The 70,224-nt window shown below is 49.1% G+C and overlaps 3 protein-coding genes across 3 annotated transcripts; all 3 read left to right on the forward strand.

Moving 5' to 3' along the window:
* Nucleotides 1–25,007: 25,007 nt before the first annotated feature.
* STC1 (stanniocalcin 1) lies at nt 25,008–33,479 on the forward strand. Its single transcript, XM_009818374.2, has 4 exons — nt 25,008–25,125; nt 27,414–27,556; nt 28,584–28,795; nt 32,118–33,479. The coding sequence occupies exons 1-4, from the start codon at nt 25,008–25,010 to the stop codon at nt 32,386–32,388; spliced, it is 744 nt and encodes a 247-aa protein (XP_009816676.1). The 3' UTR covers nt 32,389–33,479.
* A 17,469-nt stretch (nt 33,480–50,948) lies between these two features.
* Nucleotides 50,949–53,110, forward strand: NKX2-6 (NK2 homeobox 6). The gene is made up of 2 exons (XM_059831393.1): nt 50,949–51,081; nt 52,518–53,110. Exons 1-2 carry the CDS (start codon nt 50,949–50,951, stop codon nt 53,108–53,110), a joined length of 726 nt encoding a protein of 241 aa, XP_059687376.1.
* Nucleotides 53,111–57,723: 4,613 nt separating this feature from the next.
* On the forward strand, nt 57,724–60,423 carry NKX3-1 (NK3 homeobox 1). Its single transcript, XM_059831583.1, has 2 exons — nt 57,724–58,078; nt 60,023–60,423. Exons 1-2 carry the CDS (start codon nt 57,724–57,726, stop codon nt 60,421–60,423), a joined length of 756 nt encoding a protein of 251 aa, XP_059687566.1.
* Nucleotides 60,424–70,224: the final 9,801 nt, after the last annotated feature.

A 70,224-nucleotide genomic window follows, 5' to 3' on the forward strand; every position in this document is an offset into this window, starting at 1 on the left:
GGGAGCAAGTTTGACCTCAAGCCTGTCTTGGAGGCAATTCCAGGCAGCAGGGCATTCATAGCCTTAGTCTGGGTGATGTGAGGATAGATATGGCTAACGCCTTGCGTGTCTGTAAATCCATGTGACAGATAAATCCCACCCAGAGCTTTGGGTTGTTATTTTCATTAAAACAACTTCTTTCAAGGGTGTGCTGGATTCTTAAGGTTAAGGTGGGAAACAGCATAAAATAGCTGGTTAAAAAACCACTGTGTCCTAACCCAAAGGCCAGTGAAATCCGGGGAATGATTCCTCTTCATTTCGGTGAGGTTTGGATCTGACCATCACCTGCCCTATGGCTGGGAGAGAAGTGGAGGGTAAACACAAATGAGAAGTGGGCAACCAAGTATGTAATTTCTGTTTGTGATTGACCAGTGAATGAGCCCTCTGTTTGTCTGGGGCGTTCAGTGGCCAGATCCACACGTTCAGTCTTGCTTAGATCGCTCTCACAGGAAGGCAACTGCATATTTGTGGCAGGCTTTAGTTGGGAAAACTTCAGTCAAGCCTGTAAGTATCTGTTCTGCTCTACCACCATCACCACCAAAAACCATCTGGTATTTTAACAAGCTTGCACTGCAGATTTCCGTATCTCCAGAATAAGATTGCATCTATGGGGGGGAAAGGAGGAAAAGGAGTCTAAACCAAAGCATTCAGGAAATCACAAAAGGAGGCTCTGTGGCAAACATCTATCTTCTCAACCCAAGATGGATACACTGGAGTAAAGTCTTGCTCAAAGTGCAGACATTGGAAGCAGCCAGTACTGACAGCTTCCCCACGAGGTCTGCCAACGGCAGAGAACAGTCCCTACTTCCAGCATGGCACTAAGGAGGACAGGGTTGACTGCTGAGGTGCTGAGTGCTTTAACGCACATGAGCATCAGGACAAAGCGAGGACAGGAAAAAAGTTGCCAAATGGGGCTTTGAAGTCCTTTAAGGGAAAGCCAGGGCAGATTCTCATCACACCTCTGGTCTAATGCAGGGCCTGCTGAAGTCAGTGGGCTTCAGTGGATGAGGCCTTGACCACAATGGGCTTTGAATTTCATTTCCAGAAGGATTTGCAGAAGTATAGCTCCAACAATTTCAGCATTGTGTCTTCCTAAATGAGTAGAAAATCAGGCCTAATGATGGAAACTTTTCTAAGCAACCTGATACTCCAGAGCCTCCTGAACACAGAAGTAGAGGGATAATAATGGTAATAAAATAAAAGCCATCCTAAAGGCATGATCCAAACTGTTACCAGTTTCATCCAGTCCTTTCTGCCTACTGTTCACCCTGGATGACTGTAATTCCTTTTAAAAAGGGAATGTACCTAGAAAGTACCTTTTTTTGTGGTGATCATATGAAACATTTGCAAAGGAATGTGAAAAATTTTCTGTGTGTGTTACACACCCCAAGTTCTAGATAAGTTGCTCAAACAAAGTGAGCCTTCATGAGAGGAGGGCACTAAGGTACAGCTCAGTCGGGCCACATTTGAGGGCTCTCCGTGACCCACATAATGCCTACAGCACATAAGAAACGGCTCTGTTTCAGAGCAATAGAAGATGGCTCCAAGAAGCACTGCCATGCTTCTCTAGCTCAACTAGGATTGTATGTTTAATTGATCCATCTTCATTAAGTATTTTAAGATCCTCAGAGTTACACAGCAGTACCTTATTTACATTCTCATTAAGGAAAGCAGATGAAGTGAAGGAAGAAAAGAGTGTGAAAGACAGCATCAAAGCGAAAGGAAAGGAGGTTCTTTGCAGAATGTTTTCTCAGGTGTAAGAAAGGGTAAGACTGTTTCTAGCCAAAGACATCAAAGGCAGGGAGCCCCCTCCCCAGGCTGTTGGGCTGGTTGGGTTTGGTTAGGCTTGGCTCAGCAGCTGAGGAGTGACTCAGAGTGACGGGGAGCGATGTTTTTCATGTGTAATCCGGAATGGGTAGGAGCCTTTGTTTGGGAACCTTTGCAACTCCCTAAGTGAGTTCATCCCAGTGAGGTCAGCGGATAAAACATTGGAGACAGGTGAAGAAATCACCCTGACTTTTTAACACTTGTGTTTTTAAATACTTCTTTAGTACTGCTTGGATTAGTCCTGTGCTGTGTCTGTTCTCAGCCTGGTTCTCTTACCAGCAAGAGGATGCTGAATGCAATCAAATGGTCTTGTGGTTACAGTGCTAGCTAATGCAGGACCCTTTTCACCTACAGACGTCCTGCACGACTCGAGTCCCTCCATCTTAGACCCTCATTTGTAAAATGGCAACACCTGCAGTGCCCCTGGAGAAGTGACTTGCCTGGGTGTCTGCAGTCCCCAGCCTTGTGCCAATTGCACAGAGCCTTCATAAGTTGCTTAAGAACAAAGAATAAATAACAGTATGTTGCTCAATAGTTACGCCCCACAAATGTACACGGTTGGGAAGAGAATTTCTCTCCCACATGCAACAGAGCAAGATTGTTTGGTTTGTGCAGGAGATTGTATGACACAGCTTCTCCATGAGCAGGGAAAAGAAATTCAGGGACACAGGAGACGTCCTCCTTATCCCTGCGTCCCTTTGACTAAGGGACAGGGACCGAAGGCACTTGGAGGGAGATAAGGAATTTTTAAGCGTGGGGCTGCGATTTGGAGCACTTTGAAGTTGCATGGGCTAATGAAGAGAACAGTTTGTCCTGGAAAATGGGAAGTCGGGGTGGGACTGCTGGCTCTCGATGACCTGTTGTGTAGCACTGGCTAATTTGCCCATTGTCTCTCCCGTCTATTTAAATCTGAAGCTCTTGGGGGCACCATATGTATTTACACAATGGGGCCATGATTTCCATAGTGCTTGTGCTAATTATCCAACACAAATAATTAATGGATGGAACAAGTTCTGGCTCCAGGGTTGAGCTTCTAACCACCTGCCCTGCTTATGACTTTAGGCCAATTTGATTGCAGCAGAATGAACACAATGCCATGAAGAAACCCCAGCAAATGATTCAGCTTTTTTCTAAATATAAAGGGTAAACATCCAGTAATCCTAACCCACACCAGCCCTTTTCTTCACCTAGGCTGGCTGCATCCTCCTAAAACTGCTAAATGCAAATAGTTGAATCAAACACCAAAACCTTAATGCTATTAACCACTGCTGGATATTACTGTGTTGCAAGAATAAGAGCGGCAGCAGCAAGCTCTTGGATCAATGCCATCACTTTATTACTTATTACTTATTTTTATATAGCCTTTGGCATGGCAAGAAGTCCTTCTTTAATTATAAACAGGAATGAAGAAGCCACAAGAGGAAATCATACAGTATTGTAGCCGGATAACTGGTACTGCACTGATTACACAGGGGCTCTTATCAAAGCTGACACAGTGCTGGGGCTGTGCAGATATTGTGCTGGAAGCCACAGGCTGTGCGTGGGAGAGAGCCGCGAAGCGGACGTAAGAGCAGTGTAATTCTGCTGAATTGAATTCTCCATGGAGAACTTTTTTGTTTCCTTTTTCTCTCTTTCTCCCTCTCTCCCCCTGCATTAAGGAAATAGGAGAAAAGTAAAGACAAGTCCTGGGAGACGAAGAAATAAGATAAATGTGTAACCTTTTCACTTCTTTCAACGTGTTGGGGGGGTGGGAGGAGAAACTTCAATGTGACACAGAGATGAGCTATGGATAATGACAGTTGTTTGTGGAACCATGAGAAAACTCTTGAATCCCGTTTAAATCTCTCCCAAGAAGTGAATAACTACTGTTTGTTTATCTTGCCAAAGCCTTTTCTGTTTTCTGGAAGGACTGTCACCCCCACCTTCTCTGCAGGCTCTGAGGATCCTGTCCGTAGTAGTCTCAGCTTCTGTCACTCTACCTTGGTCTGCGTTGTCCTCTGTGCTCAGCCTTGCCAATATGTGAGGCCATAGATCTGTTTTTTTAAGTTGTTCCTGCACCACCAACTGCCATGAGACCATGGAAAGATTCCTTCTGCTGTTTTGGATGCCATTCTCTCCATGGGTAGATGCATTTCTGGGGAGAAGAACAGCACAAGGCTGTATCTGTCCCCTTTCAGCCCTGCTTTAGGTGGAGCTTCTGCTGAGCACTGCCATTGCTCAAGCTCTGCGCTGCCCATTTGCCCAGGATTGCGTTTTTAACAAAGGTAATGTTGGCCTGGCCAAGCCTCTGACTCCACCAAAACAGGGATGATATGGATCAATCTTCTCCCCTGCTATTTGCTTGCAGAGCAGAAGGCAGCTGTGAAAGTCCTAGTTTGAGTTCTATAGCTGATAAACCCCTTTCTATCATTTCAGGCTATAAAGTGTCTAAATTGAAACTCAGGGGAGGTTTCTACACACACGCTCAGGGCTTTAAGCCAGGCTGCCTCAAGTAACTGTTCTCCAAATGTGACCAATGATGGGGTTTTTTCGCTTGAGATCTTCCTGTTTGGTCAGATGTTGGCCCTGTCTCTCTTTGTAGATTTAAACTCTTGCAATGATCTTATAGCAAATCCTGTGGACATCTACAGATTTTCAGAAGCCCCTTTATTTTGTGGGGTTCTGTATTAGCAAAAAGAAGCCTAATGAGCTTCATTGTCTTGTTTTTCCCCTCAGTTCCCAATCCTGATTATTTTTCCAGCCAACACTTATTGAAGGCCCATAAATAATTGTGGCAGAGCTGCAGACATCTTCCAACCCTTTTAATTTTTTTCCAAAAGCCCCAGATACCATCTAAGCTGACTGAAGCCAAGCACTGTGGAGGGTTGGTGAACTTGAAGCTTTCATTGCCTACAATCTATAAAGGAATAGAAAGCCAGAACATATTTTTATTGTGCCCAAAGGGGATTCAGATCAAGGGGTTTGGATGAACTTCCTTGTCTTTCTTTGCTCCAAGTACTCCTTTCTTAAAACAAAGTAGATAATTTACTAGTGATTTGGGTGATAATGTGGAGCCAAATTCTTGGTGGTTTCCTTCAGTTAGTTCCCTCTGCAGAGAACTATGTTCTGGTGACATTTCAGCACTATGAAATAGAGTCACGGACAGATCCTGCTGAGAGCAACCGCTCACACTGCTGTACCTGGGGATTAGATCCGCTCAGGAGGACTATCAGGTCATCGGATTGAACATAAATACCAGGTAGGAGAAAATCCGCCTGAAATTTAATGTGATGGCGGATAAGGGATGAATCACCTGATTAACAATGGGAGGATTTCAACAGCTTAGCTCTTTCTCCAAATCATTAAAAAGACATTAGTTCCATTATTTTTCCCCCCTCATTCCTGCATCCTCTTATCGTTAGCATGGGGATAAGGCAAGGACAGGCAGAGATTATCCTGTAGTAAGCAGAGTAAAAAGAACAAACTGGGCACAGAACAAGGATGAATTCCCAGCACACATCCCAACACATCTAGCTCTGGCATGACGCTGGGATGAAGGAAATCTGTTTCAGTTCTAAAAATTATCGGAAGCATTTTGTCCAGAGGTTGAAGCACAACTTCGACTAGAAAGACAGGAGGGCATGTCCACCTAGGCAGGACTCACAGATGTCTACCATCTCTGTTGAGAAATTTGCTGAGCCCAAGCCATGGCAGTGTCAGTAAAGAACTCCAACTCCAGGATCAATGTAATGTCTCAACAGACCAGAGCAGTGTCTACGTGCATTTGCCCAAATACTAAAACAAGCGTCATCAGGTTCAGAATTTTGCATTTTACTATTTTTACTTTTATTACAGAAATAAAAATTGAGCCCAAGTTACAGTTCCCAGTTTACCTGCCCTCTGGCCCTTTAAATTGAGGTGAGAAAGGAAGAAAGTGTGTTTCTGCTAGGGTAGCTGTTTGCCACCTGGTTCCTATAGGCTTATATCCCTTCTAACTGGTAAGTTTGGGGGATTTCTGGTATTTTTTTATGATTGCTCTTCTCTTTTTTCTAAAGAAGAGGGTAGGTCCTCGAAAGTAACTGTTTGAAGTGGTTTTGAGTGATATGCAAAGCTCCGTGTGAGGTTTTCAGAAGCATCTGATTTGCTATGTGTTTGTGACACTGCATGGTTTGATTCACATAAGGAAAAAGATGATTTCCAAAAGAACTTGTTTATGGTCTTTGTTTGGCTGTCCTGTTGTTGTGAAGGTCTCTCAGACCCCAGAGTAACTGGGTAGTGCTTCTGTTGGTTGCTGCCTTGTCTGGGATCTGGTATAATTTAGCTCTGAGCTCAGGTGGGATCTCTAAGAACTGCTATAACACATTTTTCTCTTGAACAGCTGTAACTGTGAATAGACATAACAAACAAAGGAAAGGAGGGGAAAAACAGGAGCACAAAAATTGATATAACTGGCCCAAGGTTGTGCAGTGCAGTTAGAAATAGGCCATGTGTCTCTAATTCCCAGCTTAATGTCTCGCCCGTTTACCTGTGCCTTGCTGTATCCTCATCCATGGGGTGATGCCACGGGCTCTGTCTGTGTACAACACAGACAAATCCAGCTGATGGGGGGAAAAACATGCTGCTCACCTCTGAGCTCCCTTGGCATTGAATAAGAACGGCAGAGGTTATATTTGGTTAACTTTCTGCATTTTCAATTTTATTTTTTGCTTCTTCAGGAGATTTCTGATAATGGACTAATTTTATTACTTGTATAAAAAAAACCTCTCAAAGCTCCAGTGTAAGGACCAGGCTGTCCTTAAACTGCTGTACTGAGGCCCAGATATGGCGGTGCGTAGCTGAAACTGGGGAAAAAGGGAAAAGTGGCAATGTGAAAAGGGACTCTCCCCTAACAGGTGGAAACTGAGTCAAATGATCTTCCAGGCCTGACCCTGCAAACATCCACATATGTGCTTAATTTTAAGCATGAGTGGTTCCTTAAAGCCTGTGATTTAAAGGATTACTTGTGCTTAAAATTAAATACACGTGTATGCATATGGGGAACTGGATCTTCAATCTCTCTGTGCATGAATTGGCCACTTCTAACTTGGAAGCACCTCCATGCTCATGTAACTTTATCACACAGTAAGTACCAAAATAATCTTATCAGCAATGTCTTGGGGATTGTATGGCACCTAGCACAACAGATCGCTGCAGATCTGGGGGCCTCTGCTCTACTAGTACAGGAAAAAATGAGCATTTAGCTGTGCTGTTTCCATCCTTGTCATTTACCTGCACCTCTGGGGTCTCTGAAGTTTCATTTTTTAGGATCTGCTTCAGCCAAGGGGCAGAAACTTAATCTCACCGCATTTTATTCATCTACCCTGAAAGGGCTTTACTTTAATACCCTCCCATTCTGTCACTTCTATTAGTTTTGTGTAATGTACATAATTGCATTGGGTCTGCTTTGAGACTGGGAATAATGATTCCATGTGAGACTGAGAACAACTTTCTTCTACCAGTTAAGATGTGCTAGCAAGGAGGAAGACATTGGCACTTGGCAGAAAACAGTGCTCCTCTCAACCCCCAATTATTAAAAATGGGTCTCAATTTGAAGCATGCGGTTTTTATGTTCTCTTTTAAACCCTTGCCTGGCTTAAAACTGCATAGTCTTTATCTTTATTCATGTCTAAGCTCTTTTTAAAAATCCTCCTACGTGTCTTCAACAATATCTTAGAATAATGAGTCCCACTGCCTAATTATGAAATATTTTTTCTCCCAAAGCTTTTTTTAAATCATGAAAAGTGAAAAAGTTACAATCCAACCCCACAGTACCTCTGCTGCAAGAACTCCAAACTCTGCTCCGAGTTGGGTTGCGTGTGATCAGCATCATCCTCTCTCGGCAGCTTATTGCCAGCTGCTCCTTTACAGAAACCCGAGGTAGAAACACTGCACTGGGCACTTGAATAAAATCAGGGATTCGCATCACCTACCCGAACACTCACTTCATGTGTATGTACAGTTGAACTATTTCTGGAGAACAGCTCTGAAGTGACTGCGTTGTGTGTGCCAGCTGTGTGATTGTAGCACATTAGTGAACTGTAGTTTTCCCCATTTCTCAAGTCAGGCAATGGCGTGTGATTTATCAGCAGGAGCTGCGTTACCAGCATGTCTTCCAAATTAAAGAGAAAATGTTCCATCCTGCCTCATTTGAGCCAGGGAAAGGGGAGCCTGTTTTTCTTGCATCTTTCTCCATCAGCTAGCCTCTGTGTCACTGAACAAATTTACCTAGCTCTGGCTTTGTCTTGCCCAGCTTTATTGTAGACATCAACCTTTCAGAGTGAGCAGAGAGAGACTCAGCCTCTCCAACACTGTTGGAGGCTTTTCCCATTTCTGCTCCTCTTGGACCGCCGGCTGCCCTCCCCAAGCAAGGGGAGATGTTGCAGTAGTCCGGGGTGAGGAGGAGGGAATGGGAGAGGACATGGAGCAATTTGGAGGGGTCAGCACCGGGAGCTGGAGTCAGGCTGGGCTTTCTTCTTTCTCGAGAGAATTTCGGCAGCTGCAACAGCAGCTGGGGCTGAGTCCGTCAGCCCGGACCACAGGTTGTGATTTGCACCCTGAAGACAGCAAATGCTCTCTCTGCCTTTCTCTTTTGTTCAAGTGTTGTGGAACAAAGCAGCAGCAGCTCAGGCCCCGTGTCACCTCTTTCTACCTGACACAGGCCCTCTGTTAGGGCTTACTTTGTTTTTTTCCCCAATGGCCTTCTTGGTTTCTTTCTAATCTACCAGCATCAGCACAGATGTAGTGATGGGTCTGAGTCCTAAAATTCATCTTTCTCTCTGATCTTATTTTCCATGGGGATGGGGGGCCTGGAAAACATCGCACAGTCATCCTTTGCAAGGTTTGGAGCTTGAACTGAAGCTTGCAGTCTGCTCCCCCTGCTCCCGCACAGTGGGATGCTGTGAAACTCAGCAATGCTGGTAGTGCCTAACAAGCAGAAATCGGCCATGCTGCAGGGAGCGTTGTGTGGTGAGGGTTTTATGTAACGTGGGAGAATAGGGGAACCCAGTGTCTGAGGAGGGAAAATTGCTTATTCCATAATGACTGTTCCGCTGCCTGGTACAGAGTGGAATAATTAGGGTTTCTTTTCTCTTTAATTAGAAAATGGCAAACATAGATTAATCAATTACAAATGCCTCTTTATACTGCAGTGCACTGCAATTAACATTACTTAAATGTGTTAACAAAGTAGGAGGCCTGTATTTGTAAAGCAACTTCTTACTGCTTTTTCTTTCCCCGGTTTCCCGGCTCCCAACATGACTGAACCCTTTCCGTTTTCCCTTTCTGCTCTTGCCCCTACTCCTTCTGCAGAGATTTAACAGTTCTAGATGAGATTTTTAAACCATTATATACCTCATCGTGTTAGCGAAACTGCTCTTTCCAAAAAAGCCCTCTTGGCCAGGCTTGGAGGGCTGGAGGAATTAACCCAGGGGAAGAAGTGGAATCGGCATATTCACTGGGGTCGCACACTACAATAGCAGAGTAAAATCCAGGAAATACAATAACTTGATTCATTACTTGTTTCTTATGCCACTGCCAAAAGCGTGATTAAGTCACAAAGAGTTCGATTAGGGACATAGTAACAAAACCCCAGCTCCATTGACATGGTCTATTTTCAGAGTACATCTAGTGCTTGTGCTCCTTGCTACGGGCCTCTTCCTCATTCGGCATTTAATAGCCTCCACCACCGAACAAAAGTAGCGGAGGACCGAATAGGGGAAGGCGAGGGGAAGGCCGGGGGGAGGAAGCCGCTTGCATTCAAGCGCACGAATAATGAAGCAGCCGCAGCAGCAGCGGAGGGAAGGCAGGGTGGTCCGGCTGTCGGAGGCTGGCACCCAGGGCGCCCGGGTCCTGCTCGGCACCCCGATGCTGCCGGGGCGGTTCGCCTCTGCCCGGGTGCTCACCTGCCTCTGAGGCTGGAGGAGGGCTGAGAGGGGCCTGTGTCTCCATGCATTGCTGCCATCTATTGGGAGGAATCGGCTCGCTCTCGCCCCGGTTCCCCTGCCAGCCGCATTTCGGGAAGAGCATGGCACTTCCAGCCCCAGCTGCTGCGAGCCTCTAGGTATTCCTGCCCATGACCGCCCCGATGTGGGATCTTCAGCCTGCAGGGCTTTAGGGCGTACCCCTTCTACGCACATTGCTCTCCTTGTATCTTTGTGAATTGTGTGGTAGCCCCAAGTTGCCCTCCTGGACTCCCAAGTGTTGGCGGCACAGTCCGGACTGACGCAGCACCAGCATTGCTTGATAATACTTAGTTTTGTGGTGTAGCGGTGGTTTTATGCTGAAACGAATGGCCCTGTGATTGTAACAAGTCATGGATGCATAGAAAGCATTTGGAAGCAAGCACTCTTAAATTTCAATGCTTCAAAAAATGTGGTCCCTTGCACTGGTTCTGCATTGCTATTTTGGATGGATTTTGAAAAAATACATGGTAACTGGGAAGAAAGGTGTGGCCTGTGGAGAGGGAGAGCCATGTGTGCACATGGTGCATGTGCTGCTCTCCTGGCAGCACGGCGTGCCCTCGCCGGGAGGTTTACAACTGTAGCAAACGGCTATCGGGTTTCTGTAGGTGGTTGCCCGCTCCTTTCTTCTCTGCTGTAATTTAAAGACACTTAGCACCTTGGCTCGGCCCCAAAATGAAATAGGTAGAACAGGGAATGATACCACTCACACGTTCATCACAACACGAAGCTAATGGAAAAACAGGTTTTGCTGTTAGGTCATGTCTTTGTCCAGGTGAAGACCAAGGCACAGTTCAATGTTTTCCGCCCTGCCCAGTGAGTACTGCCGGTGTGAAGTAGCATATTGCTTTGTCTTGCAATGATCCCTCCAGCTCACGTAGGTAGAAGGGGGGTTTTTGGTGACACAAACACGAGCCTCCCCATCTTACCAAGAGCATCCCTGTTCTCCAAGAGGTGGTCCCACTCACCTCCCTTAGATTGGTGACAGGTTGTCCCCTTTTGTACTGCCCTTGGTGATGGCTGGTTGCAAGATGCTGTCTTTCAGGGGGTGATGGGCACTGCATCAAATGAAACAGATGCTTCTTCCCAGCAAAATCTCTCAGGGACTAGCCAAATATAGCAGCAGCGTTCTGCTCTCTTGCAAAGCAGCTCCATTCAAATTCACAGCTGGTGTGTTTCTACCTCCCATGTCGCCACGCAGCTCCTCCAAGCCCCTCTTGCTTCTGCCTGAAGGATGTGTACTCAGGTTGCTGCTCTGCCAGCATCCAAGGAATGGGGCGTTCAGCTCCAGCCCCACTTTCTTTGAAGGGGAGAGGGTGGTATGTCGTATAGTGTATCTGCATCACTTGGCTCCATTAAGAAACGTCTCATAAAACAGAAGTAATTTCTCAGAGAGTTCATTGTATGCCACCTGTGTTGTGTCCTCTGTTGGCATGTTTCCCTAAGACCTTAGATAAAAACAAAAAGGGCTTTTATGGTTTATTTCAAAAACTTCTAGAACTGAGTAGGTGAAAAAGAGTCCGTCTTTAATACGCTACACATGCACTGCTCAGCGGCCTGACTGCCAAAATCTGCCCTACCCAAGAGGGAGAACACCTGCAGCTGTGTACAGAGAGATCTTTCCTACTGTGGGTGTCTTCTGGTGAAGGACAGGGACTCTCCGGGCCCCAAATATTGGTAGAAAACTGGAGCCTCTGTGCTATGCTGCAAGCCTGGCCCTTAGGAAGCGGTTGGTTTCCACCTGATAATAAAGCTAAGCACACACCGAACTACCTGCTGAACTGGGCCCCCAAGGAAGGAGCCTCGTTGGCTTTCTATATAGTTTTCTTTTTTTAACGAGCCAATATGTGCTAAGTTTGAGATGTAGCTGATTAGGGTGCTAGCTATCAAGTATGTGGTTTCAATTTGGGATGTTGCTGGCCATCCTCCCGGGAAAGATGCTTTGAACTGAAGCAGCGGTATGTGGCTCACCACAGCTCTGCTGACACAAGAGTCGCCGAGCCTTTGAGAGAAGAGGCAGAGAGCAGAGCTGCCTCCCTGCTCCTTTCATGCCGTTATGTTGTGAGGAAGCAGGGACCACAGAAACATGCTGGGTGGGAGGCTAAAGAGCTGTCTCTCCTCCCAGATATTGGCTGGCTTGGAACAAAAGCGCGTGTGGGAGGGATTGCATCTTATATGCTCGAGGATGCAAAAGCAAACAGCTTTGTTATAATGTCACCGACGACGATTTTGGAATTGATAAGGCCGAGGCAGCTGGTGCTTCACAGAGCAATGAGGAGCGCTGTCAGGAGGGCGAGGGGGGAAGGAGACCAGAAGTTGGGATGCCAAAGGGCTGTTCCTGCTTTGGAGGAAAATGGGATGCAGCAATTAAAAAGGAGTGACTGGGAATGGGGCTCCGGGGTTCTGTTCGTGCCTCTAGAAAAGGATTTTGATCTACTGGTGAACAGTCGGGGACCAGGCTGCCTGGGCCCTCACCTTATTCTGATTGCATCTGTGCATCAGTTTTCGGCTCTGTAGAATGAGGGCAGTGGGCTTCCCCTTGAAAAAAGTTTGCGGGATGTCATTAATGAAGTAAACTGCAGTGTTGGAGGGAGAAAATACACTATTCTTTTTATTTCTTGTGTTCACACAGATTTTTCATTGTGCGGTTAAGATTAACTTGTCAGTTGGGCTTGTGTTTATCCTCTTAGAAATATAAAGGCAAACTGAATCAACACATGAATGTAAATAGGGTAAAATCAAATTTTATTGCAAGTTCAGCAGGAACATGTGCTTACCATATCATATAGCTTATATATGTTTAAGTAGCTGGTGTCCGTCATAGTGCGCATTTGTATAATAACTTAATTGGAAATGGGTTATGCTCGGGGAGATTAACTTTGCAGTGTTGAATGTTTTCAATTTCCTGGAAACATGTTCAATGCAGTAACTCCTGGTTAGGCCTCTTTTATTTAAAAAAAAAAAAAAAAAGCTGTTGAAGATAAAATCTCTTGAAGATGCATTTTAAACCTCTCGTATATGAGAAGGGCTGGATCTGACCAGCATAACCTGGGAAGTGACAATTGCTTTTTTCTGAGTAGGGGTACTTGGGCATTTTGTTGCAGGCATGTTGAACTAAAGATCTGTATGTTTCTTAAACAGGAAACTTTTACTAAAGAAATAACTTGCAACTAACAAACATAAATAGACTTGCACATAGCTTGAGTTCCAGCTTTGTCTTCTTTGTTTACCAGGAATTTGTCAGACAACTGTCTAGGGCTTTAATATAACCCATAGAGACTTCAGGCAGCTACATAATATATTGCAAGAAAAACTTTATGCAAGGCATCTCTTGCCCAGAAATTCACAGCCTGTTCTAGTGCTTCTTGTTTCTAACCATAACTGTGCTGAAAAACTCACCTTATTAAATAACTTGCAAAAGTGAGTGTGTTAACTGCTTTCTGCCACTGAGTAGGTTACCCAGAGAATACCTGGTGGTCCTCTGGTCGTGAGCTGTCCTGTGCATGCTGTCACCAGTTCATTTCCCATAAAAAAAGGCAGTTAGTGTAGAGTGCAGCTCACCAACGCAGTGTACTGTCAGTGAATGTAAGCCTGTAGATTTTACGTCATTTAATTCTGGTGAGGACACCTGTGCCCAGGTCCCATGGTTAGAGGTATCCATAGGATGTGTTTTACTGCTGCTGGGTTACAGCCATCCGCTCCACCCTCCCAAAGATGAGTGATGACGTTTGTGATACTGAGGAGAAGCCTTTTGCTATGCAGGTAAAGACCCTGTGGATGAATTTGGGAAGGGAGCAGGGTTGCCTGGATGCTGAGGCTGGTGCTGCCTTTGCAGGCAGAAATGTGTAACAAGTGCAGCTCTATTCAGCCGTTTTAATGAGGAAGCTGAGGCTAAAAGGCTGCGGGGGGGATGGGAAGGCAGGCACAAGTCCGGCAAATCCTTTGAACAGTTTGGACCAGCAACTGAAATGTATTTAACCGTTAGATATGAAACTCCAGCCTTTCTTCCCCGCTCCCCCCCCTCTTCAATTAACAGTTGGTCCCCAGGCTAACAGCCTGCTGATTCACTCACAGCGGCCATACAGCTGATGCTTCATAAAGTCTCTGTGTTAATCTAATCCCTAAATAGCTCTGGTCTCCATCACAGTCGCAGCGGCGATTTCAGTTCCAAATTGTAATTTTATTCTTGTAGCCTCTGAAAAGTCAATAGGTTCCTGGAGGCGTTGCCTGCCCATTGGGCAGCTCGGATGGAAAAGGGCTATTGTAAACCCAATTTAACATGCCCTTCGGTATGGACGGGGCATGACCCAAAGCCTGCTGAAGTCAGAGAGGCTTTCCGAGAGCTTGGAGTGGGCTTTTGGAGCAGGGCTGTCGCAGGCTATTCTCAGTTTCTGTCTGTATATTTAGATGGGATTCTGTGCCTCTATTAGGGCCTTTCACTGCTTCTCATAACCAGAGGAGCTGAGCAACTCTGCATTCTTTGCATCCTTGCCAAAATTTGCACTTTTATTCCCGGAAGCCATGCTGAAGTGCAGAGCTGGTGTGAAGGGAATGAGTTTGCAGATTTTGCTGCGTGAGCTGGCTGCCTGGTGGCATTGTACACTAAAATAACCAAAACTCCAGGCTATTTTTAGAACTAGAGCATTCTCAAAAGCTTCCTGCCTTGATTTCCCTACCTCTCCCCGCTATTGTTCACTACCTTGGGCTACGCTGTTGCTCCAGGAGTAGTCCCAAAAGCATACCTGCCCCAGAGAAAAAAATTTCAATTTCTGTGACGTGGACTCTTGTATTGCATTGTTGCACCCATACCTCTTTTAGCCAGTTATTAAGTGCTGTTTATTAGCTCATCTTCATCTTACAGCTTTAGGAGATCTTTGCTACCCTGAATCCAGGCCATGGTGAGCATTTCCAAGTGAGACCATACTTTTTGTCTGTGATCTTTGGAAAAGATCTAAGCAATTTTCACTTATTATTCCAGGCCTCTTTCCCTCTCATGAATCCTACCTGGTAAGCAGGAGGCTTTTGGCATAGCTCTGAAATCCCTCGAAATAATACCTGCAAATACCTATCATACACCATAAGAAGTTCTCCATAAGAAGAGATAATCTCAGCTGAGAAATCAGGAGCTTCCTGGTACAAGATTACTAAAAGCTTTTCAAAGCTTTGGTGAGCTCTTTGGATTAGCTCTTTGGTAGCTATTACGGCCGTCGCTGTGGAGCAATTGTCTTGATCTGGGGCAGACTGGACACCAGCCAAATTGTCCTGGAGCCCCGTTGATGGTTCCCTGGTTATATCAACCTGCAACATACGAGATTTCAAAGCATTGCCACTGGATCGAAAGCATGGTTACTGCAGTGAAAGGCAGGGTGTATTTGGGAGGAGAGTGGGAATTTCCAAACAAATTGGCCAAAAGGTGGAAAAATTAGGATAAAAATGGTAAAATCTATCCAGTCCTTCAGCTCGTCTTTCTGAACAGCGCAGGTTGGTTCCTACTTTTCTCGGACTTTGTCCAGCCGTGTCTTAAATATCACAAGAGATTAAACTTCAAATTACTTGTGTAGCTTGTCCAGCCAGGTCTTGAATACTTAGATCTGAAATGGGCGATTAGTGAGTGGCTGGATGCTGCCCTGGCGCGCACGGGGGTCCTGAGCGGTGGTGGCTGGAGACACCCACCCGGGTCCCTTCAGTGGGAAGGCAGCTGGCAGGAAACGGGCCCCTTCCTCAGGGTACGAATAAGTATTTCCTTGAGCGCAGGGATTAACAAAGCCTGGTTTCCCACAGATTTGTGTCTTGTGGGCAATTGTTAATTGCAATTGAAGCTTTTCCCACAACTGGGGCATTTGACATCTCCCTTCCCCCTTCTTCCCCCGTGGAGTCTCTGGTATCCAGTGAGGGGTGATCAGATGCTGTAGGTTTTGAGTGGAATGGTTTTTAGGGTTGTCTTCTAACGACTGTCCTTTCTAACAACTTACTTTTCACAAAGGCGATGGGGAACTCTGAAGGATTTATGCCCCCATCAAATGCAGCCGCAGGTGCCCAGAGAACTAAAATGGTCAGAAATGTGCACACACCCATGCGCATAGAGTGTGTTTGTAGAAATGTCACCTTGTTAAATCAGGCTAAAATTACTAAGGATGGATTCAAAAATCACAGCAGACTTCATAAACTTCATTGGGTTTTAGTTAATGTGGTGGTTTGGAGGGGTTTTTTGGGTTTTTTTCTGGGTTGGGGTTTTTTTGCTTTGTGGTGGATTTTTGTTTTATGTAGAGCCCAGTCTTGAATTTTTGGACAAAAAGCATGCAAGATTAAATTCTGCTAATCTTGAAATGAGGATTGTGGGCACTATGCCAGCTTGCTTAGTCGGGCAGAGCAGGACCAAAGTGCTGGTTTTTGTTTTATGATCTAGCCGAGATGTTAGTTTCTTGATATTGGCCATCCGCTTGTGGATCAGGCCTTAAAGTGTCTGTATCGGTTTCCCAACTGTTACATGGGGATAAAAGATCTCCTTTGTTCTATTGAAAATGTAAACTGTGAGCTAAGACAATGGAGTTTCCCAGAAAAAGACCCTTGGCGTTTAGGTGTTTGCGATGGACAAAGCTGCTGGGCAGTGCTGGGAGATGTAAACTAGAAATCCCCGGCCAAATCTTTCAATGTGCTGGCTTGAACTGGGGCAAATTCCCAGTTCATGTAAGGCCTTTAAGATGCTTATTCTTATGGCTGCGCACCAGATAAGTAACAATTAGAAAAGACAATCAGTTTGTGGCTGCTCTGGTTTTAGTTTCCATCTGATGCAGCTGCAATCTGGAAGACAAATCTTAATTTAGGACTACAAAGGGATTGTTCTCTCAGAAGATAACATGCTGCCGGCCAGGCTGTTATCTTCCGTGAAAATTGATTGTCCCGTTTAGTGATGTCTCTATTTTCCCATAGCTGGTTCAGAAGGAGCTGCTGAAAAGTGAACTAAATCAAGGTTGTGGATGCTGTGATTGTTGCTGTGAGAGGACCGTTCATTACCCCACCTCTTCTCCCTTCACCTTTGCAGGCTCCCTAAAACTCACCTATTTGCCCTGAGGTGATATGGATGTCTGAAACTCTGTTCTGTAAAATCTGCTTTCCTCTCACTTTTAGTGAATGGCATGAAGAAGGCAAAAGCCTGTTTTAAAAATGTGGACACTGGAGTTGTCATCTCTTCTGTATTACTGCATGCCCGGTTAGGAAATGGGTGGAGGTGAAATTTTCCATGGCAAATACAGAAAGCCTCCTTGGAGGCAGGGGACAACCCCAGATTAGCTTCTTTGTTATCACCCCCTTAGTGTCCTTTACCCTTTTCCCTTTCTTTTGGCCCACTCCCTAGATTCCAGTTTCTTTCTTTCACTTATGTCCCTAGACCTCACCTGGCTAGCTGCTTTGCTAACACCTTCGCCAGTCTCTTCCTCATAAACAGGCCAAAACAGGTCTTCTGACTAAGCTAAAAAATCAGGTTCTTTGCTGTTCTGCTGGTTACCGCACCAGCGAGAAAGCTTGGAGCAGCTGTCAGATATTTATGCAAGCCCTTTTCCTCTTCTATTTTAAGTTCAGTTTTGATCAAAAAAGAGGGTGGGGGGAGAGAGGGGGGAAAAAAAAAGGAATCAGCCTGGAAACGACAATACATTATTCAGAGCTCCCTGCTTCTTTTTCCTGCTTGTTTCCAAAAGTAGGTGTGAGGTGTAGCGACGAAACGCACTGTTCGAACTGAACCTGCTGAAGGAGACAGCAAGCAGAGGATTGGAGATGCTGACTTGCTGCTCTACAAAACCCAGTCTTTCTCACTGCCCAAACTGTGCTGTCGAGTTAATCATCGTCTCCCTTGGAGGCCAACCCGCAGTGAACTTCAGCCAGACAATACACGCGACTCTTCACAGCCCTACTTATTTAGCAATGTTCAGGGTTTAACATCCAAAGCAGCAGATGGGGAGGATAGCATGCGCTGTGGAGGGCGGCAGGCAGAGCAGGGTTGGGAACAAGCTGTTCGAGGCCTGTTTCCGCTTGGATTTAACCTCCCATCCGAACTGGAAGTAACGCTACGCTCAGCCCCAGCTCTGGACGCTCCCGTGGATTTGCCTCTCAAGTAGGACTTCGTAGGGGTGAGGCATGGCAGAGATAACGGCACCGTTGCTCTCTGTACAGGCTTGGAGAGGAAAGAGGTGTATGGTACTGCCTTTCCCTCCAGTTAGCATAATAAATATTAAATTGTAAAGTTTACAAGGGCAATGAAGCACAATCACTGTGGTTGAGTTCATGATGAGTGAGGATATGGGGGACATCTTTTCTTCCGAGACCATCGCTGAGCCGGTGGTTTTTACCAGGAGCCCTAAAAGGAGAAGAATGGCCGTATTACTGATGCGGACCCTCTGAGAAAATACGGACAATTTCCCTGGGTTTCTTCTTCTAAAAATATCCTGTGTATGTTTCTACTGTGACAAACGGGTATTGTGTATGGGTACTTCAGGGCGGGGACTGGGACGAGAAGTGTCTGGTGGCCTGTGCTTTGACTAGCCCAAAATCCAGGAGGGACAATGATTTCAAGGGACCTTCAGCCTCTGCACTTCTGGGGTTGCATCAGCTGCAAGTCGACCTCTGGCACGGAGACCGGAGGCCATAATCCCTGGGGGAGCTTTCCCATATGCTTCTATATGTTTTGAATTACGCGCTACTCACTTAGCTCCTCTTATCTAACAAGGCACTGTGTTATTTAGGCCTTGGCAATTAAAAAATTTTCCATGAGAATAATCTTTCTAGTTTCTGAAAAATCACGGGGAAAGAATGATTCTCATGTTAAATGTTCTTGTCAGTACAGTAACCAGAATATTTAATATACCAAGTTTAGGATCTGTGACTTGTTAGGGTAATAAAAGGAAAAAATACAAAACGACACTCTTGCAAAACAAATTCCAGTAACTATTGGCTAGAAAACTTTCAAGAGACTTTCTCAAGAGTAAAGTGAGGTGGCTGCCATGTCATTCCTTTTTTTCCCCCCCCCCCTCTTTTTTTTTTAAAAGAGCTGCTGTGCAAATTGAAATGTATATTGCTGGCTGACTCCTGCTTGCCTTATTTCACACCTAGTGCTGAGGTCATCCTGCAAGAGGCTAAACAAGGAATGCTCTTGCCTGCCTGTAAACAGGGGAAAGATCTTCCCAAGGATCCTTCCACAGCACACAAAAAAAGCAAATTCATGATTCATGAAGGCTCTGGCCATAGATCTTGCAAAGAAATGCTTGGCAGCTTTAGAGAATAGCTGGGTTTATTTTAACCTTTAAGAATGACACCAATTTCACAGCTGTTAATGCTATGTGGCTCCTACGCTTTCCAATGCAAATTGCACATGAAGGGCTAATGCATTTTGATGAAGGAGGGGGGGTGAGGCAGAATCTCCATATTAATGTGCCAATATCTTTGTTCTGAAGTGTTTAATTTTATGCTTTAATAAAAGATCCTCTTTCTGGTTAAGGCAAGCCTTTGCAAGAAACTATTTAGATATTTGCTAGTGTCATCAGGCTCTGGAGCAGGGGGAGGGAAATACTTACTGCAAGTGGGGGGTGGGGGGTACCTCTGTGGCAGACTGTGGCGGTGGGAGTCCCACGCAGATGGGGGAGTCCCTGAGTAAAGGTCTTATCCGGAGCCCCTCAAAATCGGGTTTGGGATTAACTCTTGCTGCAGTCAAAAGAACTGGGGGTTTTGGATCAACCGCCTGGTGACCTGCTGGCTGCAGGGAGGAAAGTAGATGTGACGGGTGTCTGACCACTCTAAAATCTGGGGGGGGTTCCTCCTTCTCTTCCTCTGTGCCAGCATCTCTGAGCTCTGATTGCTTTTACTTCAGGTGAACAACTCTGTCACTCTGTGCAAAACCTGGCATTCTATCTCCATGTGCATCCTCCAAAATACATTACTCATCGGCGTGATGTGGCATAACCTGCCGAAGCATATTGCCGCGTGTAAATGCAACTTGCTCGCCTCTGTGGGCCACGTCCTGCTTCTGTAACTCCTCTTGGCTAATGCTTTAGGGCTGGGACTGGCACTGGCACATCTACCTGCTGAATGGAAGGATTAAAAAACCTCTGACTCTGTTTTTCAGGTACAAATCCAGTCCAAGCCAGTGATATCCGTGTTTGGTTAGAGGAGAGTAAAGCCGTCAGTCCTCACAGCAATGCCTTTAAAAGACTGTTTCACCTTCCACAGATGACTATTTTCACTGCCTGGATCAGGCCAAGGTACCAGGAATTGAGTGCTGAAAGTTCTTTATGTATCTGATATGTGATGCACATTTGGTTTTAATCAAAATCCCATTGAAACAGGCAGTTGGGATTTAGAGCATAGGATTACAAGTAATACCGGGTTATTATTAGTAATCACTTTTCATCATGCATTGCATTTACAAGACACAAAACAATGCCAGCAGAAATATACTAGAATACATAATTCCTTTTAGCAAAAAATGAAATTGTGTGAAGTGAATAAATCATGTAGTACAGTAATATGAGAAGACCTTTAACTTGCCTTCATTTATGTTTCCGATTAACTCAAACACAGTCGAAGACAATAGTTGCAACCTTATGCTGGGCATTAAACAATTGTACCTTAAACACACAGCGGTCACGACACAATTAAACCTATTCTGACTTTTTGCATATAAAGCAGAGCTATTAAATCCCTTTGTTTAGTAAGAAGATTTTGAGCAGATTTTTTTTGTTGTTGCTGTTGCCAGGTTTATGGAGTGAAGGCCAAAGCCTGTAGACAGATCCAAGTGGCTTTGTTGGGGCAGACACCCAGGTAACTCTTAAATTGTATCCTGCCTTTTGGAACAAGTTCTGACATCACTTGCACCGGTGCAGCCGGGGTTATTCATTTGGGCTAAGCAAATTAAAAGGTTCTGCTTAGCCTCTCCCTTACTTTGCTTTTATACTGTCAGTCTAATTGAAGCTACTCCTGGTTTATAACTCTAGGATGGGGAATTGCATCCAGACAGCGTGTAGTGACGCATCAGAATAATGGCGTAGATGAAGGGCTAATATTGAATTCGGCGGTTATACTAATGTACACCTGTTGAGGATCTGGTCCAGCGAGATGCGCGCGGGCGGCTGGCGAGCTATCAAGGCCTCGGGACGGCGCAGGTTTGATCCTTGTCACGCACGGAGCGTTTCCCATGAGCTTCCATGCATGTCAAAGCTGCGGTGAGGAGGGAGCGTGCTCTGCCCCTTGCTAGACCTGGGTCCTGCTCCGTGCAAGCCTACCCCGGACACACGATGCTGCTCCGTGGTGGCTCTTTCCAGCCATCCCTTTTGCGTGTTAACGGAGTTCAGTGCAGCGTGTCAACGGGCCGAGCCGCGAGGAAAGGGTGGGGTGGCTGCGGACGTGTGTGCCAAAGTGTCGCCGCCGCGAGAGGCGGCGTGAGAGGAGGTTGGTTTGCTCGGAAGGCGCAGACGTGCAGGGAGGAACCAGCGGAGCGTTGCTAACTCCCGAGGTGATGCAGTTGCTCACGTCCCTCCGGAGCGAGTGGAGCGAATGGCAATGGCGGGGTCCTGTGCTGGGGAGGGGGGCTGAAAGGTGGGCAGGGATCGAGTTACACAATGGCAGGGGGGGCCGCTGCCCTCGCAGCAGCTTCCAGCCAGGGAGCAGCTGAGCACCAGGCGGGGGGTATTGACTTTGGGTTCCCCTCTTCTCTTTTTTGTCTTTTCTTTTCCCCTACATTTCTTCTTGAGCTTGGACAAAAATCTGAACACCTTGGGAACAGACTAACAGTGGTACAATAGTGCGTACTGTTCAATTTAATAGGATCTCTTGAACGGAAATGGAAAGAAGGGGACGGTTCACTCGGGGCTAACAGTGCCTTTCTTCTTTTCCTCTACATGCATCAGCCAGGAAACAAACCTTTCTACTTCAGGGCAGCATTTAACCTGTAGGGAAGCTGGGGAGAAAATTCTTCCAGCAGGTTATGCTGAGCCTTTAGTAACCAATAGTGGAACTTCTTTGGGGTTTTTATTTTGGGGTTTTTTTTTCTCTCCTGGTGAGGTCTCTAGGGTCCAGGCCAGCTATTAACTGAGAACAGGAGGAGGGAAGATTTTTAGGGAAAATCTTATCCCGTAATGGGTATTCTTCTTGTGTCCCTAAACCTTCTAGCAACAGTCTTAAAGGCATGACCCTGGCGTGGGCAAACCACCGATCTTTGAACAGTCTAATGATTCCTGCGCTGGTTATTTCTTTTTCCCCTTAAAAGCTTCAGTACAAGAGAGAAGCCAAGCTCCTCTGCCATCATACAGTGAGTGCAGAATGGAAGTTACGGGGGGGATTTTGCAGTTCTTGTTGCCTTTGGTATGCAAAATCAGTAATGCAAATATGTTCTGGTACCAAAGGACTCAATTGTCTCACGCAGATATGTGCTTGTACAAGTCTCCTGCCAAATTTGACAGCAATTCAGTATGGGTCCTTCACTCCTGAATTAATTTTCCCACTTTCTCAAAGCAGTAATAAAGGTACTGCCTTCACAAGGTCTTTTTGGCAACTCGATAAAGTTTTTCTGATATTACAATGTTTGCATGTGTCCTGATCCAATATATCGTACTGTATTGTAGTGCCTGTTCCCATTACCAAACTGAACCTCATCTTAATCTCCTGTTATTGCTATCTGTAATTAAAACCGGTTGCTTCAAAAATATGCAGCAGGTACAAATACTAAATATGTCCCTAACAGAGTAAATCAGCCCTGGAATAATGATATGAGGAAGAACAGAAAATGTGCTGGAAGAATTTTAATATCTATAGGAACTGCTTGCTACTAATTTTTCCTTACACTTGGACTGAAATCAGGATGTATACGTGCTCAGAGGGCCAGGACAACCTGTTTTGTTTTGCAAACTACTTCAGTTCAGATTGAAACATTAAAAAAGACAAGTAGGAATGTTCACCTTGGGGGTGAAGGGGTGGAGAAATTGGGCTTTGAGTTTGAAATTCAATTTGGTGGAAAATGCAATGCTTCCACTCCAAATAGGACTTAGATAGAATGGTGATTCATCCCCCATTGAAGTCAATGCCAGAGTTGCTTTTGATTTAATCAGAATCAAACCCTATGGGATTATTCTCACTTGCAAACTGGACTGGTCCTATTAAGTAGAGAAACCACAGTGCTTTTGCAGGGCTGCTTCTTCTCTTTTTTTTTTTTTCTTTCTTTCTTTTTTTTCTTTAATGAAATTGGCTCAGTGTCACAAAACTGAGATGAAACCCGAAACCCTTCTGTTTCAGTGCTTTCTGAATGTTCTTGGAACATCTGGCACAGCTGTTATTTTGACCCCAAGGCAGGAGTACAACCTCGCTCCTGTTCCTGTTCCAATTGAAGCTGACACCAAATATGCCAACACGAATGGGGCTGTGCAGCCCGAACTGAGCTGTCAGCTCCCTCTCGGAAGAAATCAGAGCTCAGGGATGGGGCGAGGAACCAGAGTGGTCCCGTTGTCACGGTCAGAGCTGTCACACCTACGCAAAAAAAGACAGGAATGAGGTAAAGCAGTGGGCACTGTTTCTGGAGCTCTGTGAAGGAAGAGGCTACTTCTGTTTTTCTTTAAATTGCTTCCTTATTGACTTTTAAATTTAGCTACCCATAAACCTGAATGAATGCCCACAGGATGAGGGGTTTTTGCACCTCCACTTAAATGAGATTTGTAGAATTGGTTCATCCAAACGGAACTTCTGTACGTGGACGGATCTACGAATCTGTTTGAGCTGCATTTCCTTGCCTGACACCACAGAGACGAGAGTATGTTTCCTTCGACAGAAAGGATTGTGGGGATAGCTGAGTGAGAATCAAACACGCTCAAGATCCAAAAGAGGCTATCTCGTCTCTGATCAGTAATACCTGATATGTAAATCTTCCAACTTATTCTAAGCTGCAGGAACTTGTAGCTTTTTATCTATAAATCTTCTTTCTCCATGCACCTTCCTGATTTCCTTTCAGCTCTAAGACTTAATACTGCTGCTTATGCTTTCATCCCTTAAATACTCAGAGCCTTAAATTGTCTCTGGTATACAGGATAATCAGTTCTCTAGTGTGTTAATCCTCATTATGTGCCTATTAAAATGAAGATTAAATCAAGCATTAGGGTGCCTCCTCCCGTTATGAAATCTGAAAAACAGGATTGAATTGGGGGGGGAGGAAAACCACCAAACACCTAAAAAATTGTTTCTTGAGCTTCACTGGGAAGCAGTAAAAGCAAGGCTACGCTGAAGTCAGAGGTATGAACGCATGATTTTCTTAACGTAATTGTGCAAGTGAGGGGAAGATAAGGAATGCAGTGTACGAGAAAGAAGGTTTTCGGCACCGAGAGGGTATTTACATGTGCCTACGTGAGGTGTAATGTGTTTGTACACGGGTTCAGTGTTGTGCACACGTGCTCTGGCAGGCAAGAGGCGATGCCTCCCACCTGCACGCACACAGGTACGTCCTCTTTGCCTTTCTGGGGGGCTGAGGTCAGGTGCGGAGCTGACCCACTGCGTGAAGGCTCGGTGCCAGCCCCCATTGTACGTGCCGTGCAAAAATGCCCCTTCCCTCCTTCCAAGCTGCTGTAACCCTGGGATAACTGCTAAACGGATGGAAAAATATCTTTTCTTAAAGGGCAGGTGTTTTTTTTGGGGTGGGGGAAGATTCAGGACTGCCCTGTCACTTCCTTGAGCTCAATTATCCATAGGAAGTCCCCCCCTCCCTTTCCCACCGCCTCTCCGAAGATTAACTTTTTGGTTATTGTTGTTTGGCAGGTACTTTTAATTGGCTGGAAAATATTCTTCCTGTGAAGTTGCAGTTTTCTGGGGCTTGAATGAGTCCAGTCTGCCATTGGCTCTGCCCAGCGCCTCCCGATTGGCTCGGCAGCCCGCGGGGGGACCGATAAGGGCGGCTATAAAAGCCCTCGGCGCGGCTCCTGGTCCCCCAGCGAGCAGGAGCCAGAGGGGCCGGGCAGAGCCGGGCTGCGGCACGTCCCCAAGCCTCGGCGGACTCCTTTCTCTCGCCCTGGGAGCGCGTATCCAGATCCACATCTTTGCTCAAGCCGAAGTGGAAGAGGAGAGAGAGACACACACACACATACACCAAAAAAAAAAAAAACCAACCCACCCAAAAAACCACACTTAGCGGAAACTTGTCAGAGAATGCTCCTAAAGTCTGGTTTTCTCCTGCTGCTGGTGATCAGTGCATCTGCATCCTATGAAGCTGAACAGAATGACTCTGTGAGCCCCAGGAAACCCAGGGTTGCAGCCCAGAACTCAGGTAACACCCAGCAAGGAGGGCTTTGAGCCTGAACCCCGGTGTGTAGACTGTTTCAGATATCTCTACTGCTGATTTTTCTTTTTATTTTTTTCCTTTTTGTTTTCCCTTTTTTTTTTTTCTTATAAACTTGGTGGCTGGTAGGAACAAATATTAATGTAACAGTCTGATTCAGGAGGATATTGGTGTATAACTGGAGAAGATTTCTTCTCCTTTCAGGAGCTGGGTCAGGGAACCGGTGTGTGATCTGCTTGCAGGATGCAATCCATTCTCTCTCCTCCTCCCCCATCTACTAAATGAGTTCCATGTACTTTTTTTTCCTTCCCCCTGCTTGCATGTATCTTTCTCTCTTCTCCAATTGCAGTCATACTTTGGTGTTAAATTCCTTGCTTTTTAGGAAGTTGATAAAATCCGTGGAAATTTGACTGAACCATTGTTCTGCCAAACATCTGTCTATTCCAAGAGGGGGAGAGAGATGCGACTTTGAAGAATGCAGTAACCTAGAAACTGGCCACCACTAGCATTTATTTTCAAAAACTGATTGCTATCAGTTAGATGGTACCATAAAAATATGATTGTGACATTTAGCAAACTTGCTTTTACAATGGATAAAGAAATTGCTGGCAAGTCAGCTCTGGATGTCTCTACTTTGTGCACTATAGATGCTTAGATAAGTTGGACACATTGTCTTGAACAATGGAAATTAAAAATCTGCCTTCTAGTATACTGGAAAGATATTAGGTCTCTAATTTGGAGCTCATTAACAGATGTCTTATTTTAGATCTGCAAGGCTCTGCAGCATTATACTAGGGTGTTTGCTCAATTTCCTTTTGTATTTGGTTGCTATAGAAACATAGGGTCTCACTATTGCACCGTGCCTAAAACAATAAAAGCTTAATGCATACTAAGTCTGCTGAAAGCAAAGTTATAATTTGAACCTGTGGAAACATAATTATGGGAATGACTTGTGCGATGGTGAGGTTATGAACTGGGGAGAGGATGATCTTACCAAATATTTCTCCCTTCAGGCACGTAAGCAAGAGCGGAGAATAAGGAGGGGTTAATTGGGTGGGATTTTTAACATTTTTTTTCCTCCTCTTTTCTGTAAAGATCCTAGTTACACAGATACATCTTTAGGCTACAACTTAGCTCTTATTAAGGTGTGTTCTCTTCCACGAAATGCGAATCCTCACTTTTCCCACACCTAGGATCTTGATGGGAGACACCGGGTTTGCATTTCTTCCTAAAGAATGTCTCGTAACATGATCTGCAAAAGTAATGAATATGCCTTGCACAGACACATGAGGGGACAGATGTTCAGCTTGCCAAAAAAGGTTAATCCCTACTAATTTCAGGGCAATCATGTGGCAATAGTGCTGATTCATTGTTAAGATGCCTAGTATCTGCACTAAAAAAGATGGGATGACATGGATACCCTCCTGTTCAGACTAACTACTGCTTCAATAATTTTAATTATACCCGGTCAGCCCCATTACCTTAACTTTCTCTGCCCAAAGGTCCCTTCTCTTTGCGAATCTTCAACAATACGACCTTTCTTGGCTGTGCTTGCAAACTGCTGGGTGCCAGGTCAGTATTTAGCACCAAACTGCTCGTTTAGGTCCTTTGTAGTACTGGTAATTGACAGGCAAACTAAAATCTTATTTCTAGATACTTTATGCTTTTTAGAAAAGCACAAATACCTCCAAAGCCAGCAAAACCAGCGCTTCCTCGCAGTAAGTGCAAATTTCATGCCAGCTTATTGGCAATCGCCATCACTTCAGTCTCATTTTCAAATGAGGTTTGTGAGCCAGCTGCTGCCAAGCTGCTCTGACCTCCCTGCGGTCTAAGGCCGTGGAGGAGACCTCACCACCCAGGGCTCTCCATGGGCCCATCCTCATTACTTCTGCCTTCTTTAGAGGAGCTCTGAATAAAGCTGTAAATGCGTGCAATCAGAATTAGGTTGGGATGGACCTGTAAGTCTCCGTCTAGCCAAAGACAGTCAGATGTTGCCTCTCTTTTTAATTTCTGTGTAACCGATTGAAGGTTTCAGCAGTTGCAGTTTCTGTTCCTTGATTTGCTGGTGATCTGTTGCATGACTTCAGTTAATAGCTCCTTTTTCACAGCGCCTTCGGCCTCTCTTCGTTACCTCTCCCTCCAGTTCTGAAAAGCAGTAAGGCTACTGCTTGACTGCAGTCGAGCACAACTTGACGTTGCGCTGGAGAAGGTCCTTACGGTGTCGGGCATCGGGTAGCGGTGCATACGTAATATTGTGCCTGTGCCTCTCTCTGCAGCCGAGGTGGTTCGCTGTCTGAACAGTGCCCTCCAGGTGGGCTGCGGGGCCTTCGCCTGCCTGGAGAACTCCACGTGTGACACGGATGGCATGTACGACATCTGCAAGTCCTTCCTGTACAGTGCTGCTAAATTTGACACTCAGGTACGGTACGAGTATAAAGGGGACAAGAATAATACCTTGCCGTTAGAGCCCTTTTCATGCCCCGATTCAATAAAGTGCTTTTACAAGTCCTGCAACACTAAAGCACGTGCTTAAACGCTTTGCTGAATGGATGCCTTAATTTCTCTGTCCTCACGGAGATGGGGTCTGTGCAGGCTTAACCCTTCCTCTCTTGCAGCCCTTCCTGCTGCTTAGCTACTCCTCTGAACCATGATTTTGGTTTTTGGCTACAAATGCATCCTTCAGGGCTATTTTCTACAGTACATTTTCCACATACTGTATGCTATGTGTGAGGACTTGGCAAGGAGTGTTTTGTGGGGCGGAGAGCTAAGTTTCCTCTTCAGGAGGAAATATAAACGTTCTTCTAACAAAGTAAGTCTTCTGACTGTGTGACCTGGCACAGGGCTGGGATTTGAATTGGAAGTCTTCGGGCCTGGGAATGCATAGCCAGATCAGCCTCTCCGGAGCTGCAGTTGCTCGCAGCAGAATAAATAGGATAATATCAGAGGACTGTGGCTCTGCCAAGGGCCCTTTTCCTTCATCCTTTCTTCCCAAAATGTGCACACCCCCTTGTTCCCTGCACTCTCGCTCCCGAGGACAAACTTAAAAGCTCTTAAAGCATCTTGAGGTCTGGTGATCCAGATGCGTTAAATCGCTGGTATGCAACGAGCGGTCCGGCCCCCTCCCGGAGGGCAGAATTGGCCCATCTCTGGTGCTGGCATTTCTAGGTCTGTCCACGCAAAGACTTCCATTGCCTAAATCTTTTGGGAACAGGAGCTCCCTGTTCTCTGTGGACTGTGTGCATCCCAACTTAAACTGCTGTGAATATAACTATGCAACACTTGCCAGCGTTTAGGGTCCAATTCCCTGCTGAGCTTGGTAAGGGACCTCCAGCAGGTCTGCAGTTGCCGCAAGGGTAATTAATAGCAGCCAGCCACAGCGGAGTATCTGTTCATACATCCCTTTCTATGAAATCTCTTGCAATTTAAGGTTTTTCTTCCGTTTCCAGGGAAAAGCTTTTGTGAAAGAAAGCTTGAAATGCATTGCAAATGGGGTAACGTCCAAGGTGTTCCTTGCCATTCGGAGGTGCTCCACTTTCCAAAGAATGATCTCCGAAGTGCAAGAGGAGTGCTACAGCAAACTGGACATGTGCGGCATTGCAAAACGAAATCCTGAAGCCATCACGGAGGTCGTCCAGCTTCCAAATCAGTTCTCAAACCGGTACGTGGAGCTTTCGTCAGCTGAAATGCATCAAAGGCAAAAATGTGAAGCACAGAGAAAGAAATGAGAGGAACCAAGATGACTAACTTCTTACAAGTCCTAATATAGCTTAGCTTAAGTAACGCTCTCTGCCTTTTCAAATCCTTGTTAAGTTTTACCAGCATTCTTTGGAGTCTCTTTTTGGTAAATACACTTATAAACATCTCCAGGGGAGAATCATAAAATTAACTAGACATACATTACTTCAAAGCCTGGAGTTTGTTTAAATGCTAGTTCTTTTAGTTTGAATGCAGCGTAATGGTAAACAGAGCTTTTAAATACCAAACCAGGTTGATTAATATAGCATCTCTGGCATATTGAGCACTTAAGTGCTTTTCGACCTCTTGCAACTTCATTCACTTCTGCAGACTGCAGCCAGCCCCTTTTTGGGGTTTATATGGCACCCAGCAAATGAGGCCTTGCCCTCTGACTTACCGTGGCAATATGAAGAGCTAGGAAAGCTTAAAGGGAACCAGCGAACAGGCTCCTCTATAACCTTATTCTGCCATGATCCAGTAGTTTATATTTCTAGAGATAGGCTGGTGTTCTTAATGGTCTCTTTTAGGGTTGTCTTCACCCCTGTTCCTTCTTGATAGCAAAGGCTGCCTGCAGAAACGGGCGCATCACGCTGCTCTCTGGCGCCTTTATCTGAGCACAGAACTGCCCTGTCCCCATCCTCCAAGGACAAGGGACAGAGAGAGGCTTCAGGGAGCTACTGCAGTCTGCGCAGTCACGCTGCAAGGGCAGGGATTTCTTCTTCTAAACCCTGGAACAATCAGTGCTGGGTCTTGTGATTGGCATAAAAGGGATCTTTTTGAACAGTTTGAGTAAATATGCTCTAGAATTTGAGTGCAAACAGACCAAGCTGCAATTTAACACATTGGCTGGCTGTAGCGAATGCTACAGCTCCTCTGGGGCGGCTGTTTGACTTGATCTAGCAGTATCTTAAGCCTCCAGACCTATCCTAGGACAGGTATGCAAGTGATATATAGATGTTGTGTCTCTGAGCGGCATGAATTTATTATAGGAAACTCTATTGTAGGTATTATATCCAGAAAATTATACTTGTGGGAAGGTGAAAATTATACTTGTGTGTCTCTCCCCTCTTCCCCCAAGCAAATTTGGAAGAGGTTTGCTTGAGCGTTCCCCCAAGGGCTGGGACGAGGAGAAGGCAGCACTGTGGCATCAGTGTTTTACAGGCTGAAAGGGCAGTTCAGGTCAATACGATGGACTGTAGAGTTAAACAGCCCTTGGCAGGTCTGTAGGGGCATTGGGGTGAAGGGGGGACGTGTGGACACTTGAGCGAGGGAGGATGCAGCGATAGCAGTGGCAGTGTTATACGTGCTGGGGACGTTCCTCTCCAGAGGACCGAGCCTGAACCGGAGCCGCTCTCCCGAGGCGGAGGGAACTCCTCCCCCACAGCCGCCGACCCTTGTCAAAGCCAAAGGATATTATGACATGTTGAGTAACAAAAGCAGCAGGATTTCCCAGCTAATAGTTTACATTGAGGTCTCCTAAAGCATCCTGCTTTCCCAGCCCCTGTCCCAACATAGCCACAGCATAAGAATGTGCCACTTGGCCTGGGACACTGAGAGGAAGTAGTTAAAGGTCATAGCATCTTCCTGTGATTTAATCTCATGGCAGGAGCAGGAGGAGAGGAAAGCCTTGTTGCTTTTTCTTGCTGTCTAGCTGCTGAAAGGCACTAGCGAGCTGTTTGATCGCAGCTCCAGCTATGGAAACCACCAAGCGGTATTTGTATGAAGGAGGTGTAGGCAGCGCTGCAGAGGAAGGTGGATAGGATCTGTTCCTCCTGTCCTGTTAGACTGGGACTGATTTAAGCTGGATGCATGGGTCGCACAGATGTATTCATCATCAACTACTGTGCATGCTTCAGACCGTAGTATTAGCTCTGCCGAGCTGTGCTTGCACTGTGCTCCACCGTGCCAAAGCCTGGTCCTTTTGTACTCCAAGTGCAGCAGAAACTTTAACCTCACCTGACCTCCACTGGCTGCTCTAAAGGCCAGAGCTGAGAGTTAGGAAAGGAGCTTGAATGTGAACTCTCATTTCCCTCTTCCTTCCCCTCCTCCACCTGCAGGTTATTCTCTTCTCTGCTCCTGTGGAAAAATGTCACGGTGACCTTAAAGGCTTAAAATAAGTTCCCCGACGTCCTTTCAGGCAGAAGTAGCCCAGCAAATATGGGACTGACTGCTCCTATTTTCCCAACTTTCTCTCCCTAGGAAGGTGTTCTCTCGTACAGTGAGGTCCCACTTGCCAGCTTTGCTCTCCCTGCCCAAGCCAGCCGTGCACGCAGGGCTGTGCTGATTCTGCCTTAGCCCCGCGGAGGATCGTTCCTTTGAGCACTGTTCTCCGCTCGGCTCAAGCAGTGCTGGGGAAACAGATCAGCACAATTTCCTGGCTCCCTCCTTGAGCAAGGAACGCATACTCAAGGCTGCTGGAAGGTGAAAATGCAGCAGCAGGCTGTAGAGGAGGCAGGCACGCAACAGGGCAAAGCATAAGGTCCTCTCTTGTGATTTAATGCATGGTCAGCTTGTTGGAAGTGACAACTGATTGTATGCCCTAAAGATCTGTCCCCTAGGAATACGTGCATCTGTCAGGCTCTGACTTGGACTGAGCTTGCTTCTTCCTCTTCTGGTCCCTTGCTAAAGGCTGTGCATGGAGGGGAAGGGAGAGAGACGAAAGGGAATGGTACCACAGGGATGGATGCATTCGTAGGAAAGGTTGTACTGGCTCAGAGCAGTGGTCTGTTTAGCCTGTTACCCTGTCTGGTGACGGGCAGTAGCTGTCTATTAGAAAGATGCAATTATTTTTCTTCCTAAAGCTCTAGAAACCTGGGTTGTTTAGCAGAGAGTAAAACACACGCTTAAGCCAATTACTAGATTGTCTTTGCTCCTCGCTCTCCCCTTCTTCCTCGTCCACCAAAAATCCCGAACACCAAAATCGCCTGTGCTTATAGCCTTACCTTTCAGAGCTGGAGCAGCTGCTCATGTAGGATGACTAAATCAGAAGTTTGAGGGGTTGTGTTCCTTCCGTCTGTCATCAGGCACAGCATCACCAGTGCCAGGGCATTTGTTAGGTGCAGTAAGAGTATGTACATTGTGCGCTGTCAAAAATCCATTTCAAACACACCCTGAATAACTTAAAAACTCTGATTCTCATAGTTTTATTGCTTGGACTGGTCTCCTGGCTTGAGATCAACTCTTACCTTGTTTTTTTGGTCTTGCTGGGAGATGCCTTGGAGTAATGGATGGTAACTCTCGTGCAGGTATTACAACAAGCTGGTGAGAAGCTTATTGGAGTGTGATGAAGAGACTGTCAGCACCATCAAGGACAGCTTGATGGAGAAGATCGGGCCCAACATGGCAAGCCTCTTCCACCTGCTGCAGACAGATCACTGCGCCCAAGGCCACCCGCGCGCGGACTTCACCAGGAGACGCATCACCGAGCCGCAGAAGCTAAAACTCTACTTCAGGAACCTCCGAGGTGAGGGGTCTGTCCCGGCCCACGCAAAGCGCAGCTCCGCCGAAAGCGCATAACGCCTCGGGGGAGCGACAATGGGTGTGTAAGGGATGCTAAGCACTACCAAAGCTGACGTCTCTCTTCTAGAAGAGTAATGCACCCAAACCAAGTGTACTGTAGCTAGTTTTAATAACAACTAGGAACTGGTTTTAGATTTAGTCATTAACATTTTCTATTCCTCTCGAACAAAACTTTTGCATGGATCTGTGTTCAGTGTCTCAGCTTTCCCGCCGTCAGAATGTCTCCATCTCTTTTCTTCCCCACAAAAAGATATCCCAAACAATCTTAGTCTTAAATATAACCATACAGTAGTCAGGCCTTCAGACACCAAACTCTAAATGTACTGTAGCGCTAACACCATTGAAGTCTGAAGATTTGGCACCAAGGAGAATAGCTTATTCTCTCTTGTAGTAAGCTGGTAGGCGACGATAGATGCACTAATAACTATTGCACATCCTAAAGATGTCAATGGAATTCGTGTTATGAATCTGTGCTGGCCATGGACGAATATGAATGTCATATTCCTGGTCTCTTAGTGTCATACAGTCCTAATCCTTCCAATACAGCTCCGTTAACCCATTGATTTACCAAACTCGCTAGCTGTGGATGATTCTAGTTACCGTGAGCTGGCACCACAGTGCAAAATGAGTTAAAACTACCCCCCCGACACACACCAAATCAGGAAAGGAACATTTTGTACTACGGAAATGATTAAAAGAGGTGCCAGTCTGTGGTTGAAGCTAGTCAGAAGGTTACGTAATCTTGCATTGTATTTAAAAGCTAACATCTATGTACTGTATTTAACTGTCTAAAGCTTTAAAAGAAATCTAACAAAAACAAACCCTGTCTTAAGACTAGAGTATTAAAGGTCTTGCTCTAACTGTGGTATAAATAGTTTTAAAATCTGTCATGTACTGTACATAAATTCCACGAGAGTCTGCTTAAAAGGAGCAGAATATAATAACTTTATTGCATAAACTTAGTTTTGTAAGTTAGCTATTTCTTTTTTCCTGGAAACAGTATCTCTGTCATATTCAAGAGTTCGCATTCTACTCTGTGGCCTTTTTATAATGAAAGAGAGAAAACGTTTAGGACAGTAATTACAGGGCCAGAAACAAGCCTCTCTTCTCAGAGTTAAAAAGGAAGGGGGGGAAAAAAGAAAAAGAAGCATTCAGACTGGCCAGTCCTATCTCCACAGAGCTGCTGTGAGACGCCGTTATACCCAAGGCACGAGTGCTGCTGGAGAGCTATTTGGGGAGTTATCAGACGGCTGACAAAAAGCTGCCTTGGGATCTCATAGCTGCCACAGGGGAAAACCTGCTTCAGAAAGCTGATTTCTGGGGAAAGGCAGGAAAAATCCTGAAAGTCTCTTAAGCTCCAGCAGTACAGCAATGTGCCTGCCTTTAAGAGGATGCATGCATTAATGCTCTCAGATTGCCTTTCCTCCCATCCAGCTCTTCGGCAGCCTCTGCGAACAGGAGCGGAGCAGCCGGTCCCGCAGCAGTAGCTGGGGGCCTCCCCCAAAGGCCGCGCTCTGCACAGTAGTCTGGCCCGGCTTCGGTGAGCCAAAAAAAGCCACGCTGTGGCATGCGATCAACAAGGCCAGTTCCACGCTCCAAATCTATCCCGTTAGAGTCCGTCCGCAGAGTGGATGACTCTTGCTCAACTAGTTAGAGAGCTAATAAAGGAGGGATCTATTTTTCTTTTCAAAATCTAAAGCAATATAACTTTTTTTTTTTAAAACCACAAAGCCTTTAAACAATAACTTGCTGCTAATATATTGAAACCAGATGCAGTGGCAGCATTTCTAATATTGCTGTCTTCATTAAATGTAGCCCAAAAGTGCTGTCATAAAATTGTAAGCAGCAAAAAATGTTGCTGACGGTAGAGGGTTGTTATTTTATTTTTTTTTAATACTCTGAATTGTGCCGTCCAGGGCAAGCAAGATGCAATATTGCTCATTCTTAAATCTCAGTCAGGTATATAGAGTCCAACACGAAGAAGTTTTGCAAGGTGAAAACCAAAGGCCCCTTGAATATCCTGACCCTAAAAGTTTGACCTATGCTTAGGAACTGATCCCAGAACGTGCACGTGCGGCTTTCCACCCTACAGCGTTACACCCCACGCTGCACCGTTAGGAGACAGCGATTACTAAATACGGGAGGCCACTGGGGTTTGTGCATCAAGTGCATAGTGCTGTTTGGGGAAATAGTTACAAAAGGGTCTTTACCTGGCTCGAGGCAGCGTCCAACCACCCGCCTGGATGGCCGCACTGGTGCTACGGAGCCCCGCTCTGGGCTGTGCGAAGCAGGCCCTGTTTTGGGGGCCCAAGGCCCCCGTGGGCTCGCACCAGCAGAGCTCACTGAGGACATCTAGCAGCCACGATTTTCCATGGAGATGCTCCTAATGGCAAGTGGCTTCTGTGTTGCTTTGTGCCCCCATTTCTGTGAAGACCCAAAGAAGGTTCATAAAGTCGATGTGGGGCTGGGGAGGAGGGTCAGGTTACCCCAAACCCTATCTTTTTGAGTTGTCATAATTAACTTTCTTTTTCCAGTGGGAATTTAAACTTGTTGTCCCCTTAATATGGGTGGGAAGACGACTGGGAAAATAATTCCGCGCGAGTGGAATTGCTCTGGTGCCGCAGGCAAACATCACCTGAGCAAACCAAAGCTCTGCCTCTCCGCACCGGCACTGCTGTTGGGCACTCACCGGATGCCCCGTGTCGGAGAGAGCCTCGACTACGTCACGAGATTTTTGAGCTGCTTTAATATGTCACTTTTTTTCCTGTGCTGAAGTAGTAAGGAAGCCGCAAGCACACATCCATAAAATGAAAAGGCCTGGGGTTCACCTTGCCTAACTTTTGCCATCTAGCCTACGCTGGCCATCCAACGCTCTCTCTTACCAGGGGAGGGACGTGGAGATGGGAGCGGCGCTTCCCATCGACGGGGAAGGATGCCTGATTTTAGATGGTTTGCATTAGGTGAGAGAGATCCCCCTGGGGATGGGGAATGATTCTCAATATTAAGTCCAGCTATTTCACGTTTTATTTAATCTCTAATGCTTTATTTTTTTAATCTTGCGTTCATTGCAAAATGATTTCTCTTGGGGGCGGGGAGGGGCTTATCTAGAAATGTTTGCATGATTCTCATTGTGATTTGTTTGCACTTTAGATGTTTTGTGCCATTATAAATTTGCATTATGTATTTATAATTTAAAGATACTTAGAAGGGGGAGAGAGTTTGGGTTTTTTTGTTTTTTTGCTGAGTACTGGAATAAACAGTGAGCATATCTGGTATATGTCATTATTTATTGTTTAAATTACATTTTTAAAGCTCAGTGTGTTCATATAAAGGTTATTTGAAACATATCATAGTAATGAGAAAGATGCAAGTTATTTTCTTTGCTTATTTTTATAATTAAAGATGCATAACATAATGAGGCCTATGTTGGATTTTCTTCTGCAATGAAATAAAATGTCAAATTTAAGTGTTTTCAGTGTCTGACTCTTTCATTAAACCTTACCGTGACCGTGACGCTACCCAAGAAGCCAGTTGTCGTGCTTACCTTCGACTGAGCACCGTAGCTTTTGCGTCGTTCTGGATGCCGAGAACCTCGGGTTCAGATCCTGGGGCGCTGGTTGTGTGAAGCCAGAGGTTCCCCTCGCGCCGTCTTCATCTCTCGATGCTGCTCAGTGGTGAGGCTGGAGAAAAATAAGAAGGGGGTGAGCGCAGACTAAATGATTCCTGAAGCAGCCTTCCGGCATCTAGACCGCAGCGCCGGGTATCCCTAGAGTCATCCTCTGGATACATTTGGTCTGACCAAAAGCTCCGATCCTGGGCCTCGTGCTGTCCGAGAGCAGCTGTAAATCCCAGTGCTACCAAAGCTCTTGTCCTGCTTCTCTCCGACAGTGGCCTGACCTTGTAAATTGTATCATCTTATTTAGCCTGATAACAAAATTAAGGCACAACCATTTTTTAATGAGTGCATCCATAACAGCATTGCAGGAAAAAGAAAATACCTTCATTTTGGCTTTGATGTACATGTAAATGTGCATTTACACTTCATTCAGGAAATCTCTGATTTCCAGTGGAAGATCAAAAAACGTTTAATACCCATCAGAGGAAGCCTGGCAGACTAATTCAGACTCATTGCTCCAAAAGCTACTGCGACGTTTAAAAAAACTATTATTTCCCCCATCACATTAGAGTACAACTTGTCCAAGAGAACCAAAGAATAAATATTAGCAATACAGTTGGATTTAAAAAAAAAAACTCTCTTCTTCCTTCTTGTTTTGTCCAGCAATGCAGAAATTACTTTCAAAAGGGGCTATTAAAACTTTGCTTTTGTTGAAATCCCTCTTTAGTCAAAAGCGAAGTTCATAATAAGGTACAGTAACTTACCAAAATCAGAACTGATCATTCTTTGCAAACAAATACGCTGCTGTGCTTCCCAGCATTGAGAGCTGATGAGCCAGAGTGATGCTTATTTATAACGTTGCTGCAAACCCGGGCCGAGGTGCCGAGGAGCCGAGGAAATTGGACCTTCCTTGAGCTCCCCTTTACTGCTGTGAATTCATAGGTGGTGACAAGCCACCCCTGCCTGCTTACCTTGGGAATTCTCCCTGTTCCTGGCTCCGGGTGAGCTTCGCTGTTCCGGCAGGAGCTGAGCTAGTGTCTCAGAAAAAGGCAGAAAGGGCAATTGTGTCCATTGGCCGAAGCACTCGGCTATGCCACCAGTTTGACTGGGTTTCTCATAAAACCCTTTCCCCAACTGAAAAAGTCAAAAGCCAAAAGGATTACTAAGAAATGTCAACATCGCTGCCGTAACCGAGCATCAAATCAGTTGGGCTTACAAGGGAATACGAAAGCAGTTCCCATCTATATCCAAGTGCCACTGAGTCATCTGACGTGCCAGTGGGCTTGGAAATGGATGTCACCCTCTGACTTCTTCATTTGCTTTTCCGCTAGTAGGACTCCCCAGATCCCTCGCTGAACACACACGTCCCCTCACCTCCCTGTAAATCACCGGCTGCTAAATAACACCCCCCCACCCCCCTGTCTAGAAGCCAAAGCAGCGAAGGGACCGGCGTTCAGTCGGAAATGGCAACACAATTTAGGGCTGAACAGTGAATTATACAGGGCTGGAAACAAAGCCAGTTAACATGCTGCTCTTGCAGAAAGAGTGCCTTGGAACTAGCTTCCAAAAGCTGGCTTTCACAGCTATTTTGTAATTAATAACCACTATAAAATAATTACTGTCAATGCAATGTACTATTCATACGAAATCTTCATAAATCTCAGCCTGCCTGGCTTCCTCGTCAGCAAACCACATCCCTAAAATGAAATTGCTCCTAGAGAGTTCAAGGATTCTGCCGGCCCGATGCACCTCACCCCGATGCACGCAGTCACTTAGAAATCTGGCCAGTTCTATACTGATTCTGCACAACAAATTCCGTTTGAAACCCCACTAGTTCTGGGTTGGGGTTTTTTTTTTATTCTTTCTCCCCTGAGCTCCCTCGAGCACTAAAACTTGACCCCAAAATGAAAGGCGTAAATGACACAAGAACTCCCCAGCATGGGTCAAAGCAAGCTCAACTGTGCTCCAGCAGAAATTGCAGCATTATAATACAAGTTTTCCTTTCTCCTCCCAAATTCAAGACCGGCCTTGTGGTGGGGATTATGTATCCTATAGATAAAAATGTCAACAATGCATTTACACAGCGTATAAAGCAGGCAGCGTGCGTCAAGTGAAGTTCTTTTCTTTAGAAACCACAAAGGTGTTACTCAGGCTGTGTGGAAGGTATATTATTATTATTATTATTATTATTATTATTATTATTATTACTATTACTATTACTATTACTATTACTATTATTATTATAATACTATATTATATCATTATCATTATTTTTAACTATTAAGTAAATTTATTGTTGTTGTTAGAAATTTAATGGGAAATTTTTACCTGGTGTCCCCAACTGCGACAATATTTCTGAAGTGCAACAACTTCTCAAGTGTTGGGGAAAAAATAAAAGACATTTAGCCCGGGGCTAGTAACCAGGGGTTGTGATTTCAAAAAAATGGTGGGAGCAGGGCTCTGGTCAAAACAGCCACCACGGTGGAAAGGCTGTACAGAAAACAGCTCCTGGAAGAGGAAATCTCGGCTCGCTGACGGCGGAGAGCCCAGAGCGCGTCGAAGTCCTGGTTATCATCTTCAAATGGAACAAACAGCCCGGGAGTTGATTTGATTTGGCCAAGGCCCAAAGTGTATGATTGACTGATGTTCTTGTCTTGTCCTTTTTTATTTTTTTTTTTAAAGTTTCATTACAAAAGAAGGGGAAAATCATTTCAGATTTTCCTGGTCCTCACCCTTCCTGCTTGCTTTGCTGTTCTGAGCAAGGGGGGAGCGAGAGAAAGAGCGCAAGTGGGAGAGGAGGAGTGTGATCTTTGGCACTTCACGTGACACTGGGCACGATGACTGGGAGTGAAATTTGGGAACAGACTCCGCTTCCTGCCTCCCGTGAACTTACGAAAATAAAAAGCCGAAAAAAAAACCCTTCCACAATATAATAAAGGACATTGTCTTTGCCATCATGATTCAGCCAGTCCGACCGGGAATATCAAAGAAGTTTAAAAAAAATAAAAAAGTGCAGTAGGATGCTAAAAATATAATCAAAGTGCAAACGACTGAGCGCACAGTGGTCGTTCCCATCGCGCGCGGTTCGGTGGGCGAGATGCAAAAGGAAAAGGCAGAAGGAAAAGGCAAATGGACGCAGGCTCTGCCGTATCATAAACCGGGGAACGTGCAGCCACGGGACACTGAGCTATGCGAATGCCACCGAGATTTTCAGTGTAAAGCAATGGCAAAAATGATACTGATGGATTTTTGGAGGGGTAACACTGCTTGAAATCCCTCTTGTTCCAAGGTCTGATCGGAGGGAGGGGTACTCAGCATGTATGGAAAGCTTATGGACAATATTGTTCGACAGCATAAGCCACTCACAAAAATTACTTTCTTTCAATAAATTGACATTTTTCCAAGGAGCCAACCCTTCCTCGCCTCGTTCACAGTACACAAACCTGTATTTTCAAAGCCAGGGCTCCTCCTTGAAAAGGCCAAGTTAGGCGTTAGAGATAACGTCAGATAATTTTAGCTGTAATCCCACACTTATCTCGGCGATGCAGAGGGATCCACGTTGCAGGCGGCTGGAGAACCTCAGGCAGAAAATACCTGCAAGAGACACGGGAGTTTTATTCCAGCTGGAAAAACTAGTAAAACCTGTATGAGCTCATGGGGGGAAACGTAATTATTTTCACACAGACAGTTTTTTTTCTCTTTTTTTTTTTCCCCTCTTTGGATTTTAATTTTAAGCAGACTGAAATGTCAGGATAGCCCAGATTGTAGCTCCAAAGGATGATCCCTGTTACCTGCGCCTTCCCACTTCCCCCTCCAGCCTTTCCCCCGGCCGGGACGGATGCTGCGGGTCCAGACACACAAAACCGAGCCGGTCAGAATGGTGATTCAAAGCAAAAAATCATTTTATAGAAACTGCGTTCCCTGTATTGTCAAGCTGGGAGAAAATTCCAGTTGGTTCCTTTGAATTTCCTTCAGGGTTATTTTTCATCTGCAGGCTTGGAGTGTTTTCTGCTGCGAAAACAAATCCCTGCTCTTCTCTCGATGTGCTGTTTGGCTTGGAGTAATCAACTGGGCTCAATAAAATCATCAGCCATCTCCAGCCAGCCCTGCCGAAACCCTAGCATGATTTTTTGCTCTCAACTGGGGAGTTTAGACAGTCCGAACCAGCAGAAAGAGCCCAGCTATTTATTTTTATTACTGTGCTGATAATTAATCCTAGAAGTTTTTTCAGGACTTAAAAAAAAAAATCTTTCTCTGAGCTGTTGTTTGCTTAACTGTTTCACACATGTTTCTTAGAATCACTTTTATTTGCTGGCCATGATTTTCATGGGAATGAGGTGTCCGGCTGTGGGATACGAGTTCACATTCGTGGATAATTATCTGAAAAAGTTCCCTTTGATCTTTTCTTAAATACGCCTTTATTCCTACAGCCACAGTGGAGAGCGCAGCCCCCATAGGGTAGACGCAGCAAAGCCGCAAGCATGAAAATTGAAAAAATCAAATTAATCTGAACAGTAAGAGAAGAATACAGACGTTTTCTTGGGTTTATCATTCTTCCACCATGTTTGCTCACTCCAGTGCTCCCATGCACACGTTTCCATGAGCATCGCTCAACTCCCTGCCCCAACAGCCTTCCCCTTTGCCCGCCGTCTCCTGGCCGGGCAGGACACGCGCCTGCCATGCGGCCGGGAATCTTTCCTGCCCGAGGTAAAGCTTTTCTTCCCTTGGATAAAGGCACTGTCCTCAGGAAGAAGGAAGGAGGAGGCTGAGCGTCCCGGCAGCTCACGGAAAAGTGCGTGACTGGCTAGGTGGAGCTGCCATCGGTGAGTCAAGAGATCCCAACGACGCACGAGCCTCTTCCTCCTCGTCACTCGCGCGGGTGCTGGCGGGGATGGACACCCGAGCCCCGCTGACACGGTTACAGCTTTGATTGATGGAGCTGGAGAGGGCAGATGTTTTATCGCTGCATCAGAGGAAAGGGCTCCGGGCAGATCCACCCACGGGGCCCCCGGGGAGACGCACCAGCCCCGGAGCGGGATTCCCAGGTCAGGGAGCAAACTTCCCTTAAGGATGGGGAGTGGTACGTTCTGGCCGAAAAAATGAGATTACCAGAAGGACAATATTGGTTTTTCCTCTGGTGTGGAAAGGCGTTCTGCTCTGCTCCCAGCATTGTGCGGCTTTATTCTTCCTAGGGGTGTATTTGGAGTTCACGGAGCCCGACGCTCACCCCATCGTTAGTCACTAATCAGAGTCAAGTACGAGGGACCTTTTGCTTGAAGCCTTGGGGCCGCTGGGCGCTCCGGGGAGGGTCAGCATCCAGAGGAATTTTCCACAAATACCAGGGATTTTCCCGGCATCCCCTTTTGGGGCTACTCAGGACACTTCGACAAAGCCCTGGTTTCAGCTCCCGGGTATTCAGCAAGGCTGAAAACGCAGATCAGCAAAAGCAGATCGACACCCGCTGAGAGAGCCCCAGCCCCAAACACCAGCCCCTCTCCAGCGCAGCGAGCCACGGCCACCACCCGTTTACATGCAACTGAGTTGCCAGGAGCATCTGGCTGCGACGTCTCCCAAATTTCACACACAAGCACAGCCAAAAAAGTCACGTTAGTGTCGAAGAAATCCTGCCCGCGTCGGTGCCCAGCTCAGCCTTACAAACTCCTACTCAACTTTGCAGCAACTAAGGGTTTCATCTGGCAGCAGAAGAGCAAATACCCCTCTGCTCTGATATTCAAACTGCCAGAAAAAGCTTGTCATTTGCCATATAGAGAGCAAAATCTTCCCTATAACCTGAATTTCCAGCAATTTGCTCAGTGGGCACCGACCAAAAGGCCGGCGGGAGCAGCACCCATCCCTCTGCGTGGCCGGGCTCCGGCAAGATGCGCTTGTTTGTTTCAGCATCCCCTGATATTCAGCTGATGGGCACGGTATGAATGAAAGAACGAATAATACAGCGGTTTTTCTAAATTACATGCGTGCTCAGAGAGGTCTGATGTGCTCTGGCTGCTTGTCACACAGGTGGCAGTTCCTTACCAAAGCTCTAAATGCAGCAATAAGTTTCTCGCACGCTGAGTGAAGGATTAGCCACGTTGATTGCCCCTAAGTGCCTTAAAAGAAGTGAGCCAACGGTACCAGCTTACTGCCACCTTCAACATCCCAACGTTCAGCTGAGATCTGAGCTCCCAGAAAATCCTGTTCACTCCCGGGATAAGTCTAACCGAGCCACTAAGGATGGCTTTGGTTCAAGCAATAACAGGAAAGAAAATATGGGGATGCTCTCTTCTGGCGAGGCATTTAGGGCTTCCAGGTCAGCTGCAATTTGTTTTTAAGACAATTATTGATGAAATCTCAAGAAATTTGGGATTCGGTCATCACGGCAAAGGGCAAAGCTGAAGCTCGGTGTTAATCCCTACCGAAACCCCTCCCGGCTGTCCTGCTGGGAACGGGGTGAAAGCTGCGTCAGTTCTTGCACAGCATCACGCCGCAGGATTTCTCATGCAGCTCCGGGGCTGTCAGGAAGCGATTAAGAAAGCAAAGGAAATAAAAGCAAGTCAAAGAGTTTTGATCCCGTTCACCCTCTTCCCCCCACGGCGCTGACGCCGGAGAGCAGGATTATTCAGGGTCCCCTTTGAAGCCGTGCTTGCGTCAAAGGACGGCACCTGAAAATGGGGAATCATCTCGATTCCAGCCCAGATTCAGTGGCAGAGAGGCACGGGGGCTGATTCGGGGCAGACCCTCATCTCTGCAAACGCTTGCGTGGTTTGTTCGGTCGCTGCCACCCCAGCACAGCCGTCCCTAACACAGCGGGCTTCCCAGGGCTGCTACGGGGATTGCACCGGGCAGCAAGAAAACCGAAGCAGGTCTACGCACTTTTCTCAAGCTGGGCTTAAACCACTTCACAGCTGAGCTGGGAAATCATGACCCACATCCCCATCCCAGCCGGGGAACGCCATGTTCAACCTCTCCCGAAAAACTGCTCTTGCGTGTCACAAAAAAGACATGTTTCAGAGCAAACGGGCAACGGAAAGGTTGATTTCTTCAAACCCACCCAAAAAGCCAGGGGTATTATTTGCTTTCCTCCCCACTCTCCTCTTCCCGGGAGGCTCCGATGTGTTTTCAGCTGGTTCGGCCGCCCCCGGAGCCGGCGCGCAGCCTGACGTCACCCCCCCGCGCTGCACCTCCAGCTCCCATTTATGCTGGCAGCGCTCTAAAGATAGATCCGAGCAAAGATTATCAGCCCGAGCGGTATTAATAGGAGGCAGCTGCTCTTTAAAGAGGCTTTTAAATAATGTAAAGAAACTTCATCGTATTTTTAAAAGCCTTTTAAGTGAGCCAAGCTACCCCTCCTCTTCTCTCGCCCCCCCCGCCCCGAGCCCACGTGCACCCGCACCCGGGCGATGTGGTGGCCCTGAAGGGTGCCATTTTGTCACCCTGCTCGCTCAAAAGCCGCTCGCCCATCGGCGTGGGCCGGGGGACGCGGCTCATCCCTGCTTCAGCCCAAAGGGAGGGTGGTGGCAGGTTTGGGAGCCGGGAAAGGGGGTGCTGACCCCCCCGGCTGCCGCGCCGGGTCAGCTCAGAGCAGCGGCCTCTCAAAAAAAGCCGTTGGCAGAGCTGACTTCAAGGAAAACACAGTGAGATGCCTGAAGTAGCACCGAGCAGAGCCAATACATCCCCGTGGGTCAGCGGGGCTGTACCCGGGGTCTTCCCCACGCTGACACCCCCACGGCCCCCCCTGCTCTGCAGCTGGGCCACGCACGTGGCACGGCCACGAGCCTTGGGATGGGCTCCTGAGACGGGACGGTGTCCCGCTGCCGTGTCTGCCGGCTATTTTAATGGCATGAAGGGGAGTAACACAAGATCTCGGTCTTTCCTCCAGCCAGCGCCGGTTCCTGGGCCATGTTTAAGCCAACTAAATGGCTCCCCAGTGCAACCACAGCCCGTGAAAACTGTGAAAGGCAAAAATAAATATTGTGAAACTCGCGGCTGTAGAAACCAGCTGCAGCTGCCGATCGCCACATCTGGCCGCCATGGCATGGCACAGGCAGGACCCGCGCGGAGGTCAGAGCGGGCAGAGGCAGCGTCTCCCCTGCGCTCGCCAGGTCCCCCTCGGCAGGAGCCATGCGGTCCCCACAGCATCGCCGCTCCTCTGCTCGGTAACCTCATCTCCCTGTTAACTGAATAATGGAGTGAAACCTTAGCTGTGCTGCTCTCAGCCTGAAAATAAAACCCTCCAACACAGCACAGGCTCCTGCTACGCGCTGCTCGGGGCTGTCTGCACTGAAAAGGGGAGCGGGTACCACGTAAATCCCATCTTTATATAAAGCCAGGGAGCGTTGGTGTGATGCCCAGCGCAAAAGGGTCTGGGTTTGGGCTGGAGCAGGCAGAAAACGCTGCAACACGGGCACTGAACGTACTGCCTTCTGGCCCTGAGCACAGCAGAGCTGCAGGGGCGACGCTCGTGCCCGCGGGCAGCAGATGCCTGTGGTTGTTAGAAATAGATGCCTGCAGCATGCCGTTACTTTTAAAGGCCAAACCAGGGCAAAACTTATTGCCGTGATGGGAAAAGAGATGAGAGCCAATCCTATCAGAGTGGAATAAATGCCACTCCTCGTGCAAATAGAGGCAGCAAGGCTGGACGGGCGCAAACGCCGGGGATTTGCACCCATGCAAGAAGCGGAGCGTGGGCACGGCCGCAAGCTGCCTGCGTCTCGGCTGCCTCCGTCTGAAACAGGGGGACATGGTCCGGGTTCGGGACTGGGCTCTTAGGAGCCTCCGACTCTCCCAGCCGTCAGGCCAAGTCCCGCGGAGGAGTTTCTGACCCTCAACACACACAATTCACACACTTGTGTTTTTAAGGAGGCTCTTCCTTTTGGCAGCCTTTTAGTTGAAAGCGGAAAATTACACAGCTCGCCCTCGGAGCTGATGACCATGTCATTAATCATGATCTTTTTTTTTGTAAAAAAAAAAAAAATGAATTCCAAAGAGGACACCACAAACGCGAGCACAAAACGGGCTGCTCGGGTCGCCCTCCAATTGAATCGGCACGTATTTCGCCGAGGCTCAGGAAGTTGCTCACAGCCAGTTTATATATTTTAAGGGTGGGTAGATTGACAAATAGGAAATCTATGACATGTAATAGCTGATAACACATGATGCATTTCCCCCTGCCCTGTGAATTATTTGAGGCTGCGTTTTATTTAAATATTATCATGCCTGGGATTTCGGCATGTGGCATCCACAGATGATATCAGAGAGAAAAAATTAAGCAATTCTCCTTATTTTAGGAGCTTATTTAGTCCAGATATTTTAAGTTACGTTTTTGGCCCAGTATCCAAGTGATCTTTCTTCAATCTAAACAAATGTCTCCCATGAAAAAAAAAAGCAAAACAAAACAAAGCACAAACCCAACAGATGTGGCGAGCCCCGCAGTTGTTCCAAAGCAAAAAGCGAACCCAAGCACGTTTGCCAGGCCCCGTCCGCCCACTTAACCGAGCCTGTCAAAACCAATAATAAAGAACACTTGCGCAGCGCTGGATGTTTGCAAACCGCGGGACAGCTTGCGCTGGGGACGTACGGAGAGCGTGGGGCGAAGGAGGAACCGCTTTTTTTTAAGCGGGGGTGTTGAGGTTTGGGGCTCGGGGGGGTGAAATTGGGAGGTGGGGATAAGCCAGCTCAGCTTTTCCCTGAGCCTGCACGCCTGTTCGAAGCACCTCTCCCATGCAGCTCGGGGGCGATGGAGGATCTCCCGCCCCGCTCGCACTGCTGGAAGGCAGGGGAGGGCACACCGCTGCGATGCGCTCGGGATGCCGCTTTGCACGCTGAGCATCGAAGAGGCAGAGACCAAATTCCCCCTTCCCCGAGGAGCGGTTGCATCCCAAACACCCTGTACGTTTCCCACCACGTCTCACCCCTATTTTCCTTGCTGTAGCCAGTGGGGGTTTTTTTGGCTTCCACCGTGCTCACAAGCCCCCTCAGCCCCCTGCTCCTGGGGGGCTGAATAACCCCTCGGCTCCCTGCCGAATAACCCAGCCGGGAGCTCCGCAGTCTCGCTGCCCGGCGAAGCAGCAGGGTGCAGCTGTGGGAAGCCCGAGGACAAGTTGGGATGCTCCAACCCTAACGGAGCTGCTGGTGGGAGAGACGACAGACTGGGCTCCTACTGGGACTCACTGGGAGCTGTGGAGGTGGCTGAAGGGACCAGCGCCGGTCGCCTGCGGTGCCTCCTGCTCTCCCCTTACTGGTCAGCAAGCTGCAGGGTGATGCATTTCTTTTTTTTTTTCCCAATTATTTTTTTTTCCCAGCAGCTCCACTCCCTGCCCAAGGCGCTCAGCCACGGCTCTTGTGCCATCTGCCGACCGAGGGCCGCTGGCTCCGTGGCCCTGCCACGCCGCAGCACCCACCACCCAGCACCCACTCGGTCTGCCCGCACCCATCCTCTCCCCTCCGGCAGCCCCCAGGTGCCTCCTGCCCTCTCCTCGCTCCCGCCGCCACCTCCTGCCCAGCCCTGACTTGAAAGCATCCCCAGGAATTTGGCTAAATCCCAGAAAACCCAAAAAATGAGAACATTCTGTTTCTTGGTCATCCCCGCTAAGGCCACCCAGGCAGCACCAAGGGCAGAGGAGGACGGGGCAAGGCTGCGCTCCGGCTGCTTTTCCCTGGTTTTGCAGGGAAAGAAGGTAGAAGCAGGAAGGGTCTGGCCAAAATGTCCAGGTATAGGATCATAGAATCATTTAGGGTGCAAAAGAGCTTTACGATCATCGAGCCCAACCGTACACGAACACCGCCAAGTCCAAACGCTGGGAAGGGGCAGCCCAGCGGCTGCGAAACCTCCGCGGGGAAGACACTGCTCTTGCTCAGCATCTTCAGCCCAGGCGCTGCCACCGGCCCCAGCACTCGCCGCCCCCAGCCCTGCACAGCCATGCTGTAACACCCCGCACGCAGAAATCTGTCCGCCCGCTGCAAACCAGAGGGTTGCACTCTTCGCCGCGCAAAAACAGGGGGAAGGAGCCGGGAGCGCCGGCGGTTTGACGAGGGATGCTCCCTGCAGCTGGCTCGTTAGACAAAGCGACAGACAAGCACCCAGAATGTAATTTTCTGAGTTCAGCTTTCCTCCATCTGCCAGCACTGGGGGACACTGAATTATTCATGACGCTTCACCAAAATAATCCCATTTTAAAATAACTCCCCTGCTTAAAAGACGGCGAGAGCACTTTTAACACCGACCACTATTTTTATCTCTCGAGTGTGACACAGCAAACCCCCAAACCTCAGCAATTCCCGCCCGTACCCTCCGCTGACCCACTCCTCTTTGACAGCATGGGTGAAGGAGCACGGGGGGCATTTTCCCCCCCCCCTTTTCAGTGCTCAGCTTTGGAGTCTAGAGAAGCAAAGCTGCACATCTCTGGTGTCCAAGCAGAGGGCACTGCTGGCTAATGATTTGGGCCAGGGCTCTGCTACAGGGGTTTGGTTTAAGTCAATCCTGAAGTCCTTCTGGCACAGAAAAACCTCTCCTGCTAGCAGATATTGCTGTAGCAGCAGCTGAGGAACCCTCTCGCCATTTAATTCCCCTGATTTCAACAGGCCCCCCAAAATCCAGACATAATAGAATGGTGATAAAACCCAGTCCAACAGAGCAACCAGGGGCGGAGCAGAGCACCAGGGAAGTGCTGGCTTGTCTCAAAAGGGTAAGAGCTGGCTAAAATGGGGAAAAAAAGGAGATAAATAAAGAGCAGGAGATGACAGCCTGCCCCAGCTTTGCCGTTTCAGCCTTGCGCCCGCACTGCCTGCGCTTCATCACGTCAAGATGTCCTTCCACCCTGCCCGCACCCTGCCCGGGCTGCCCTCACCCGCCGCCAGCGCGGCAGAGACGTGGCCTTCCTCCCGCAGCCAGGCAGAAAGTGGATTCTCCACGAAAACTTGCTAAAGTTTTGAAGTTATTGTTACCCTACGGATTCTGAAAAGCAGCACATTTGACTGCTTTTTTTCCCCTGATGTTTATGAGAAAGTTTTGGAGAGGGAATCTGCTTTCCCTCACCCGCCTGCAGCTCGCTCTCTGCCATCGCTTCCATCTTCTCTGCTTTTTGTTTTATTTCACCAATGAAAAAGGACAGAAAGTAGCTGGGAAAAAGAAAAGGATATAGAAAACCCTTTTAAGTTTCCTTTCAGCTGCATCAAAGCATTCGCAAACTCCTTAGAGATGTCTATACACGTGCTCTGTACTTGCAACCCACCCCGATGCATCCACCTCACTCATTTTTCCTTTATTCCCATTATATTCCCATTATTCCCCCGTTCTGAGCATTTTAAAACCAAAACCTTCTGGCAGGGCAGGAGTGCCTCGGGAGGGCTGGCTGCCCCACCGCACTCCCAGCAGGCAGAGTCGGGTTTCCAGGGCCTCGGATGCTCCTCCGACATCGCATTGGGATCCTGATGCGTCCCAGCGATAGCTGCCAGAAATCAGATACTTTGGGAGCCGCGGCTGTGCTGCTGCCATAGAAATCATCCCGTTTAAACACCCGGCGGTGGCTAGAAGCAGCTTTCTCCTGATTTCATCTAATCTAGTTAAAAAGAGGAGTAATGTCTCCGGAGAGTTGTAATAGAATTAACTTGCCAGTCAAAAAGAAGCCAATGATTTATGATCACTTGTGATAGATCCTCTTAGTCTTCCTCCCAGAAATCCCCCAGTGGCCTCTCGCTGCCAAAACGCAGTGGCCGACAGCCGCGGTCCGTCCCCGGCACAGCGGGAAGGGCCCGAGCCCTTGCCAGTGCCGACGGCCGTGGCACCGGGAAACCTCCCGGGCACGGGGCTGGGCAGGCTCGGCAGCGGGTTTTGGCAGGGGAGCGCCTGCGGAGATGATTTGCAAGCCTCATCTAAGCCTCCGGATATGTCAGAGGCCGTGGCTGCTCTGCGAGCGAGGGAGGGCTGGATGCAGCCCATGGGGGCAAACGGAGCAGGATGGGGAGCAGCCAGCACAGCCCCACGGCCGTCGCAGGGCACTAATCCTGCCCCACTGCCAGCTGCCCTGTGTTAAGCTCCGTTTTCCTTCACTCTCCCCCAACTCGACCCACCCAGCGCCTCGTCTCTCCGCAGGTCCTGAGAGCCAAACTCCAGCCTCTCCATTAATCTCAGCCGCACCGAGTCATTAGGGGCGGATAAAGCTACTTACCCCAATTCCTTCCTGCTTGTCTCGATCCCAGCCAAGCATTTTACCTTGGCGCCGGCTGCCTCCCGCCATCAACAAGCCAAGGTGTAATGTTACTCTCTGTTTGCTCTCGCCTTTTGGTGTTTCGAGTCCCAAACAAGCCATTTAGACATGGCAATGAATCCAGCTGGAGAATGGGAAGGGGTTTTGTGAACGGGGCACAGCACCGGCCGCACAGGATGGGTTTGCAGGAGCTAACCGTGTCCGTGGGGACCACAGCGAAGGGCTGCAGGGAGCCGCTGCGGTGGCCGGCATGGGCAGGAGGCTCCAGCCCGAGGAGCCTGGGCTGCTTTAAGTGAGTCGTTCCTGCACGGGATTAGAGATTTTGGGGTCTGGGCAGCAAGTGCAATAGCCCAAAAAAAGTTAATAAAAGGACCTCCAGGTTTTCTTTCAGCGTGCAAAAGTCACAGTGAAAAATTCACACTCCTACCAAGTGTAAAGAGAGCAGGATCAGGCCCGCAGCAAGGGACAGCACAACTTGAAGCTCTCTCAGAGGAGAGGGAGTGCTCTCCAGGAGGGCAGCCCGAAAGAAACCGCTTGGGCAGGGCCCGAGCTTTACCCCCACCGAAGGGATTTCGCAGATGCTGACGGGGGGCTGCGCCGTGGGCCTGCAAAAGCATCACCGCATGCTGCGAAACCCTCCCGGGGAATGTGAGCTCAGCGTTTCTCACGATGTGTTCGATCACAATTCCTACTTTACACTGGCAAGCAAGGCACCGTGCGCAGGGATGTCCCATGGGCATGAACTCGCACAGGGCTAAAACCACGGGCTACAGGGGCCGGGAATGAACCCGAGCGTTACGCAGAAATGAGGACCGACCTGTGGAGCTGTGAGCACTTTTCTCCCCAAGTCACTGTATTTATTTTCCCTCCTGTTCCAGCCCCTCACTTCCTTGCCTGCATTTGGGTAGTTTATTTATTCAGCCTCCCCTAACAGTCCGGTTTGGCTATTTCGGTGGTGCGAGAGATACCGACCCAACCCAGACAAAAACTAGCGCTGCTCTGTCAGGGCTATCAGCAAACACCAGCCCCTGAGGCCGGCCAGGAATTTTAATTGAAATAGCCGGTCAGTGGGCTCAGATAAGGCCCAGCATCACCCCACGGCCGGTGGGGCTCCCCACTGCCCCACGGGGCTACCAGGACCCGGCCCCGCTCCCCAGACTCAGGCGGGGGGCCCTGGCCCCGCTCCATGCCCTGGTCTGCCAGCTCAGCGCCCACCCGCCAAGGCAGCACTGGGACAGACTGGGAGGGAACTGGGGCCCAGGGCTGCTGTCGGTGGGCAGCCCACGTCGGCGGGGGCTCTCGCAGCATCCCCCCCCCGGCCCGCAGGAGCTAGGTGGTCTGCGCCCCTTATCAGCCCTTATCTCCCGAAGCCGCTCGCTAATGTGACCTTAATGGAGCTAAAATCGACTCGATTTGTTTTATTGCAGCTCAGCCCAAACCCCCCCCCTTCCCCTTGTTTTGGAAATAGAGAGGCGAAGGGGTCCGGCTCCTTCCGCGGGAGCTGACGGGGAGCCGTCTCCGCGCCGCAGCCAGAGCCCCCCCGGGCCCCCCCGCCTTCCCCTGCTCCCCCAACCCCCGGGACCCCCCCGAGCCCGGCCCGGCGGCGGGGGCCGGGGGTGGTGCCTGGCCCGGCGGCAGCAGGAGGGTCAGAGGCGGGGAGCGGGTCCCGGAGCGCACAGCCCCGCTGCGGGCACGGCGGCTGCGGCCCCCCCCGCCCGCACCGCCCCGAGCCCCGGGAGATGCTGCCCACCCCCTTCTCGGTGAAGGACATCCTCAACCTGGAGCGGCCGGGAGCTGCCGGGGGACCCCGCGCCCCCCCCGGCCCCCGGGCTGCCCGCAGCCCCGCCGGGGAGGACGAGCCGCCGCCGCCGCGTAAGTGACCCGCGGGACCGGGGGGCGGCGGGGCCGGGGGGGTCCCGCCGAGCCGCTTTCGTTCCCCCGGGGTGGAACACCGAGGGCGGCGGAGGGGGCCATTGCATCCTCGCCCCCCCCGACGGCGGCCCCGCCGGAGCCGATGCTCCCCGCTGCCCGCGCGGGCCGGGGCGGGTTTCCTCCTCCCCCCCCTTTTTCCCCCAGCCTTTGTTTTTTGGGGGTTGTTGGGGCATTTTCGGGGCAGCCCCGCGCATCCCGCCCCGTCCGCCCGCGGGGAAACCAAACGGCCCGGGGGGGTGGATACGGTTGGGGTTGGGTTTGGTTTTTTTTCTGCCGAAAGGCACAAATCGCCGCCGTTTGCGATGACACAAACCTCCGTTTCGATGCTCCGTAAATTGCCCCCGCTGCGGACCGGGACCGCCGCGCCGAGGCACGACCGGCCCCGGGGATGCGGCTCGGGAGCGGCCGCCGAGGGGGGATCGGACGGGGCCCCCTTCTCCCCGCGGCTGAAATCCCACAGAGTTTCCTCTGCTCCTGTTTTCCTAATGCCCGGCGGCTGCAGAGCGGAGAAACGGGGAAACCAGTAGGACCAGAGCCTGAGCACTGGGAGGCACTGGGGTACGGAGCCAGGGAGCTGGAGAGGGCGAGAGGAGCCCGGGGAGGGCTCTCTGTCGGCTTCGCACCTGCAGACGCAGCCCTCCAGCACCCCATTTCCCCGCAGCCCCCCCTCAAATCCCCCCAGCCCCTTGCTGCGGCTGCCAGGGTACCCGAGCGCATCCCACCAGCCGGGGAGCGATCGCCCCGCAAGACCCCCGGCTAGCTCGCCTGCGACGCAAAAACCCGGCAAATTAAAAAAAAAAAACAAACCAACAACTACTTTGCATCTCCTCTCAGATCTAACAATTTTTCCTCCTTTGTTCCCAGCCCCTTCGTTTTTCTGGTTTTGCTTAAATTCAGAGAGCTGCGGGATTCCCCTTTCCTCGGGCGCTGGAGGTAAATCCTGCCAGAGGTCTGACTGCAATCGCTTCCATCCCTCCGGAGCAGGACGGTGGGAAGGGGATTTGTGTTTTGGGGTACTCGAACCAGCGGCATACCCCACTTTCCCTTGTGCCCCTCCAGGGTGGGGCTGCCACGGTGGCAGCACCCACGGCAGCACCCACAGCAGCACAGGTATCGTTAGGAGGGACCAAAAGGAGGCATTATCCAAAATTCATATAACAGTGAGTCTTCTAATTCCACCCAAAAAAAGGGAATTTTCTTGAATTCCCATTAAACATCACAGGAAAGTTCATATTAAATCTATCAACTATCAGCACTCCTTCGTCTTATTCCCAAGGGGCCCCATTCCCAATTCAATCTCTCCTTCGGAAACACACCCTCACTGGGAACAGAACTGGACTTGGGTCTCACTTTGCTTTGGGTTTTTCTCGCTGCAGGAAAATGTTTGCTCGCCCACCCCTTCCAGGCAGACGAGAAGAAAGCCGACCCCTGCCACCATCCCAAGCAGCGACAGCGGAGAAAACCCCGAGTTCTATTCTCCCAAGCTCAGGTGTTTGAACTGGAGCAACGATTTAAGCAACAGAAATACCTCTCCGCTCCGGAAAGGGAGCACCTCGCCAGCGTGCTCAAGCTCACCTCCACGCAGGTGAAAATCTGGTTCCAAAACCGGCGGTACAAGTGCAAGAGGCAAAGGCAGGATAAATCCCTGGAGCTGGCTGCCCACCCGCTGCCCCCGCGGAGGGTGGCAGTGCCTGTGCTGGTCAGGGACGGCAAACCCTGTCTCAGGGGCTCCCAGCCTTACCCAGCCCCATACAGCATCCCCGCCAGCCCTTACACCTATAGCTCTTACTACAGTGCCTATAGCAGCAGCCCGTATGGTGCTAGCTACGGGGGGGGCTACGCCGGGGTGCCCCCCAACACCGCCCCGGGCAGCCCCGCTGTGAACGTGGGTTTGGGCATGGCCAGCGCTGCTCAGCACCAGCCCGCGTGCTTGCAATCCACTGTGCAAGCGGGGATCAGGGCTTGGTAGGTGGAGGTGAGGATTGCCTGGAAAGCGCCGAGGAAAGCCCCTCTCCGCTCCAGAGCCCAGCCTTCGTCGGGACGGGAGCCGAATCCCGAGGGTTTCTGCCGCATCAGACAGTGGGACGACTCCGGAGCACCCGTCCCCTCCAGGCAGCTCATGGGGTCAGGTCTCTGCGAAGGCAGGTCAAGAGAGAGGGGGACGCTGCCGCTCCGACACTGCCACTTTGGGGACCCAGTGACTGAAGGCATTTATTTATTTAAACAGAAATGTTTCGGAGTCTGGCCCTGCCCGCTCCCGGAGGGTTTGCTCCGCCAGGATGTCAGCGCGCAGCCATCAAGAGGCTACGAACACTGGTTTTCTTCCCAAGGACAACTGGAAAACAGGGTCTGTGCACATCACTGTGCATTCACTTTTTTTATGAACACTATTTAATGCTTTGAGTTCCTCTAAGCTTTTGAGATAGATTTCTGATTTATATTCTTAATATCTCCCAGCACAGGTGTTCATTTTTGTCTTTATTATTATTATTATTTGCAAATAAAAACCAAATCGGTGAAATCGTGTGTTTTCCCTCTCTCGCCATTCCTCACTTAGTATTTTGACTTTTCCCATCCATGATTTGCATTTGAGCATCAAAATCTGATCCAAAGGAAAAAAATAAATCAATCTTAATATTAATAATTAACCCAGAAAGATAATTGCCTTACAGTCCAGGCTTGGGGAGCTCCTAAGGTTTAACCCCCTCCCTAATTCTTGGCAAGAGTTTTCAGCTCTCCGTTGCTATTTCCTTACGGGTAGAACGGGTTTGCAGGTACATCGTGGGGCAGCCGCATGGGGCAGCTCCGTAGTTACGGGATCAGTCGGTGGGTTGGTGTCATCTGAATTATACCAATGCCACCGGTGCTGAACCAAGAGGTGCAGGATCCCCAAAATTGGGATCCATCGGCATCAAGTGCCTTGCTGGATCAAAGGACTCTATGTATTTTTTTATATATCCATCTCTCTATGTATATTTATGACATGCAGGAGGGCTGAATGCCATTGCGGTGTCCCGGGGCGGATCAAAGGGGAGCATGGCCACATCCCAAACAGGCGGCACGAATCCACAGCCTCACACTTACAGAATAAACCCAGCGAGACCTCGTTAGACTGACCCACTCATCGGGCTGCCCGTGGCCCCCCAGCGCAGGCTTTACTCGTATCAGGGAGGGGGGGAAAAACACACAAAGATCAATGACTGATGCAAAATGTTGGTTTAACAGAGATCTTTCCACTACAGTGCCAAGACATCCCAGTGACGGGGCCGGACAGCATCCTGCACACAGCTCCCGCCGCACGGGACAGGGAAAATTTCCCCCTCGCAACCTCCGTCCCCACTCCGGGCTGCTGCCCCCTCCTCCTTGCTCCTTTCCCGACAGCTTCTTATCCTCCCAGCGTTTGGCGAAAAGAGGCTTGCGGGAGGCAATTAAGCTTTTATCTCTAATCCTGCTCAGCCCCATCACTCTGGCGTTCGCTCACTTCCCAAATGGGACATCCCTGACATCCAAATCAAAGCAGAAAAACCCTCTCTGTGAGATAGTGCTGGTCGCCGTCCCACCACTCCGAGGCTTTGCAGCCCCACCGAGACACTGGAAACGACTGGGTAAGGAGACAGCAGCGCTGGGTGCTGCCCCTTCATCCATCCGCACTCACGCAGGGATATCTCCCAAAATCAGCTGGGTCTCGGGTCTCTGTCCTGGCTTTGGAGCAGCCAGGGGACCCGACAGGGTCCTTGCACTGGGAAATGCTGCCGGCATCAGGGAAAGCCCCGGCAAACAGCAGCATCCCCAATGCACGGGCTCACCTGCAAGTCTTAACAACGCTGACAGTTTTTCCTTTGAGGTTCAGCAATAAAATGAGGCAAATCACATGAAACTCCCCCCAGATAAACACAGAAATCAAAGAAGGAAATTGCTACCCTGCCCAGCTCAGAAAAAAGCCTGAAAATGAGCATCATGAGCCCCGAAAGCATTGCTTATGCCCATCCATATGTTATGGAGGGGCTTCCGGAAAGCCCAGCTCCCGCAGGGTGGGGATACCCTTAAAACCCTGGTGTTTGCCGGACCCCCTCTGTCACCTGCCCCTCTGCAGCACCTCAGGGCTGTTGCTTTAAACCTCCCCTGTTCCCAGCCCAAATCAGAAATTACCCGCTACACCAACCACTGTAAAAATGAGATTTCCCAAACACCCACAGGCGCACAAACCCGCCCACGTTTCCCCAAAGCCTTCTCCCGGACCAAAACTCCTGTCCTGGGCCAAATTACTCACTGCTCATCAGCTACGAGTTGTTTTCACTGAGTGAGCCCCGGATGCGGGCACTGGCAATGAAGGGACAAGAGACTTGACCACGAAAGAGCCGTGCAACGAGGCTGCCCAGGACAGACCTACAGACGGAGCAGTCCTGCAGACGGACAGCACCAGGAGATTTCACTGATGGTTACGGTAAAGCTGTGGCTGCAAAGCCGAGGTGTAACAGCCCAGCTCTATTTGCAGGAAAATGCTTAATTGCAATGAAATGATCCCCCTGGAAGGAAAGGAACTTGCCCAGCTTTTGGGAAGAGGAGCCCTTCCGCTGGGTCTTACGTTCATGTATTTGTGCTGGAGCCCAAAATAGTTACGGATGCACAATAGGCTGAGTCCCTGGGCGCGCAGACACGTGCTGATCTCTGACAGCAGCAAGGGCAGCCTAAAATCAGCGGAGGTGTAATAAATAAGCCTCAAATCAGCAGGGCTGAATGGGCAGGGAGCCGTGGGGCAGCCCACCCACCCACCCACCGTGGCCGCAGCAGCACCTTACACCGGCTCCTAACCCGCTCTCCAGGGGCGAGGCTGGGGGGTTAGAGGGCCAGCAGCCGGGGCACGGCTGCAATAATACTCCCGGCCTCCAGTTGCTTCATAAATCTTTCCAAATTCCCTTTCTCAGACTATAGGAGGATAATGGGGCTGAATTATTGAAGCTACTGAAGTTTTCCAAGCTTACGGTGAATACAGGGGGACATTTTCTAAGCCGGGTACATCAGCAGGTTGAATAATGAGAAAAGGGCAGGTTAAAGAACGAGAAAAGGGCAGGTTAAAAGCAGGGTTTGGGCACGTCTGCACAACCTGCTCTGGCCTTCGGGCTGCAGTAACCAAACACCCTCCTATAAAATCAACAAAGTCCTCAGGGGATTTCAAGGAAATCTATTGTTTCCCTTTTTAAGGTCAAAAAAAACAAGCCCGGGCTTTTCCTCTGAAGAAGAGGGGCTGGGTTTGAGTGAAGGCGTTAGGAATAAAAGAGGTGATCAGTGCTGCGTTATTCCAGTTGCAGACAACAGGGCTATAGGGGGTCACTGTATGTATGTGTGTGTATATATATATATATATATACACACACACACACACACATTGCAGCTCCCAGAGATGCTGCTCATTTGCACCCGCAGACCCGAATCCTGCTCCCACGGGGCTTCCCCACCAGATTGCTTTGCCTTATGATGGGGCAAGGTGATTTTTTAATCATGTGCTGCCCACATCTGGGGGGGTTTCGCGGCTGTTTGTGTGGCGAGCGGGGAGTTGTTTTCCAAACAGAAACTCTAGAAGAGCAACTACAAATAGAGGGGATACTCCAAAAAAAAAAAAAAAAAAAAATCTGTTATAACAGAGAGCTCAACTCATGGTTTTTCTTGGAATCTGGAAGGTTTTGCTCCCTTCGAGTGCCTTTGAACAAGGGGCCTTGCAGGATGGTGTATAAAGGCACTAAGGCTTCTTAAATAAATGCTGTCCCATTCCACAGCTGGTCAAGGAATTAGTCTGAGGTTTAGGCTTAAATTTTCATGTGAACCCTGTGCCCCTTTCTGTGCAAGCATTTGCCTCTGGAGCTGCTCTCCCTGTCTGTTATATCTTAACTTTCATTTTTAAAGCCTTCATTAGAGCTGTTTTGCAAAGCTGATGAAAACATCTTTGACATTTTTCCCCGTTTGTCAACAAACTGAAAGCACATCAAAGTGGCAGGTTTTGAAGAAAACCCTCAAAGCCCTCAAAATACAAAAAAAACCCCAATCCTTTTATTTTCTTCACTTTTTTCACCTGAAAACAGCATTACCCCAAAGAGCTCTAGGGATTACCGCAGGACATAAATCATTTCCATAACCAGAAGCGAGCAGAGCACCGGCTCGCTGGGGCTGGGCAGGGGATGCAGAAGCTGTCCCCTTGCAGAGCATCCCTCCAAGGCAGTGATGCCGCTCCCCCCTCTCTCACCGAACCCCCCACCTCGGGAGCATTTTGATCCCAAAAAGGATGAACTCACTTAGGCATCCTTCTCTCGTAAAAGCTCAGGGGTGATTTGCCAGCAAGGCAACAGGGGGGCGAAGGAGGTGGCTGAGGTTTGGCTGTGACCCCGTGGATCCGTGGGGAAGGGCGTCCTGAGCAAGAGGGAGAAGCAAGCAGCCAGAAAACCGGTGGGAGCCAAGACACAACCGAAGGGCGTAGACTCCTGCCAGGGATCTCCAATCAGGCCCGGGAGGCTTGGCTGCCTGCCGTATAAATGCAGAGCCGGAGGGTGGGAAGCCAGCGTGCCTCTGGGCAGGGAGAGGAAGAGGAGGATGAGTGCCGGGGTGCTCCCTGCAAGGAGGCAGAGAGCACCCAGCAGCACCCCAGCAGGGATGAGCCGGACCCCGACGGCAGCCCAGCAGATCATGCCAGTCTCCTCCAGGCCCCGGACATCCTTCCTCATCCAAGACATCCTCTGGGATGGGGCAGAGCAGGGAGCGCGGCCGGAGCGGGGCAAGAGTGGAGGGTTTGGCAGCCCGGAGGACAGGGAGCCGGGGTCGGCCGCAGCGGAGGGGAGCGAGGGCAGCTCGTCCCCGGGGGCTGCCCCCGGGCACCCCCCCGGGAGCCCGCGTCCCCCAGGAGCATCCCCAGCCCAGGCGCGAGGGACACCCCACGAGGCGGACACAGGTAAGGGGGTGGAAGCTCCTGGCTGAGCCCGCTGGCTGGGGAATGGATCAGCGATGTCTGTGCTTGGGTCAACCAAGGGGCAGGATCCAGACCCGGCTGCCTCCAGCACCCCAGAGCCAAACAACCCGTGCTTTAAATACCAGCGAGTATCCGTGCTCTAGCAGTGGGAAAGTAAGAGAAACAGCAACTGCGTGCAAACCTTTTGCCAGGCACTTCAAATAACTCAAAGGACTGAATCTGCCTAAAACTCTGTTTAAGTGAAGCCCAGCTGATGGATTTCTGCGCTATCTTGGGAAATAAAGTTCCCTTTTAATGCAGAAGGTCCCCAGTAAGGGCACCTTAGGGCTGCCAAGCTCAGAGAGGCAGTTTGTGCCCGTCCTCCACGCAGCCGTCAGCGCGGTGATGCCGCTGCAGCTGAGCTCCTCGGTGCCTCTGGTCCCGGGATATTTTGAAGGTCCCTGTGTTGAATGTGTGCTGTTTGCAGGAGGGCTCAGTTTTCCCGCGTGCTTGGCTGTGTGCTCCTGCCTGTACCACTGCACATCGCGTGGTTTATCAATAACGAACCTGCTCCTTTGATACAACGCTACCAGCACCTCTTTCTCGTGTGCAACTGCTAAATTCATTGCAGGCAATAACATTTCACTGCAGAAGCAACATAACGAAAAATCACACTCAGAAGCAAATTTTTTTGACTGGTGCCTCTCGCTTTGCAGCAGCACGAGCACGACCGGGGCTGCGGGGGGGGACTCAGCCTTTCCTTGCCCAAGCAGTCCTGGGCTGAGCTGCAACAGCCAAAAAAGCAATTTTGAACTCTCTAGCGACCGGCTCTTGCTTGCTAAGAGAGTCCTTGCCAGGGGAATTTTGGCTTTACATTTCAATTCTATTAAAAGAACTTTCTACATAAAAGCAAGTTCAGAAACAGCCACCAGGCTGATTATTACAAAAATCATTAAAAGCCATACCAAATCTCCCAGAAAGCAGCTAGTGTAAATCAGCACAGCTCCGGGGATTTCGGCGGGATGACTGTGATTTACACAAGCTGGGAATTAAGCCTGTTGCTTCTATCTTGAGCATTATGCTCACATCTTGAGAAAATAGACTAAGAAATGACTAAAGGAAAAAAAAAAAACTGGCCTATTTCCATCCCAAGCTGGTTAATACACAAAGAGGAACTCACTGCATAAATAAATCGACTTAAGAAGTTTTAATAGTCATAGGTGACACTTCCCAGGGAGCTCAGCACCTTCCTGGGTCGCGGCTCAGGCGACCGGACGGTGCCACGAGAAATAAGTTGGAGGCAGACGCTGAGATGCTGCTTTGGAGTTGTTATCCGAGCCCAGGTCTGCAGCTCTATATATAAAGCCAGGCCCGAAGGTTTAAATATCTGCCCCAAAATTTCTTGGCATTCCCCTGGGGTTGTGAAAGAGAAAAGGGAGGAATTTATTTTCAACGCTTTCTAACCGCAGTCTGCTTTAAGCTGCACCGATTTCCCATTGCTGAGCTATCCTCCGTAGCTTGAGGACAGAAACTCGTTTTCTCTGGGGATCAGGGTTTCCCATAGACACAGGAGGACGTTTCAAAGAAGTGCCTAATAGTATGAATTCCGCAACAAAAACCTCAAGAGCTGTCGATGCCATGATGTACGTAGCAACAGTACCTTGAGGATTTAGGCAGACCTTCACCAGCATTGCAAAATATCCCTTTCTGTATTATTTTAGTCCCTTGCATGTATGTTCATATTGAATGCATGCTGATACGAATTAAGAAAGTGTGATTTAGGAAGAAAAAACTCCCTTATATGACTTTAAGATGGTGTTCGCTCCATTAAACGAAGATATTTCCAAGACAACACAAACATTTTACTCCCTGGAAGGGAAAAAGCAAGTGATTCGGGCAATTTCCAAGCAGGTAATTCTCAACTCTTTCCTCTCGCAGATGCCACAGCGGAAACCTACCTGTCAGAGTGTGTGTCCCCCCCGCGACCCCTGCCCATCGCCCAGCGTCCCCCCAGGCAGGCGAAGCGCTCGCGGGCAGCCTTCTCCCACACCCAAGTCATCGAACTGGAGCGGAAATTCAGCCATCAAAAATACCTGTCGGCCCCCGAGCGAGCCCACCTGGCCAAGAACCTGCAGCTCACCGAGACCCAGGTGAAAATCTGGTTCCAGAACAGGAGGTATAAAACCAAGAGGAAACAGGTCACCTCCGAAATCAGCAGACTGGACACGCGTCTGGCCGGGCAGAAAGCGGCCGAGCTGCCCGGAGCATCGCTGCTCGCGCTGCGGGGCGGCTGGCAGTACCTGCCGTGCCTCTACTACTTGAACGGCTGGAGTCCCTCGTGGTGGTAACGCTTTTTTAAGCGGAAAGCAGCCTTTGCTCTTAAAATGTTGTGGGTTTTTTTGAATACCGCATCGCTCTTTCTAGTGCTAATTAGGGGAGGGAGACCCCATTCGCAGTAATGATCAGCATCTTCTAGCTGCCGCACAAGCCTCTCTCGTCGCTAACAGTAAAAAAACCAAAAAAAAAGCCAAAAAAAGCCCAAGATTTTAAAAGCGTGTAATTTAGCACATTTGACAGCACTGCTCTGGGGACGATCTGCAGCTGTAAAATACTGCAGGCTCTTTCGGGGGCAGAAAGGGATGGTCCAGCCCCGGAGACAGCAATCGCCCCTCTCTGCTCCTCCTAAATTGCCTGTGCCCCCCTGAAGCCTTTGCCCCTTGCTGAGATCAAGCGGGCAAAAAGCAAACTGCTGATCCAGGGCCTGCACTGATACGGCCCCAGCTCGGCCACTTGGGCCACCAGCTGTTGTACGAGCTAAAAATTAGGCTTAAAAAAAAAAAAAAAGGGCAAAAAAATTTGCATTTCTGCCATTGATACCATAATTGCTCATGGTCCCAGAGGGGACTTAAAGCCCCCCCTCCCCAAGATTTCTGCATGCTGTCAGGCAGCATCGCAGCCTCCACCCAGGGCAATGCGCTTTTCGGGAGAATTAAACCCCTTTCTGCCATGAGCAACAACAACCCAAAGTGCCTGACGGCCACGGAGCTGCAGCCGGGGACCAGGTTTGCCGGGACATGAGCCTTCACCCCAGCCGGGATGGAGCCGCGCCAGCTTACCCCCACCCAAACCCGTCCCTCTGCCCTTCGACGGCCGGGATGCCAACCGCCGCTGCCGGTGCCTTAACAGCCTTGAGAAGCCAAACCAGAAAGTGTTGGGAACACGGACAATAGCGCAATGACAGATGAGTTTTGCATATCCGGGTGTTGACGCTGTTTGAACATTCCCATATAAGCTATTTAAAATAGCAACAGCTCGAAGGGTTCAACGCTCCCGTCAGCTTTCAAAGCAGCAAACTCCCTGTTTGCAAGTAAAATCAGCCCAATTCCCAGCGCCCAGGCATCAGGGCAGCGAGAGGATGAGATCTTTACAAGTGATTTTTTAGTGAGACGACAACTATTTGCACTAGCAGAGTAGCAAAGATTTTTTTTTTGGTAACTAATCATACTTAAACTTTAGATGCCACTAAGTGCATGGGAGAAAGTGTAGAAATAAATCAGATTTCCGAGAGAGGAAACACATCAACTGCTTTTTCTCAGCCAGCGTAAATCAGCATAGCTCTGCTGGAACAAATTTAATCTTCTGAAACAAAAATACGTGGAAGTTTCTTCCCTGTGAACCTCCAGAAGTGTTCCTACGGTGCCTGCTCTTTCCAAAAGAGATTTAAAAATCACAGCGGTCCAATTCCCTCCTGCAGCAGGGAAATACAGACAGTTAAATAACGTTAAGAAACTGCTCAGATCTGGCCCTTTTAACAAGATTATTTGGAAACTCATCTTTTGCCTTGCCACTAGATCTTGCAAGCTCACCGATGTTGCAAAGACGAAGCTGCTGTGGGTATGTGGATGAGGAAAAACTCAGGGAAAGGGAGGGCAGGGAGAGGAGAACGTGCAAACTGAAACCCATTATGGCAGATATTCAGTTCCTATTGCTGTCAAAGCTGCTTGCTCAATTTGGAGGACAAGCAGTTGCTTTCTAATTGTCTGAAAGTAACCCCTAATACCTTGAGATAACATTTTTCTTCCAGCTCCTGTTCTCAGATGCTGCGTATCCCGCAGCCCGCTCTCTCGCAGCCGGTGCTCGGGCCAGAAGGCCATCTCCCCTGCACTGTTGCAATGTGTTTCAAACCCAGCCCTGCTGCTTATCCACTTTGCACTTTGCTTATCCGCTGCTTGGAACAACAAAAAAAAGCCCTTATGGCCTCGAAGCCAAGCCCCCGCAAGGCTCGCATCCCTCCCGACGGCATCTCCGGGGGGAGAAAGTCCTGCTGAATTCCCATGGGCTCACCCACACCCAGACCCTTGGGATGCTGCTTAAATCAACGCAGAGACACTATATTTGCACTAAATACACTGGATTAGCGGCTCTGACCATTCCGGAGCTGCCCTTAATCGGGATCACGGTGTGTCCTTTGCACAGACAGCGGAAGAGCCGCAGGGATGGGCACATTATGCTGGGAAGGACAAAACTGGGCTGGGAACGTTAGATATAAACTGAAAATGAGACATAAACTGAACTTCTTGGACATTTCTTTGGGAAAATGTTTGTGTCATAGCTACTTTTGTTTTCCTGCTCATGGTTTACAGCCGGTAAAATATCCTTCTTGTTGCTTCAATGCCCAAATGCTCATACTTAACTTTGCTGGTGTAAAGCAAGTCCAGTGCAAATAGTCGCTATTTTTGTACGTATTTTTTGATACTATTTTATCTAATGTGCATTGTCCTTCGGAATAAAGAGCGCAGAGTCTTTATTAAAAACAAGCTGCCTCTGTGGGTTTTTTGCTCTGGGTTCAGATTTTCTTTTAATCCCTGTTTCTGCCGCAAAACGCCCACAGCTGTCCCAAAAGCACCGGCTTCTCACATGAAAAACCACTGCAGATGCAGCAGCCGGGTGAGTTTTGTGCAATGAATTGTCACAAGCACCAGCTCACAAGGTTTTGCAGGTGGTAAATCACCGCTCATCACTATTTCTAGGCGCTCAGCACCAAACGCTGCTCCATCACTCATCCAGCCAGGTATAGAGTACCACTGAGCATCCTCTAATCCCATTTACTGTCCGATGAGCATGAAACAGGTGACTATTTCCCAAACGTACGAGCTTATATAGTGAAGCACTTTCTTTATCACCCCCAAATTACCTGTAATCCCACAATTTAAGCACAATCCCAGTGGCCTCCAGAGTTTTGCACTACAAGCACTGGTCCCAGCTTTTATTTCTGCCCCTGCCTTCCAGTCCTGCAACCACGTCAGTGCAACCAGGAGCAGCGTTGGGCTCCATAGGACCACAAGAAGAAGAATTAATCCCGGGAGCTCTCAGCATGAACGTTTCCCCCTCGTACAGAGGCAGAGAGGGACCGACCCTGGGGTCCCAGCCTGCCCGTGTGCACACTCCCTCCCCTCTGCTGTTGGCAGCAGCAATTTTTCCCGAGTGGAAAGCGAGCTGCAATAACTACCATTACTCCCAGCTTAATTTTGTATTCTAGAAGCTTTAAAAGAAAAAAAAAAAAACAAACACAAAAGCCAAAGCAGGCATCAAGATGGCAAAATGAGATCTCAGGGGAGCTCCTATTGCCTTCGGAGGCTGGCGCTGGATCCTCACCAGCCAAATCCTCGGGCAGACGCCGCTTGCCAGGCTCCGCCGTCTTCACCTGGTGATTTCGTGGGAAGGAACAACAGCTCCCGTACGTGGGTGACCGTTTGTCACAGGCAGGGACACGCAGTGGTCCCTGCAGCCAGGGCTGGAAGTCGGGTCTCCTCCCCCTGCACTAATCCTGCCAGCAGCGTGGTCCTGCTTACAGGATCTGCCTCGTTCGTAACCCAGAACAAAAAGTTGTTGCACACCAAAGTTTGCTGCAACACAGGCACAGTAAAGTGCAGGTTTTTTGCAGCGTGGGCACCTGCCAAAGCAGGCTCTGGGTCTGACACGGGTGCCGGTTGGAGGCAAGGATGCAGGCGGCAGCTCCGGCTCCTTCACAGCCTCTGCTGCGGAGAAACATCTCGGCTGACTCACCCCTGCCGCGAGCACTGCCCTCCCTCCTCTCCTTCCCAACCCTTTTCTCTGCAACCCCCAAGTGGTTGCTTTATGGACAGAAGACAGACTTCCAGTTGGTTTTTCCTTTTTTTTCCAAGCACAAAGCACAAGGACAAAAGAAGGGCTGTACCGTTTGGATAACCAAACCATCCGAGAGTGTGAAAGCATTCATCACAACAAGGGGAACGACATGGCAGTCTTTCCCGGTGATAAATATCCCCTTGATTAATACAGAAAAGAAAAATCCCACCCTAACTATGGAGACGTGGAGTTTTAATCAGCCTTAACGAAGCAGAACTCCTGTTTGTACGCAAGTAGAAACAGAAAGCATCATTTAATGTCTGTCAATTAGCGTCACGCTCCGCCGCTAACATATCCATCATGATTAAATGGTGTCTAATGCTGACATAACATTTACACTTGTTTGTGCCAAATCATTTATTTAAAGCTAAAAAAAAAAAAGAAAAAAGGCTGCCTTTGGATAATGTAACTGTTGACTAACATTTGCATGCAATAACCACATACTTGGCAAGGACTCCAGGACTGGAGCCAAGAAAAATCTTCAACTTGACCTACACAACATTTGCAAACCAGAGCAGTGGGAACAAGTTCGCTACATGGAGCTAAATAGGGGATGGAAAATGCAAGGACGCCCAAAGTGCCAGGCTGCATCAGACCAGTGCTTCCCCCCCGTTTTGGTACCCGATTATTACAAAGATGCTGTGGAGGGAAGTGCAGAAAACCTTTCAGCAACGAGCACTAGGATGTGTCTTTCGGGATGCGCGGATGCTCCCCGAGGAGAGAGGCAAGCTAAGCCATAAAGCAGAAGGCTTTAGAGCTCTTAAAAACCCCTGAGGATTTTCAATATTTACTATTCTTATTCGGGATGCTCTTGCCATCCACAGAAACACTTCATCTCTTTCTAACCCAGCTAGAGGTTGGGTGGCAAGGCTGTCCCGTGGCAGGGCGTCCCACGGCCCATTTCGAGGAGCTGGACCACCTGGGGCTCCCTCTCCCTTGCGCCATCCTGATGCCGAAGCGGGTCAGGGAAGCACGGGAGAAGCCGAGCGGCACAGTCATTGAGGCGGATTTTCACCACGATGGACAGCTGATGGGGAAAGGAAAGGAAAGGGGGAAAAAAAGAAAAAAGAAATACTTTGGAGATGTGGCAAAATGCAGCTTTGCAGATTGGCGTTCCCATGGGAAACTCCTTCACTGCCTCTCACAAAATTCCAAGGCGCATTCCTCCTCTTTCTTCTGTTATGGTCTGGGCACCATTTATTAAGAACAGCCAAAGGCAGAGAGAAATCTGCAGCAAATAGCCCTGGAAGTGCTTCCAAAGCTGTCTGCCTGCGGTAATTTATGGCAGCCCACTCGCAGAAGGGAAAGTCAAGAGATAAGACAAGTATTTTTACAGGAAAAGGAGTTAGGAGCCAAGCATGTATGGGTGCGTTTTGTGTTGAAATGCTCTGGTCTTGGAAGAAAAAGGGAATGGGGCAAAGAAGAAGGCTTTTGGAGGCAGGTACTGGGTGTCTGAGCAGACAGACTCAGGCTCAGTGCTTTGTCCCCCAGCCCAAAACAGGGAAGTGGTGGCGGGAAGAGGGGCACCACGTCTGTCACCCATGGTCACCCCGTGGCAACCTCGGCGTGGACCCCCCGGCAATGCCCTTCCTGGGGGCAGGGGGGCGAGGGGCACCGAAGGGAGCTGCAGCCTCCGGGCTCTGCCTCCAGCCACGCTGCACGGGGGAGTTGGCCTTTCCCTCTGCCCAGAAAGCTGGCAGGGAGAGCAAGGACATAAGGGAGGCTCCGGCCGCAGTGGGACATTCCCAGCGGCCGGTGCCGGAGCATGGGGGGGATCTCCGCAGAGTCAGCGGGGGAGGATGCTCACAGCGCTGTAGCTGTTGGTTTTGCCCATTCTGTTCCCAATTCCAGCACTAGGGTTTGGCTTTCTAAGAGGTATCAGCCATGCATGGTCTCCCCAGCTTTTCTTTTCATCCAGACCCTTTTGGGACAACCAGATTTCCAGAAAAGCAGGTTTTTTTAGACTCGAGGTGGTATAACCGCAGAGGCCAGTCTCCCCTTGACCATTCACAGCCCCATTGAGCCTCAGCTGCCCAGCCGGAGCCTCCCAGGGAGTCAGTCCCAGCTTTTAAGATGAATTGAGTTTCCAAACCAGTGTGATTTTACATCCTCTGTATCTAACAGTTTGCATCGCCCGAGCTTGGCGAGGCTGGATCTGGGCTCTCAGCAGTGACAGTGCAAAGGAGGAGGGAGGGACCCCGTCCTGAAGAGCCCGTGTTACCGAGGGAGGGTAAATGCAGGGATATCGGCTACTCGGCAAAGCCTCCCGCGGTACTTTTCCACCGGCCGGTGAATCGCCCAGCCCAGGCAGCACAACGGGGTCCTGCTCGCGCCGCGCCGGAAAGCAAAGGGATTAGCACAAGTCTCTCTGCAAACAGAGCTTGGGTGGGGGCACCCAGGGCTCCTTGCCACTCCCCTGAGAATAAATGGCTGGGTTAACCGGGAAAACGCACCGGCCGAGCTCTAGCGAAGCCATTATTCATTTGGAGCCACTTTCTCATGGGGGATGGCAGCGCCCAGGCTCCCAGGGCGGAGATTTGCAGGATTTACACAGGACAGAGTAACTCTGGGGTACACCCAGAATAACTTCCTCTGCAGAAGGATGTCCAAATGCTTTACAAACATCGTCCCAACGGCTGTGCCACTCGGTCGGGGCCAGGCAAAGCTCCCTCCCCAGCCCAGGCGCAGGGCTGGGGCTGTCGGAGGAGAGAGCAGCCCGGGGGCTGCAGCAAATGCCAGATGTTTCCCTCAAACGCGTGCAGATGTTTCCCCCCCGCCGGGTCTGAAGCAAGCAGAACGTGGGCTCCCTTTGTACCAGCTAGATAATATTAATCCTTTTTCTAGACTCTGAGCGCTGCAGCGGCGAGTAGCTCTGCCAGCGTCTATCGGATTTGTTTGCTGCTAGGTATCGTCACGTACGAGGCGGAGCGATGCAGATTGCTCAGCTCCCAGGCAAGTTTCCGTGATGAAACCAAGCTTCTCCCAAATACCAGTGTTTTAGTCTGGATATCCATGCTGTTCCCCAGTGAGTAGCTACATGCATCAGCTGTGCCCCCCAGAATGGTACTTCCACATTGCAGGCTTTATCCTTTTGTCCTTTAAAAAAAAGGGGAATGGAGACCGACCTACAAGTCAGCACCAATCCTGCACTGCTCCTGCGGCAGGTCCATGGCAAGCCCCGAGCATCCATATAAAATCACCATGGGGGATCAGTTCCCTGCTCCCCAGAAACGTGATGTATTTGATGACACAAGCATGAAGAGGTACCAAATCCAGAATCACAGGATCATTAAGGTTGGAAAAGCCCTGTAAGATCATCCAGCCCAACCACCACCCCAACCCCACCATGGCCACTAAACCATGTCCCGCAGTGCCACGTCCACACGGTCCTTGAACCCCTCCAGGGATGGTGACTCCACCACCTCCCTGGGCAGCCTCTTCCAGTGCTTCACCACCCTCTCAGTTAAGAAATTTTTCCTAATATCCAGTCTAAACCTCCCCTGGCACAACTTGAGGCCGTTTCCTCTTGTCCTGTCACTTGTCACTTGGGAGAAGAGACCAACACCCACCTCTCTGCAACCTCCTTTCAGGTAATTGTAGAGAGCGATAGGTCTGGAGCTCTCAGGCTTCAGAAGAGGGACCAAGGAACGTATTTTATTTGTGACACCAAGAGCCACTCATTTTTCACCCAGATTTTGCGATCAGCAAGGGCACTCTGCTCTCCGCAGCTTTCCCCCAGTCTCCCCACTCCCAACGACCTCTGGCCATTACTTAGCAAATGACCAATATTTCACCCCTCCTCGCCAAGCGGCTTTTTGCTGGGTGTTGGTGGCACATCAACCTTCCTCATCCTCTATTTGCGCTGATGAAAGGAGGAATTATTGCAGTATTTATCTACCGCACTCTCTTTCACCAGGAGACTGTTCATCTCCTCTGCAAAGCAGCCCCGGGGGCACCGATCACTGCGCGCTTCTCGTACCACTTGCTAAAAACATCACAGGGGCAAAGCTTTAAAGCAAATAAAATCATAGAAAATTTTAAATGAAGGCGATTAAGGTACTTGGAGGATCCGATTGACCAGCGGTCGTGCCTGGGCTGTGCGGGCTGTTGCACACCTGCATCTCTGACCAGTTTTTGGAGGGTTCAGTTTCCTCCGGGCAATGGCAAACAGACTTTTGCTGTGCAAATCGTAGCAGGTGAAAAAGAAAACAGGGGGCAAGCCTGGCTTTCCTCCTCCCACCAAAACGACTAATACTGGGGCCTCTGTGCTGGCAGCAAAAGAGGCGGTAAGTGAAGCAAAGGTGAGGATGCTGCGCTGGGGATGTATATTGCATATTGGGGGTAGGGAACCTGCTTAATTCCAGGACCAAAAGGCTCATGGCCCAAAATTGGCAATATTTGGGGCTGGAATTACATCCACCTCCTCCACAGCTATCCGCAGCCGGGGCTTGGCCACGCTGCAATGCTCCACAACGGATTTACACCTGCAGAGCCCAGCGGAAAACACTTACCTGTTCTGCAAACGGATCCCTTGTCTTTTAAAAGGAATTAAACCTTGTGGATAAATACAAATGTTTTTATTCGCTTTGTGGACAATTGTGGCAGAATAAGATAGCAGGGTAAGGTGTGGCCGGAAAACCTTTCACTCCATGGGCTGCATCTTGTCATCCAAGGTAAACACACAGCTTAATGAAATTTCAAGAGGGAAAAGGTGAGATATTTGCCTTTATGTTCATTACTCTTTAAAGCAGAAACAATATTTGAAGAGAAACAAAGAATCGGGCAAACTAGATAATAATCATATGCGGTGAACAAACACAGCCTAGATCCTGGATTAATCAAATGACTTAAGTAAAAATCCAAACGCCGGGGCTCTGGCAGCGCAGGGGAGAGCACCCGTGTCCCACGGGGCTCGTGGCCCTTGCACCCACCGCTGTCCCTACTGTCTCTGCCAGAAGGTCCCCCCGGATGGCATCCCCAGGCACTGTCCCGGGGACGTGGCCATCGCTGTCACCACCATCCACGTGTCCCAGGGAGCATTCGTCCCCCGGCATCCCACTGTACTCACGACTGATGCTCAGGGTGCACCTTCCACCCCGCAGCAAAGCCCGCAGTTACTACTTCTCCCTTCACCCACACAAGCTTTGAGACATTACAGTTGCTATTTAATTCTTTTCCCCCTCTTCTGCTTGTCTTCTATAATTACAGACCCCTAGGAAAAGTATCAGTTGGGAAGTTTATAAGACGTGGACTGCGCAGTAGAAGGGAATTTATTTGTTGGTACCAACCCAAGACTTCAATATATAAGCGACAGCTGAGCACAGCAAAGCGAACACTCACCGCCCTATAGATCTTCGCTGCAGGAAATCCTGCACGTTTAAGGAGTTGCTACGGTCTACCAGATAAATAAGATGCATTAAAAAATACCCTCAAAAGATATTTACACAATAACCTGTACTGGTTCCAAGGAAACCATTAGTGTCAATTAGAAAATCGGATGCTTTCCCACAGGGCAAAACACCACCCAGCCTGGAGGGAGACGGGGACATTGGTGTGTCACGGCCCTTGGCAAGTGCCACATGCCCACAGGTGGCACCTCCAGCAGCTCATTCCTCCTCCCAGGGAGCCGTCCCAAAAGTTTGGAGGTGATGGAGGAGCCCGGGCGATGCCCTTGGGCTTTGCTTGCTCCGCCGCTTCCCGCAGCGGCTCTCGGTACCCACGTGCCCCCCGGACATGTCCCCTCCTGCTCGGCTGCAGGAATTCCCCATTTCCACTTCACGGCCATCGACGAGCCGGGCAGATGCCAGAGGTTTAATAAAATAGAAAGGAGGGAGAAGAGATAACCATTGACATGATATTTTGCAGAGGTCCTTCAGCCTTTCTAGTAATCTCAGCCAGCCTCTCCACCCAGGGAAAAACCATCCCCTTCTCCCGACCGCAGCCTTTTCCTGCTGGGAAAAATGGGGCTCAGCCGCAGCGTT

Source organism: Gavia stellata, chromosome 31, assembly GCF_030936135.1.
Source record: "Gavia stellata isolate bGavSte3 chromosome 31, bGavSte3.hap2, whole genome shotgun sequence".
Taxonomy (NCBI): domain Eukaryota; kingdom Metazoa; phylum Chordata; class Aves; order Gaviiformes; family Gaviidae; genus Gavia; species Gavia stellata.

Bases quoted from the DNA above. Each gene is read 5' to 3' on its own strand.
- STC1 (XM_009818374.2), top strand. From the start codon at position 25,008: ATGCTCCTAAAGTCTGGTTTTCTCCTGCTGCTGGTGATCAGTGCATCT. The intron at 25,126-27,413 runs GTAACACCCAGC...CTCTCTCTGCAG, and splicing joins GGTTGCAGCCCAGAACTCAG to CCGAGGTGGTTCGCTGTCTG. The intron at 28,796-32,117 runs GTACGTGGAGCT...ACTCTCGTGCAG, and splicing joins CCAAATCAGTTCTCAAACCG to GTATTACAACAAGCTGGTGA.
- NKX2-6 (XM_059831393.1), top strand. From the start codon at position 50,949: ATGCTGCCCACCCCCTTCTCGGTGAAGGACATCCTCAACCTGGAGCGG. The intron at 51,082-52,517 runs GTAAGTGACCCG...TTCTCGCTGCAG, and splicing joins GGACGAGCCGCCGCCGCCGC to GAAAATGTTTGCTCGCCCAC.
- NKX3-1 (XM_059831583.1), top strand. From the start codon at position 57,724: ATGAGTGCCGGGGTGCTCCCTGCAAGGAGGCAGAGAGCACCCAGCAGC. The intron at 58,079-60,022 runs GTAAGGGGGTGG...CAGATGCCACAG, and splicing joins ACCCCACGAGGCGGACACAG to CGGAAACCTACCTGTCAGAG.